General features: G+C 58.8%; 2 protein-coding genes and 1 long non-coding RNA gene across 23 annotated transcripts in view; 1 reads left to right on the top strand and 2 right to left on the bottom strand.

The window, feature by feature from the left end:
• Nucleotides 1–7,325, bottom strand: part of COL16A1 (collagen type XVI alpha 1 chain) — a 50,292-nt gene extending 42,967 nt beyond the window's left edge. For 7 of the 20 annotated variants that reach the window (XM_064589577.1, XM_064589580.1, XM_064589586.1 and 4 more), the window contains exons 1-8: nt 7,088–7,323; nt 5,409–5,509; nt 3,379–3,453; nt 3,152–3,269; nt 2,126–2,249; nt 1,547–1,813; nt 851–931; nt 558–683 (exon numbers count right to left, since the gene is read on the bottom strand). In XM_064589577.1, coding sequence (XP_064445647.1) covers nt 558–683; nt 851–931; nt 1,547–1,813; nt 2,126–2,249; nt 3,152–3,269; nt 3,379–3,453; nt 5,409–5,481 — 864 coding nt within the window. In that variant the 5' untranslated portion in view covers nt 5,482–5,509; nt 7,088–7,323. Of the gene's footprint in view, nt 1–557; nt 684–850; nt 932–1,546; nt 1,814–2,125; nt 2,250–3,151; nt 3,332–3,378; nt 3,454–5,408; nt 5,510–7,087 lie in introns of those variants that run through there. The other 13 variants (XM_064589589.1, XM_064589585.1, XM_064589582.1 and 10 more) reach the window with 7 other exon arrangements.
• Nucleotides 7,326–28,316: 20,991 nt separating this feature from the next.
• Nucleotides 28,317–64,964, bottom strand: ADGRB2 (adhesion G protein-coupled receptor B2). Of its 2 annotated transcripts, XM_064589576.1 has the most exons (29): nt 56,906–57,717; nt 45,736–45,819; nt 45,319–45,483; nt 43,959–44,123; nt 43,189–43,353; nt 42,940–43,107; nt 42,763–42,864; nt 42,489–42,595; nt 41,502–41,696; nt 41,270–41,338; nt 41,084–41,192; nt 40,417–40,747; nt 39,961–40,066; nt 39,744–39,787; nt 39,374–39,500; nt 38,798–38,901; nt 38,601–38,703; nt 37,756–37,906; nt 37,504–37,573; nt 37,043–37,109; nt 36,809–36,894; nt 36,417–36,515; nt 34,158–34,329; nt 33,777–33,872; nt 33,368–33,407; nt 32,094–32,710; nt 29,779–29,814; nt 29,351–29,446; nt 28,317–28,785 (listed from the first exon to the last, which is right to left on the bottom strand). In XM_064589576.1, exons 1-29 carry the CDS (start codon nt 57,705–57,707, stop codon nt 28,600–28,602), a joined length of 4,662 nt encoding a protein of 1,553 aa, XP_064445646.1. In that variant the 5' UTR covers nt 57,708–57,717; the 3' UTR covers nt 28,317–28,599. The 2 variants fall into 2 exon arrangements, with proteins under 2 accessions (XP_064445646.1, XP_064445645.1); XM_064589575.1 differs by lacking the exons at nt 43,959–44,123; nt 45,319–45,483 and adding an exon at nt 64,519–64,964 and having other exon boundaries at nt 29,351–29,449; nt 56,906–57,722.
• On the top strand, nt 40,689–42,985 carry LOC135364205 (uncharacterized). The gene is made up of 3 exons (XR_010411034.1): nt 40,689–40,854; nt 42,186–42,322; nt 42,792–42,985. It is a non-coding gene; the product is annotated as an uncharacterized LOC135364205 (long non-coding RNA).
• Nucleotides 64,965–68,870: the final 3,906 nt, after the last annotated feature.

Genomic DNA, 68,870 nt, shown 5'->3' with positions numbered 1-68,870 from the left:
AATGGGATCCTGTGTTCCTGCAGCCAAAGATTGGGCATGATGCCCAGCGGGCAGGGAGGCTGCCCATCCTGGGGGTGGGGCAAAGGGAGGAACTGGGCTTCCCTGTCACCCTAAAGAACCTGAGAGTGGGTAGGGCAGCTGGCCATGGTGCTGGGTGTAGGACCAGCCTATGGGTAGGTTAGTACGGGTTGGTACGGGCTGGGCCCAGGAGAGCGAGCAAGCCCGGAGGGAACCAGTGTGGCCTGGCCTCTGACCCCAGGTACCCCTGTCCCGGACTGCCTTTGAGTGCAAACCTGGCCCTGACCTGACCAAAGGAGTCTGGCGTGACATCAGTGAGGGGGTGGGTAGTGCCAGAGCGAGATGGGCATGTCTCTCAATGCCAACAGGCAGGTAGACACACCCAGTGGGTTCTCGCCTCTCTGAATCCTATAGTGGTGGTCCATAGACAGGTGGAGCTTCCAGTGCCCTCCCTACCCCAGGCACAACTGACCCTGGTGGGAGACCTCAGTCCCACTTGTACCTACCTGTGCTCATGTCTACCTGCCCTGCCCACCCACCTTGCTGTTTTGAGGCTCCTCCAGGCAGAAGCAGCGGGTGTAGACCTTGCCTTCAGTCTGTGGATTGATCTCGATGAGCTCATTGCTCTGGGTGTCCCGGCGGGCCTTGGAGGTCTCTGGGGGACACTGTCCGGAGTGGGGGAAGGCCTGGGGTCAGTACAGAAGGCAGACCCCCCCCCACCCAATCATCCTAAGATCTCAGTGCATCCCCATCCTGGCCACCCACCTCCGCACACTATGCCCCTGGGAAGTGTCCCAAACCTTCCCAGCTGGGCCGGAGCTGGGCCACTCACCCCTCCTGGTAAGATCTCACAGCATCCCTCCTCCAACACAAGCTCGGCGTCACAGTAGATATGTGCCTGCTGAAGGTCAAACTGCAGGGGGTACGATACACAAGTCAGTTTCCCACTTCATTTGATCAAACAGCTCAGTGTCCTGGCTGCCCGGGAGGCCCCGAGATGGCTCCGCCCCAGGATCTGCCCTCAGAGGGTTTCCAGTCTCACCTGGGGAGACCATCAGGAGTACAGCTGTCACCAAAAGCGAAACAGAGCTGCGCATGCAGGAAAGAGAGGAGGGAGAAAAGTTCACTTTGGCCCAGAGGAACAGGGGCAGAGGAGGTTCCATTTCAGCTGGGCCTTGAAGGACCAGTAGATACTCTGCAGATGGGTGTGCATTCCAGGTGGAGGTGACAGCATAGTCAAAGGTGAGCAGGCGGGAAAGTAGCAGGTGAGTAGACGACTAGGAAGGAATTGACCGGAGTAAGCCGTACAGAGAGATGTAAAGGAAGAAGATACCATAGACATTTCTAGGGACCAGATCATGAAGGGCCTAGAATGCCAGGTTGATATGCATATGCTGCATCTGGAGGGCAGTGGGGAACCCCAAGAGGAGTCTGAGCAAGGGAAGGACCTGGTCAGAGACAGATTCCAGGGAGCGCACTCAGAGTCTCGGAACGTGGGAGCACAGGCAGCACCCCACCCAGCACTCACCGAGACGGGTTTCCCCTGCTCAGCATCCAAGCCCAGAAAGACGTGGCCCACGGGCTGCAGGGGTCGCCGGGGCCCCAGAGGCTGAGAGGAGGCTGAGGTGCAGTCCACATGCACGGAGGCCACGCGTTCAGCCACACTCAGCCCCAGCTTGTGCCAGCGCAGGTCAAAGAGCTGGGGCACTGGGAAGATGCAGGACACAAAGTCGCCATCTTGGCCCCGGGCCCGGAGCTCCAGGCTCCGCTCTCGGCTGTTGACTTCCAGGGAAATCTGTGTGGCATTGGGGAAGGAACGAGACAGAGAATCAGAGCCCCACAAGCTCAGTGTGGCAAAGCTCTCAAGCTCATTTCACAGGAGGAGGGACTGAAGCCCAGAAAGAGACGGAAGCTGGTAGGGCCACAGAGCAGTCCACCCTGAAGGAAGGGGATAGGAGCTGCCAGGGGTGGGGTAGCCTCGAGGGTGGGCGCCGGGGATGGGGCAGAGAGGCCCCAGAATTTACAGGCTGGGACAGAGGTTGTGCTGGACTGGTACTGCTTGATGCCTCAAGGGCCACAGGGGGCGGGGGAGGGGGGTCCAGCTCACCTGTGGGTACCCATCTCCGTCGGTCACTTGAAATAGATACCACGTGCTCTGATGGGTGTGTTTCTTCAACAAGAGTGTCAGCACCAGGACAAACTCATCGGGGAGGCCCCGAGGGAATACTTGTCTGGGGGCAGAGCAGGGAGGGGACCCTGAGGCTCAGGTGAGAGACCACCTGCTGCCCACCCTGGGCCCTCAGGACTGCCGAACCCACGCAGGACTCACACAGGCCCACACCTTCAAACCGACACATACATATGCATGTCCATCCACTCTATCGACATTGATCGAGAGCCTACTATGTGCCAGGTGGGTCCGGCTGCTGGGGGCAGCAGTGGTGAAAACACAGAGAAGGTTCCCGCCCTCGTGGAGCCTTCAAGTCTAATGGGGGAGTGGTAGGACCCTAAACAAAGGTAGGACCCTAAACAAAGCATCCCCAGGATGACTATGTCACTATTTCAAGATAATTGTGGTTAAGTTCTTCTGAGGAATCCAGGATAACCAGGACTTGGGTGGGAGAAGAGGTGCTGGCAAAAGATAAAAAGCATTCAGCGTGACTGGAGCCGCAAGTAAGAGGAACATTTTGGAAGGTGAGGGTGGAGAGGGAAGCAGGGGCCAGGCCCCCCGGGACTGTGGGAGTTTGAACTTCACCCACAGGCACACGTGGGTGTGTGCATGCATGCGCGCGCACACACACACACACAGGCACACATACCCACATACACATACCCACACACACATACATGCACACACACGACTCTTGCCAGGTTCCCACCCCCATCCTGGGGTCTCCACAGTGTCTGTAGGATATAGACCTGTCCCCCGACTGCTAGCCAGAGGTAGGGGAGGGACAGAGGGTGTGTGTGCCACGCATCTCCTCTGTGTCTACCCTGCAAGCCCCACGGGCGGAAACCAGGTTGACTCCCGGCAACAGGTGGGATAAAATGACCCACGGGTGCCCCTGAGTTTAGGCCCCACGTCCAGAGTTGCTGGGGAGTATTAATGCCCAGTTCACACTGGGGCCTTTACCGCACTGGCTGGGTGAGCGGGGCTGCCCCCAGTCGAAGGATGAGAGGCCCCTTGGGGTTGCGGATCTTCTTAATGGCAGATGTTTTCATGAGGTTGAGTCGATGGATGAGGTTAAAGCCTTTGGGGGAGACACCAGATGAAGAGCTCAGCTGGGCAGGTGAGGAGGGGGTAATAGCCACTCTAGGAAGATGGGAGAGAGGGGACAGCAGAATGAGATGGGCACTCACCGGTCACATTGGTCGATAAATGGCTTCTGTGTTCCAACCTGAGTCCTTCCTCTTGTAAAGGTGGGCATTGCTCGCCTGGAAGAGAATTGGCAGTGGGCCAGTCAGTGGACTCTGGCTGAAGAGTCCAGGCTCTTGGGGAACCTGGAGAGAAGCAAGTTTTTGTACCCCATTCTGGACCTTTAACCGGGCCCAGCCTTGGGGCTGCTTTTACCTCTTGCCTTCTGACCCTGGCTGCCCTGGGAGCCAGGAGGACCCCCAGTATACAGAAGGGAAGACAGAGGCCCAGAGACTGAGGCTGGGCCCAAGGCCATGAAGTGAGTTCACAACAGAGCAGGACCAGAACTCCTGGAATCCAAATTCCCCCAAGATACCAAGTCAGGCGGCAGGTGAGCAAGAGAAAGAGCAAAAGAAACTCTGGGCAGCCCTAGAACTCAGATGGGGTAGAGAGCGGGATATATACCGGTGCTCCCTCCTGCACATACACCCTAGCAGGGGGCAGGGGGCACCTCGGGGTAAAGAAAGTCACATTATGCACGCTTGTGTTATATGCAAGCACCTGAGCATGTCTGCACACGTGTGAGTTACAGATGCCCATGCCACTGGGAATGCCACGTGCAGCTGGTACACGTGTTCTCTGCCGTGGGAGGGGTTTACTTCCTACATCTAAAGCAGAAAAGCAGACCAGACACAAGTCCGAGCCAACAGAATGACTTTTCACCTGAATAACTACCTTATGAAACAAACAGTAAGAAGAGACTGAGGACCTGAAGGGACCACAAGCTCAAGGGAACCACCAGGACCTTGGGGCTCCAGACAGGGTATATTAAGTGGGTGAAGGCTCCTAGAGAAGGATAGCTTAATTATGGTCTCCAAAACCCTGAAGGGACAGACAGGCAGCTGTGGGCTTGCCTCCTCTTAGGGTTGACTGAGCAAAATGTCAGGAAAGATGCTACAACAGGAGATAAAGGCCAGACTCACAAAGGCCTTCCCATCGCTGCAGGTGGGATAGCTGGGACAGGACAATGGATACAGCTCCTAGAAGCTGGGCATTGGACTCTCTGACTGCCTAGCTGGAAGAAGGAATCCTGGATCCCTAAGCCCAGTCACCCCACTGAAGTCTCCCTCCCCCAGGTCTGGCCAGAATGACTATCACTGTCTTCGGCATCAGCAGCAGCAGTGGGTGACTCACCCCTTGGCAATGGGCCCAGATTCCTTACAGATGTTGAAATTCTCTGCCCCAGCCCCCAGGGGACCTGGTGAGGGAGAGAGCAAGGCACACGCACATACATGCAGAAACACATATATACACACACAACCTTCAGGCAGTCACATGCACCCTGGCTGCACACCCCTCTCACATCTGCACCTTGCTTTTTCTGCCCCCCTCGGCTCGATTTGGGTTCTAGGAGTTCTATTCCTGCTCAGCTGGGCAGCTAAGCTACGAAGCCCAGAGGGCACCCATCAGGGCAGGGCAAGTTGCCCGGTCAACTTCCTCTGGCTTTGGGCGCTGGAAAGCTGCACCCTCTGTCCCATCCAGCGTCTGGGCCTTGAGGCGGGCCCTTTATCCGGGATCCAGGGCCAGCTGTGGAGGAGGAGGAGCACGTGGGCTGGAGGATGGATTCTCCACCATGGAAAGGATTGGAAGGGCTTGGGCCTCTTTCAAGATGCAGTTTCCTTCTTCAGGGACAGACCTCACCGGCCCCGGCCAGCACTGTGTGCACAGGATGGGTTCATATGCCGGGGGTGGGGGTGGGGGGAGGCTTGTTCGCTCACACACAGAGACACAGGAATAGGCGCAGAGACACTCTGTGATGCAGAAAGGCTCCGGGACAGACAGACATGCAGACAGAAGCACACAGACACTCTGGCTCACACTGTACCAACACCCCAGGCCACGCTGAGCCCACCCTCCGACTCTCCATAAATGCCCGCGTGACCCAGGCACATGGTCACACCTGTACCTCGGACCCCAGCATCTCAGGGAGCCCGTCACAGGCCGATGGCACCCCGATCCTCATGTGGCACCTCACCTGTATCTGCCCCCCGGCTGCACACGGCCCAGAGACTGAGCAGCCACAGGCCAGGAACCCAAGATGCCCACATCCTGGTCCAGAGAGGTCAGCCCCAGCACCTGAAAACCACAGAGACCGGGAAGGTGGCTTCCTGAGCTCACACGGCATGATACATGGGCAAGTAGCAGCCGGCCCCTGGGGCCCAGGCCCTAGTACTGGGGTGACAGGAGGGCTGGCCAGGCATCAATCCCTCTCAGAGGCCCGACCACAGGCCTTGGGCTAGGATTTGGGCCAGGGTGATATTCAAAATATTTAACCACCGGTATGGCATGGACACCAACCCGCCAGAGCAGAATGCTGGCTGGAGCATTCCGGGTCCAGGCAGCATTGGATGGCGCCAGTGGATAGTTGCTGGGTTAAGGAGAGATCTAGAGGGTCCTAGAAGGCCAGGTGAATTGGGATAGTCAGGGGACTTGAGACAGAGACTATTTACCAAGACACTTAGAAGTATCTCGATATTTTATCAACCTGTGTAGCACTGTATTGCTATATACTAGCCTGGTACCTGGCCAGCTGCACCCAGCTCAGCCAGGCAGTCCTGCCAGGCGCCCACAAGGTCAGGGGCTGAGTCTCGTGGCAGGCATCACAGAGTTGTGTGCGGGCCAAGGAAGTTTCCCCCATGGGTACAGTGGGTGGGAGAGCAGGTCACCGGGCTCAGGACCTCGTTGCCAACCTCTCCCTCTGATGGATGCTCGTCTTTTAGTTTTATTAAACCCTGATGGATGGGCCCAGATAAATCAATGCAGGCTCAGCAAGCGGCCAGCAGACCCATACATCATCCGGCCTCCCCTGAGACCGGCAGCTCGCACGTGCACACACAGAGTCATTCATGTGTCAGCATGACACACGCAGACACACGGGCACATATCCACACAGACACATTTGTGCCAGTGCGTGCATACACACCTACCTGCACACAGACTCGCTCACAGAGACACATGTTCACCGATCTACCCAGACATACCAGTTTGCACATACACACGTGCACATAGCCAGCCTATGACTTCCCCTCCAGTAGGCCCTCCTGTCGGGAAGTTCTTATGCAAGTCTGACCTCATTCCCCCCAGCTGTTACGGAATTCTATTTCCCTTCCTTCGGTCCTGAATAGGGAGTGAGTGCAGGAAGGACCCCTCACCTCAATATAGTTGGAGATAGAACCCTGATCCCCTTCTTCCCGGGGCAGAACTGTTCCTCCACCCCACTCACCCTCCTTCCTAGTGGTGGGCACATCCCATCACTCAAAACCCTATCCTGGCCTCCCCATCCTGCCAGCGGAAGGGCTGCCAACTGTGGGAGGCAATGTGAACGCATGTGGAGGCGGGAATATCGGTGTGCTTGTCCTCTTCCTGCTCCTCATCTCCAGCCTCCACTCCCCAGGCCCCAGCCAGAGCAGGGGCTGCAGGGATAGCAGAGAAGCTTCCAACGATGTGATCCCATCCTAATACAAAGGCGCAGATTTGGGGGCAGGGAGAGCAGAACCGGGATGGAGTTTAGAGCTCTCCTATAGAGAAGGCGACTGAGGTCCAGAGGCGGGACGCCACTTGGCCCAAGTCACACAGCAAGGTGGAGGCAGAAGAGGCGCTTCAGCGCAGAGCCCCGAGGCAGCCCACTCCACCCCCCGACACACACACACTTACCGTGGCTGGGGATCCCCCACCTCACTAATCCAGGCAGCCCAGGGCAGCCAGTCAGCCAGGGGGAGGGGGGCCTGGGTTCCTCAGGCCCGCGGGGAGGTCCTCGGTCACTTCCGACGGCCCGAAACCCCGGCTTCCCAGGTCGCTGGCTCCGGGGGCTGAACACTGCCCCGCGAGCGAGCGCGCGCCTGTCTGCCGGGGACCGCCGGCCACTCCGGGTGGGGGAAGAGGGGCGGTTCCAGGGGGCTGGGGACGTGCCAGGGCGGCTAATGGAACACAGCTGGACCCGCCCGCCGAGCGGGAGGCGGGAGGCGGGAGGCGGGAGGGAGGGCCGGGAGGGGGCTCCGGCGGTGGCAGAGGCGGCTGGCGGGACGCACGGCCCCGCTCCCGGCCTGGCCCCGCGCCCGCGCCCGCCCCGCCCGCTTCCCCGCCAGGTGAGCTCTGCAGCGAGGGGCGGGTCCCTGCGTGCCCGGAGCGGCCCTGCGAGGGGGCTCGGCCGGCCCTTTAAGGGCCCGGCCGGCCGGAGCGTGAAGGGCCTCCCCGGTGCCACCCCCTTCCCCTCTCCTGGCTGGGCCTCCAGAAGCCTGGGGAGGGCGGGCGGGGGGTTGCAGACCCTCCTCCCCAGTTTCGTGGCAGCGGTGACGTGGCTACTGCCCAGGCCTCCTCGGTCAGCTTTTTCCAGTTTCTCAGCCTCACTTTCCCAGTTAGTCTGTTCCTGGGTCTGGAGAGGGTGCGGGTGGGGGTCCTCCGGGGGGGTGGGGGGCTGCATTAACCTGTTCTGCTCTAGCCTCAGGCCCCCGAGAAGTGGAGCCCAGCAGGTTCCCTTCTTCTTCCTGACTCCATGGGGTTAGAGGGGCTCCAGTCCCTGTCCTCGGCTCTAGCTTTGTGGCTTGGAACTTACTACTTAACTCGGACTCCCTTTTTCATCTGTATGATGGGATAATGATCTCTATACCTCACAGGGTTGTTGTGAGCAGGAAAGGAGTGGAAGTCTATCAAAGGGCTTATACAGGGTCTGCCACAAAAGAGGAGCTCCATATGGGGCGCCTGGCTGGCTCCAGCGGTGGAGCATGGGACTCTTGATCTCGGAATCAAGAGTTTGAGCCCCGCCTTGGGGGTAGAGTTTACTTCAAAAAATAAACATGCAAGAATAGCTATAAAACCCCCCCGAAAAGAAGAGCTGTAAGAGACTAGGATTGTCAAGTAATAAAAATGATATTTTTTTTAAAAAGGAGCTCAAAAAAAATTCATTGTTATTATCATTTTTACCATGAACACTGGCAGGAGGTGGGGGGGGGGGCTGGGATTCAAGCATATACACCATTGATGGGACTTCTGAGCAAAAAGGAGCAGGTACGGTGTCCAGTTCTATCCAGAGGCAGGGGGTGATCAAGGTGACCCTCCCAAGGGTATCCCGCCCAAGGCAGCAAACAAATTTCTGGGCAGCAAGGCCAAGGAACTACAGAGAATTGGGTTCAGGAGGCCTATGAATGGGAGGAATGGATGTGTGGTGAAGAGGGAGCAACTGGGGCCCCCTGATGAAGGGAGACTTCCTGTAGAAATAACATGGTTGTACTGTAGCCCTGTGGCCCCATCTAACCCGGGAGAGCGGGGAGCAGGCCTGGGATTTCCCGCCTTAAGAGCCAGAGGCGCTGAGTCAGCGGAAACCCCAACCAAGGCCACAGGGGAGCCCCACTGTGGTCCCGGCCCCCCGCCGGGAGCCGTCCCAGATGTGGCTACGACAGTGGTGGGGCCTGGGAAGCGCTGAGCTCAGCAGGCGGGAAGCGGAGGGGTGGGGCTTTCTGGGCAGTCCAGCCTGAGAAGGGGGTGCACAGGCTCTGCCTTCCCAGAGGATGCTGTCCCAGAGGTGGGCACTTGGGAACCAACAGGCAACACGTATAGGTCAGGGTCTGTGCTAAGAACTTCACATAGGCTGACTCCTTTACTCCTCACGTCCACCCCAGGAGGGAGAATTCTATTCTTATCCCCATTTTACAGATGGGGAAACCTGGAGCGTAGGAACGGCGCAACTTGCCAGAGCTCACATGGCTAGGAGATGGTGGGACAGGGACCCATGTCCAGCTAGCCTGCACTCACAGCACAAGTTCTTAACTACTGTGCCATCCTGGGCAACTCCTACCCTTTCCCCCCACCCCATTCATACCCGACTCTCCCAGGCAGGAGGGGAGGGCTGGACCCAGAGCAGTCAGAGCCAGAAGGACCTGAGAATGGGGAACACAGATACCTCCCTCCAGCACCCCAAGGGTATGCCCAAGAACCGCCAAGCCTGGGGTGCTCCCTAGGCCTGGATACACTGCAGGCACAGTCTAGAAAGGTGCTTCTGCCCGTCCCTCCCTCGGACGCGTGTGTGCACACATCCAGGAGCGTGCAGACACACTGTCTCACAACACACCTGTAGACTTCACATGCACATGTAAGCACTTATATTTACACAGACACACGCACACACACAATGGTCCTGCACATAAACAGATGCACAGAGACACATACGTGAGCACATATGAACCCACAGAAATATATCCCTGATATACTCCAACACAGGTGCACAATTCTCAGAATACATGCGTACAGCCCTCCATATACCTGGATATGCACACACAGAGATATGTCTGCACAAACATGCACAGACATGCACACATGTGCCCACGGGTGTGATTACTCGTATATGCGAGCAGAGAAAGCTGCAGACCTACAGTGCATACACATGTGTGCGCGCAGACACAGGAGGCTCCCGCAGAACACCCCCCCTTCACACACTGACCGTGCACGCACATGCATGCACACATTTATATGTGCCTGCCCCAGAAAGCCCTGCACACCAGCAAGCAGGGTCTCCTGTGGGGCTGGGCTCAGTGCCCTCACCCCAGATGGCATCACCACGAGGTAATCAACGCTGCTAATCGCCACCAGCTGCCCTGGAGCCTGACTGCCGCTGCCGGGTGGGGCTACCAGGCCTCCTGGGCCCAGAGTAGTCTGCCCAGATGTCAGCCGGGCCCAAGGGCTGCCCACCCCACCATCCCAGCTGGCCATCGGGGAATCCCCATCTGGCAGGGGCAGCACGGGAAGCTGGGGGAAAATGAAGAGCCAAGACAGGGCCTTGTCCCAGGACAGGCCCAGGAGCTCCCACGAAGCCGAGCGGAGGTGGTCTGAACCCCACATGCACACGCGCATACCTGGGCCCTGGCATACGGGCACACAGGTGCGCGCGCACGCACACACGCACGCACGCATATCACACATGGCCCAAACAGACCTCCTGATTATTCCCCACAGATCTGCTTCCTCCCGTCTTCCTCATTCTGGTAAATGCCACCTTAATTCATTCAGAAGCTCAGGCCAAAAAACTAGGAGTCATCCTTGGTTCCTCCCCCGGCCCCCATCCAGTCCTGTTGACTCTACTCCACAAGACAGCCTGCATCCCCCCACTCCTCCCCACCCTCACCCAAGCCACACCCGCTTCTGCCTGGACCCAGCAGGAGCCTCCCGACACCTCCCTCCCACCCAGCAGCCAGCAAGGCCTTTCCAAATCTGTAGCTCTTATGTTCACTCACTCTCCTGCTTCAACTTTCCAGTTCTCATTTCACCTAGAATAAAAACCCAAATCCTTTCCCTGGCCTTATTCAGAGCCCGCCACGATCTGGCCTCCGCCTTCCTGTCCAGCAGCCTCATCCCATAAACTGGGGCCCCACTGGCTTCCATTCTCAGTCCTGAATTGGCCAGGTGGATTTTCCCCTTGCGGCTTTTGTACCAACCCCCTTCCTCTGCCTGGAAGGATTTGCCCCTGATCTTTGCTGGTCTGGCTCTTTAATAGGTCTCACCTCAAAGTTACCTCCTAGAGTGGCCTTCCCTGACCACCAGATTTAGAGGAATCTCAAGTCGCTCCTGATCACATGAATCTGCTTTTAGATCTCTGCACAGCAGCGGTGTGTGTGTGTGTGCTGTCTTTCTCCACTAATAAGCAGGAGGCTCCACGAGGGGCCTGTCTGCTGGTACTCAGCAGTCCACAGCTGCGCCTGGCGCCCCGGAAGCATGCCCTGGTGAAGTAGTGGATAGATGCATGCCGGCGCTGTCCCAGCACTTGGGCACAGACGCGCACCCACAGGAGCGATCACACGCCAGGACAGGTGTGAGTGAACACACGTGCAGAAATACCCACACGCGTGCAGCTTCTGGGCCACAGAGGTCTCTGGGCCTGAGACCGGAGGACCAAGGTCACTCCCCGCCTCCTTTGGATTCTCTGGGTGTCTCTGTCCCGTCTCCTTATGCCTCTGGCTGTCTCCCAATGTCTCTGTCCCTTTTTCTCTGTGTCTGTGTCACGCCCGAGAGTCCTCTAGCCTGCCGTCTTCCCTGTGATGCCGGCCCCTCTGCCGCCCCCTCTCGCCTCTGCTCTCTGCTGCGAACTCCCCTGTGTGCCTCTGTCTGGGGATTGACATCTCTAACTCTGAATCTCTGTCTCTCAGTGTCTCCGTCTTTTTCTCCCCCTTCCTGTATCTTCATGTCCCTGTCTCCTGTCTCTCTTTATCTTCGAGCTGCCCTATTCTCTGCTTCCTTTCACCCTGTCTCTGTCTCTCCCTGTCTTTGCCTGGGTCTCTGTTTCTGGCTCTGTATCTCTGACTCTTTCTCATTCTCCCTCCCTCCATCTCTTTGCCTGAAATCAGCCCTGCCACCGTGTCTCCACAGCTGTCTGCATCCCTGTGGCGGGGAGACCCATCTTTCACCTCCGGAGGCAGCTTTGTGGTCTCAGCGGGTGGGCCAGTGCTCCACTCTGCCGACCCCGATGCCCACCTCCCCTGCAGGGCCGTGGCGAGCTCACACCGACAGCCTTGGCCCCGGCAACATTTACAGATGCCCAACCAGGGGGCCTGATTTCAATAGCTCATGGCACCAGGCGCCTGCTTGGTTGGACCAGCCCGGAGCCCCAGGAGAGGTAGGCGCAGACTCTGACGGGCACTGAGGCAGATATGGTGATGGCCCAGCAGGTCGTCACTGCGGGGAGAAGGGAGAGCACACTAGGCATCTTGGGCCCCAACTTGGCTGTCCCCTGGGCAGCGTGCCTGGGAGCGTGCCTACTGGCATCTGGGGGGTAGAGCCCGGGGACGCTGCTATGCATCCTATGAGTCAATATGATATGGATGCATCCTAAGAGGCACAGGACAGTCCTTCACAATAAAAGAATTATCAGGCCCACCTGCCAGCACAGCAGTGGCAAGGTGGAGAACTTCTGCTCTACCCGGAGGGGACAATTCTGCTCCTCAGAATTCCCACACTCTCGGACCACCTGTAAAGTCTTCATCATACTCTGAGCAGGGGTGGGGGGTGTTAGAAGACAATAGTGGCCCTGCCTCTCATAGCGGCCACTAAGAGTGATTGAGCCCTTCTAAAGCACGGGCTCGTACCCAACATGGAGAAACTCATGTTAGTCTCACAAATCCACAGGAGGCCCAGGCACCAGCCAGATGCCCATTCTAAGTGTGGGGATGCAGGCGGAGAGAAGTGAGGCATCAGCTCAAGGTCACCCAGCTGGCAAGGATGGAGCTGGGTTTGAACTGGTCATTTTGGGACATACCCACAGGGCAGAGCCCTCGCTGGGAAAGAGCCCACACAGCACGGTCCTGGGCAAGTCCTTTCGCCTCTCTCAGCCTCCCGGTTTTTGATTTTTTTTTTTTTTTTCATCCATCAAATGGGATCTACTCTCTCATTTAACGCAGCCAGCAGCAATTCTAGGAGATAAGGCACTATTCTTACCTCCTCATGGGCTAGAAAGGCAAGGATTCAAGACTAAGTTTCAAGGTCATAGGGCTGGGAAGTGGTGGAGCAGAGATTTGAATTCAGCTCTGCCTGACCCAGGGCTCTTGATCTGAATCAGGTCACCTGCAGTCCCCCAAGTGCTACAAAGCAGGAGAGCAGAGGTCCTCAAGCTTGGAGGACTGGTCCCACACAGCCCCACCCCCAGGGTTTTGGATTCAGTAGAGCTTGCTTTTATTTTTTTTATTTTAATTTAATTAATTTATTTATTTGACAGAGAGAGAGACACAACGAGAGAGGGAACACAAGCAGGGGGAGTGGGAGAGGGAGAAGCAGGCTTCCCGCTGAGCAGAGAGCCGGATGTGGGGCTCCATCCCAGGACCCTGGGATCATGACCTGAGCTGAAGGCAGATACTTAAGGACTGAGCCACCCAGGCGCCCCAGTAGAGCTTGCTTTTTGAGTAAGTTCCCAGGCCATGCGGATGCTGCTGGCCCAGGGACCATATTGAGAACCCCTGCAGTAGAACCTGGTCTTAGACCACCTGTCCCTGGGTTCAAATCCTGGCTCTGTAACGGGTGGGGGGCGGGGGACGCTTAACCTCTTGCTCTGAGAAACAGAAAGATAATGGCACCATCTATCCCTTGGGGTTTGCTGGAAGGATTGAAGGGGATAATGACAAAGGGAAAGCAGCTCTCAAGGCGCTGGCACCTAGCCAATGCTCAAAGACGCTGGCTGGCATAACGATCCCCAAGCCGGGCAACTCTCCGCCCCCCAGACAGACTGGAAGCTCCCAGAGGGTGAAGGACAGACACTTCCTCCTCTCCCGTCTACGGGCCACCTCCCCAGGCCTGCACAGAGATGACATCTCAGAACAAGCACAGATGGGGCAGGGGGATATAGCCCTCATTTATCAAGGCCTCGCAAGGGGCCTCCTGGAGCAGGGTGGGGATAGACCCCCAGGCTGACCTGGCCCCCAGCCTTCCTCCAAGATCTGCCCCACCCCCCAGTGATCCCTGTGGGGGCAAGTGTTGGCCTCCCAAGGCCCCGGTGGGAGAGTTTATACCCAAGCATTCCTTTGGCTACCGACCAACGCAGCTCAGTCCTGCTGTGCTGTGGGACTCTGAGCCCCTCTAGTCCCCTTTGGGTCTTAGTTTCTTCACCCAAAAATTAAGCAAGAACTCAGAATAGTAGCTCAGGGTGGGGTCTCCAGCCCCAGGATAATTGGGTTCACACCCCACCTTACCCCTTACTAACAAGCTGTGTGACTTTTGCCAAATCACCTCACCACTAGCCGGTGGGGAACAGTCTCTCACAAGAGGTAAATCTCAACAGAAGCTTGGAAAAACGAGGGGTGCAATCAGTTATCAGCCATTGATTTCTCTGAATGTCTTTGTGCCCTGCTAGACTATAAGCCATACAAAGAGCTGCTTTTGCTACCATTTTATCCCCAGAGCTTATGACAGAGACTATACGCCTTACAAATATTTGCTGCATGAATGAAAGAAGAGCCCAGCTCCTGCAAAGGACACACTCCCGACCCTGGAGGGCAGGCCAAGGAGTCTTCTGGGGGAGATGTGGTTAGGAGCGGAGCATCCAGGGACTCCCAGATTCTTCCTTTGCATGCAAAAGCCTCAGACAGTTGGAATTCTTTGAATCCTGGAAACTCTGGGTGGAGAGAAGCTTTGCTATTATCCAGCCCCACCTCCTCCCAGTAGTGCCCGGGGGCTGGGCTGGGTAGGCCTGAGGACTGGGCTAGGAAGGGGACTTAAGGGAGTGGGCAGGGGAGGGGAAAGTTGAGGGCGAAAACGCAACTTTTTCACCAAGGCAGAAAGTCAAATCAAAGGTTGGAAGAAGGTTTGATCCTGGCTCTGCTATTTCCTGGCTTTGTTCTCTTAGGCAAATTCCTTCACATCTCTGAGCCCTTAGTTTCCATATTTATAAAATTGGGTGATAATGATAATACCAAACCACATGGAATTTTGGGAAGAATTAAATGAGATAATGCATGAAAGTAAGCCAAGCCCATATAAACACTCAAAAATGTTCATTATTAACATTATTAGTATTATTATTATTGGGGAGGGCTAGTAATTCGCCGGGGACTCTTGCCCCGTACCTCACACCCACGTTCATATCTGACAGTCCCCCAGTCCCCTTCACTATTTACATAGCTGATTTCATGTCGCTTTGAGAGGTCAATGACATTTCTGACAGATATAAGACAGGGTTGTTGGGTTTTTTTTCCTCCACGAAGAAGCCTAAATAACAAATAATATATAAAGAAATAAAATCAACTGGAGTGTTGTCAGCCTTGACCATTCAGAGAAGGCCTGACTAAGAGGGCAGGTGGTTGGAAGGTAGGGGGGAAGAGCCTAAGACTGAGGACCTGGGTTCAAGGCCAGGGTCTGCCTTGATGCACTGTTTGGCTTGGTGGGGGGATGGGTGGGGCCTTGCCCCTTAGCAACAAGATAAAGCTGAACTTTGGGGACTCTTGAGCCCCTTCCATTCCCCCAAGTGTGCAGGTCTTAAACCTGTAATGACCCCAACATGCTCCCTCCTTGGAACTGGGAAGAGAGTCAGGTGAGCCAGACCTGTGCAAAGCTGCAGCTCCTCACCTGCCCCCCCCCCCACTCAGAGCCAAGTGTTCCACACCCATCCCAGTGTCCCTGTGGCCATGCCACACCACCTTAGCTGAGCGGCTCTGAGGAGGGGAGCTCACCCATTCATCCTCTTCTGCACATCAGGAGGGGAGAAAAATAGTTGCCAGAGATGCTCACGAACTTGCTGGACTGGGATCCAACCCAGGTGCAAGAAACTCCCAATATGCCTCTGCTGCTTTCTAAAAAGGAATTTTCTGGGTGCCCGGGTGACTCAGTGGGTTAAGCGTCTGACTCTTGGTTTCAGCTCAGGTTGTGATCTCAGGGTCGTGAGATCGAACCCCACATAGGGCTCTGCATTCAGCGCGTAGAATCTGCTGGAGATGATCTCTCTCCCCCTCTCCCTCTGCTCCTTCCCTGGCTCTCGTGTTCTCTCTCTCTCTCTAAAATAAATAAATAAAATCTTTTAAAAAATAAAAAGTAATTTTCGTCACTAGGACAATCCTAAGTGTCTATCATGATTCTCATTTTACAGGTGAATGGCTGTCATCCTGAACTTGAGCACTTTACAGTAAGGAAACAGGCACTAAGAAGTGGCTTGCTGAGAGAGCTAGATTTGAATCCAGGGCTATTACAGTACAGTCTGCTCCGTGGTAGACCCCTTCCTCTCTTTGGGACTCAGTTCCCTCCTCTGTAAAATGGGGTGGTAACTCCAGAATCTGTAAGACCCAAGTTGGGATTTTTTTGCTGCTCTGAGCCCAGGTCCCCACCCAGAAGCCTAGAACAGCCCCGTGGGCCTGGGCGGGAGAGAAGGGCAGGTGTAGACCTGACTGTCCCGCCAGGGAGGTGGGGGGGAACCGCCGCCAGACACACAAAAACAACTAAATAAATCAGGGCCGGGAACTCTTAATTCTTCCCGGCTGTGGCTGCTACCACTATGCCTGCCCAGCCTGGCCTGCCATCGCCTGGTCAGTTCCCGGGGCCTGGGACAAGGCACGGCCAAGAGCGCAGAGTCCAGCCAACAGAGCCAGAGTGATGCCTGGCCATCAACTTGGCCCCAGCTCCCAGAGATGAGGGGAGGCCCCGCGGGCAGGGTGACTCAGGCATCCCAGACCCCCTCCCGGGTGAGCACGTTAGACGCCTAGGTCTATTTTTAGAGCCGGCTCCAGGCTTGAGCGCAGAGGGGCAGAAAAGGGGGGGCCTCATAGGGGCGCAGGCCCCTGACCAGCTCCTCCCGCTCCGGGCTCAAGCCCCAGGCCCTCCAGCTGTCTACCTAGAAAAGAATGGAAACACGAGGGGCGGGGCGGGGGAATTGCAGGAGGTGAGGTGTAAGCTGGAGAATGCGTCCCCTCTCCACCCGCCTCCCTGCGAGGCCTGGCAGTTCCAGGGAGCTGGGCGTGGCCTCCCCAGAGAAATGACCTCTGTTAAGTAGGGCCAGGAGCCTCGCGACGGCGGGTCTGTTTGGCTATTGAACTGGGGGCCAGGGCGGGCGGGGCTCCCGGGAGACCCAAGTGGCTGGGGAAGGAGGGGAGGAAGCTTCCAAGTTGGGGGATCCCGATCACACGCCGCCGTCGGCCACGCCTCCAGCCCGCTCTGGGCACGCCCCTAGGCCACACCCACGGCCGCTGCCTTCCCAGACTCCACACTAGGCCCCGCCTCCTATCTGGCTCCGCCCGGCCCTGGCCAACGTTGCATCCTGTCTCCAAGGTCCAGAAAGGCCGAGATGCCGGGCATATGACGGCCTGGGACTGGACCTGGGCCTGCCTCGGGAGGCCAGGACAGAAGTGAGAGGAATGGGTGCCTCCTCCTCCAGCGTGGGGTCGGGGAAAAGGAGAGCGTCGGGGGGTGGGGGTCAACCACAGAGCCATTGACAGGGAGGTCTCTAAGCAGAGGGCGTATCTGTGGGACCCCAGAGGTTTTTGAGGCCCAAGTGGCTGAGGTCCCTCGAAACACGGAAACACTGCTGTATTCGCGGACACAGAGCGGAATGCCGGGACAGCTGAAGCAGAGGTCTCTGGGCTGATACCCCCACTACTGGACCCTAGAGGTTGAGGTCACGGTCCTGGGGAGTGGGGGCAGCTGGTGGCCCCAAATACGTGAGCTCTCTTGGCGAGTTCAGGGACTCGGGGTTTGGAGAGGGCCAAGTGAAGGCCCATCCCTGGGTCGGGGGAGGGGGTGAGGGGCAGAGGATGGGAGGGGAGCCGGTCTCTTAGCACCAGCCCTCCATCTAGTGGGAAGTTTGGGAATCGCAGAGGGGATGCCGAGGTGGGGTGGGGGGAGGGGTCCGTTGCACTTGGAATCCTTCCTCTCCCTGGGTGTCCTGCTGGCACCTACCGCCACCATCCTCCCCAGCCCAATCGGCTCCATCTCAGGGATCGGGCCCAGATAGTCATTTGAAGCTCGGTCCCCCCCTTTTCCCCCTATCCATATGGATGGTGTCCTCTTCTGTCCATCGAGGTGGCCGCCGCGGGTTCAGGCAGCCGCCGTCCTTGGCCTGGATCTCTGCAGCTCCAGCCAGCTGCTGTCCATGCCTCCAATTCCCCCTTTTCCCCTCCATTCTTCTACTGCTAGCCAACTAGCATTTCTGAATCAGAAATCTGGTCATGTCACTTCCTTGATTAATCTCCTTCAAAGGTTTTTTATGATCAAGATGAACAGCCAAACCTTGGCTGGGGACTTAGGCTTTCCACCACTTAACCCCACCTCCTTCACACAGGCCAACTGTCAGTTCTTCACACACCCCTGCTGGCGCTCACCAAGAGGCCTTCCCACCCGCTGTTCCTTTCTCCTGGAACACTCTTCCTTGCTGTTCTCAAGGCTCAGTCTGGCAGAAACTCTGCTCCTTGGGAGGCCTTTCCTGATCCCCTCGGAATGAGTTTGGTGCCCCTTGTCTGAGTTCCTCCCGTCCTGGATGCATCCCTGCCCCTCTCAGAGCGTCACTGCTTGGGTCTCATCACTTATGCACTCCTGTGACAGGATAATTTATTGAGATGTTCATTGTTTTGCTCCCCTCCCAGTTCCATGCTGAATAGCCCAGCCCTTTGGTTTTCCTAGCCTCGGGGAACTGTGCGAGGCTGAACACAAAAGCTGTTTGAAGTCTGATGGCTCATCCTGACTTTGGAAAAAGCTAACCTTCTGGAGTGACTGTGCTGGGTATTCCCAAGGGATGGGGAGAAGAGGACGGAGGCAGAGCAGCTAGCTGCAGGACGGGCAGAAGGGGGGTCCTGGGAGTGCTAGGGACATGTGTCCAGCAGCCCCACCCCTGCCTGGTGGCAGGAGCTGTGGAGGACGGCGAGTGGTGCACGGGGGGAGGCTGGAGCCCAGGCACTAGGGTTCTAGCCTCGGTGCTCCGAAGTGGCAGAGGAACAGCTGAGTTGCCGAACCTCGAACCTCGAGCGACCACGTGAACTGAGACAATGGGCATCTCTGTGTGATCGCGGTAGATGGAAGACAGGTGGCACCTCCTCCGTGCTTAGGCCTAAGTGGGACAGAAGGTCTTGCACAAGACTCTGGAGGAAGTGGCAAGGGGACCCCAGGGGTGGTTGAGATTGCATTTGCTGCCAACTCGTAGGACAGGGCTTAGTGTGAGTCAGATTGGAGCTGACTTAACAAGAGTACGGAAATGGAGTATTTCTTGAGTTTGTGCGCCAAGATTTCTACCTGCCACACCTGTCTGTTGTATTTGCACCGTGGGGCTGGGGCTGTGCCTCATTCAGAATTGAATCATCAGGACCTAGCGGGGTGCCTGGCACATAGTGCTCAAAATGCATATGTTGAACTCACTTTTCCTTGGTAGCTACAGAAATCTTTCTAAAACCCAGGTCTGCCTCAGTGATTCCCCAGCAACCCTCAGAATAAAATCCAGGGCGCCTGGGTGGCTCAGTTGGTTAAGCGACTGCCTTCGGCTCAGGTCATGATCCTAGAGTCCCGGGACTGAGTCCGCTATCGGGCTCCCTGCTCAGCAGGGAGTCTGCTTCTCCCTCTCTCGCTCCCCCCTCTTGTGCTCTCTCTCTCTCACTCTCTCTCAAATAAATAAATAAAATCTTAAAAAAAAAAAAAAGAATAAAATCCAAACCCCTATCGTGGCCGTCAAGGCCCACTGTGATCAGAACCTGCCTCCCCCCGGGCCTCATCTCGGCAGCCCATCCCCCCACACCGCCCCCCCCCCCCCATCCCCACACTCTCCTCTCCTCTCCAGCCAAACCACACGATCCACAGCTTCCCAGACTTGCCAGGCTGTTTCATGCCTCTGTGCCTCCTTTGCTTACCTGGCCCCTGCCCCTTTCTCTGCCTACTGAGCTTTCAATTAGTCTTAAAAGCTCAGCATAAGTGTTTCCTTCTTTAAGAAGCCTTCCCTAATGTCCTCCCCACAAAGGCGGAGGAGACCCCTCCAGCTCTGGAGCCTGCTGCTCATGTCCAGGTCTGACTCCCTCTTCCCCTAGTCCCAGTTCCCAGATGGCAGTTTCTCTAGCGTGGTGAGTCCCCCGTGCCCTGCACCCTGCCACATACACCATAGGCTTTCCAGAAATGCTCACTCTTCACTGAACATTAGCCCTGACCCTCCATAGACTCATGATGTGACCTTGAGCCACCTCTCCCCTCTGTGGGCCTCACTTTTCCCCTCTGCACAATGGGGGTGGGAGTGGAGCTCAATGGTCTCTGAGGGTCCTTCCTTCTCTCAGCTGGGCTGGGCAGCGATGGTGCGTAGAACACCATTCACCTGTGTGCCCTGCAGGCCGGCCAAGGGCAGAGCACGCTCAGATGTGCAGCCGCACCTGCACCCCCCGGGCGCGGCCGCCCGGGAGCAAGTCCCTGCCTATATTGGTGCACGTGACACTCTCGCACAAAAGCGTGCATGGACTTCTGGACATCGATGTTCTGTCCACCCAAGCCCCATCCCCAATCAGCCACTGGCCCTGACAGTGAAAAATTCAGCAGGAGCCAGAGCTGCCAGTCCTGCAGCAAGTTAATATGCAACGAACGAGCCTCCTGCAATATGCATGCCCTGAGGCTGATGTCCTGTGGGGCTTTCTCCTTTCCAGGCTTGCACATGCAATACTCTCCCTCTACGCCCAGGTCTAGACACAGACACGACCGGCCTGTGGCATGAAGGGCCAGAGCTTTAGCTCCAAGTATCCCCCTCCTTGATGTCCTATGGAAACCTTAAACTCCACATTCATTCCTTCATCCATTCAGCAATATCTATTAAGTTCACATCATGTGCCAGGCGGTGGTATATATGTCAATGAATATCACCCTGTCCTGCACTCAGAGGTTCACAGTCTAGTGGAGGAGACAGACAATAAACAGGAAACAGGTGCTGTAGTTTTATAGGGGGGAAAGCAGTACTAAAGAAGGATTAGGCTGATGTGATGCAAAATGACTCAGAGGGTCAAGGGGTATATAAGGAAGGCCTTTCTGAGGGGATGGCTTCAATCAAAAGATGAGGCGCCAGCAAAGCAGATAACTAGGAAAGAGGGTACAGCACATGCAAAGGCCCTGGGGTAGGAGAAAGCATGAAAAGTGTTTGAGGAGCAGAAAGGAGGCCACATAGCTGGAGCTCCATCAGTGAGGAGAGTGGTACGGGACACATCAGAGCTTGGGCCACAGTAGGGAGCCGTAACTTTATTCTGAGAGCAAAGGAATGACCCTAGAAGGTCTTGGGCAGAGGAAACAAAATTCATCCCTTCTCTCTGCATCTCTCTTCCCTGGTATCCTTCTTAGAAACTGTGTCTTCCTCATCTTCACATCATCAGTTCCCAGCGCAGGGCCTGGCATGAGCTGACATCAGACAATGTTTGCTGAATAAACGAATGACCAGTTCAGGCTCTCCTGGCTCAAGGCTTGAATGAGTGGCTCAGAGTGGGTGAGCTGGGCCACTGGGGAGTCCTTGGGCAGCTCAGATGGGAGTCATCTGGGCGAGATTAACATATTTAGGTGCCCTGCCCACTGAAAAGAATCTGGTGTTCTTCATACATAATTCATAATAGAAATAATACTATTCTGTGAAGCATAATACTTATAAGCATACTGAAATGGAGACAATTTCTTTTTGGATTTTTCAGTTGCAAAATTCTGGATGATTTCATTGAAGCAGAATTTCTTTCTGTATGTGTGTGCGTGTGTGTGCGTATGTGCATATGTGTGTGTGTGCGTGTGTGTGTTGCTGTCAGCTTGCTGGTGCCCCACGCTGGACTATCTGCCCCTTAGGTCAACCATGCTAGAAGGCAGGCCTGGTCCAATGGTCCCCTCAGTGATATGGTCTTGGCTTTGCGCTCAGGACTACAAGGAGGGCTAAAGGTGCCACAGCGGCCCAGGCCTAACTGATAGCAAGTGGCCCATGGCAGTGTTCTTGGCAGCTTCTCAAGGCTTCACCAGATGTGGCAGGTGCTCAGTGCAAGAACTCGTAACACCCCCCGGGGCCACCAAGGCTTGCTGTCCCTGCCCATCCCTGACCGTCTGAAAACCGTACAAAGTGACCAAGGTACTAAGAGACTTCTCAGAGGAAGAATCTAGGGCTCAGAAAGGTTATTTAACTTGTGGTCACTCAGCAAGTGGGGATCAAGTTGCAATTAAGCATGTCTGGCCCCCAAGGCGTCTCCATTCCGCTGCTGATGGTGGGTGGGCCAGAGTAGGCCAGAGTGCCAGGGGGCACGGCCTACCTGTCCAGATCTGATCCCCAGAGATGGCAGGAACAAACTGTGGAGCTGAACCCAGCTCAGCCTTGCCGTGGGCTCTGCCCTCCCCCGGCCTCTTTTGCTGCCCAGCTGAGCTCTAAGCTCAAAGCACTCCCAAGCCCTTCTCAGGGCCTAGAGCTGGACTCTTGTCTCAAGGTCTCCATGTGGGTCCCACAGCATTATATAGACACAGTGCTAGGCACACAGAGGGGCTCCAGAAGCTTGAACAGAATAGTCCTTGGGCTCTGAGTCCCAGGATTCACTCTCACTTCTCTCCCACAGTGGCGGACTTCACAGGTTCTATGCATCATTCAATTCCAACCGTACCTGCTCTGCTTATGGACCCTGCAGGGAATTAGACTCAGTCCCCGCCTGGGAGGAAGGTTGACCGCCCTTCCCCACTTCAGTGCGCTCCCTGGAGACAGGGCTCGGGAAACTCAAACAAAGCAGATCAGAGATTCTCAGGGAGAATGGGAAGGTGGGTGGCTCAGGGCAGCACCCCTACGTACAGGCCAGTTTTCCCAAGCCAACCCCAGAGTAAGCTCTGCCTCCACTGGGCTCCAGCACACTCCAACCCCGCAACCCCCAGTGGGTGGGAAGTGACAAATGAGCCTGAGGAAGCGGAGAAGGGGAGGCAGCGATCGATAGCATTAACATGATGTCCAAATTAAATATTGACTTTCTTGGTTGACTCTAGGGATGCCTGGATTGATGGCTGGGGCTGTGCCATGCACCGCATGGGATGGGGACGTACCAGCCTGGAGCAGGCCCAGTGGGGAGGCTTGCGGGGAGCTCCCCTCCCCCATTCTTCCTGACCAGGCTGAGAGGGCTGCAGGGAGCCCAGGGCACATGCCCTATCTCCATCTTGTACCCTGGGAACTCCCCAGGGAATCCAAAGTTTCCTCCTCCCAGAGGTCTTAGAGCTGAGGTTTTGTTGAGCACCCACCTCTATCCCCCATCCCCTCTTCGGAGATTGCAGCTGGCCAGCAGCCCAACAAATGAGCAGAATCAATCTCCATGATGATATCCATTACCAGGTTTCAGGACCCTGCCTCCCAGAATGGCAGAGCTGGTTATTTTTGGTCTGTCATTATGTAGGATCTTGGGAAGGGGGTAAGAATGACCTCTTCGTTGCTTGGAAACATTCCATCATCCTTGCCAGCTAATTCACCTTCAGAGCCTACAGTGGGCCCTGAGGTTCCTCTCCCTTTTCACAGCCCCAGTTCAAGAGTTGTCTATACGGTCTTCATTTCTTCACCTCCTGCTTACTCTACGGCCCAGTCCGATATGGCCTCCTACCATACCCATGACCCTAGTCCAGCTCTTTGTGTTCCACTCCTGTGTGTCTAACCATCTACTTCCTACTTGAAATTCCCCTTTGACCATCTACAAGGTATTTCCAGGTTAACACACTCAAGGTCAAAGTCATAAGGTGTCTCCCCCAAAGCTGGTTCTCTTCTGGTGTTCCAAATCTAATGTCACAGTTGTCCATCGAGGTGCACAAGATAGAAGCCCATGAGTCATCCTAGGCTCCTTCCCATACCATCCATATCAGGGGCTGACAACCCCACTCACTACATACATATCAATTCCATGCCCCCTCCACTGAAATTTTCCTTCATGGATGGTCTCCTCACTGGTCTCTGCATCCATCCTTACTCTTCACTAATTACCCACCCCACTTCCCATTCACTCAGAGCAATCCTGTTAATATATAAATCTGATCACGTCAGTCCTCGGCTCAACACCCTTCTTGACTTCCTACTAGCCTGCATGCCAAAGCCCTTATGGGAGGTTCCTCTGCCCTGGACACTTAGGATGTATGTTGAGGGCCTGAGAGGGTAGGGGTCTTCCCGGGGTTGGTGGCCTTGGAGAAGTACAGGGAGGAATAATAGGGAGTGCTAGGGATGGCCCTAAAAAGCCCCAACTGTGGGACCCCATAAACCGCCAGGGTAGGCAAGAAGCCTCGAGGGAAATAAGTCCAGAGAGGCAGAAGTTGGCAACATCCTGCACCCAGGGTCTCCCTCAGGCCTCCTTGGTCACCTAATTTCCTTTCAATTGGTGCCTAATGGAAGTGAATTAAACCCTATTGAGTTTTAATGTGTCTGTTCAAGTGCCAGTCCTAACCTGCCTCCCTTCTCCCAGGGTCTGGGGCTGCGGGTAGAAGGAAGACAGACTGTGGGGTGGGGGGAAGGTCTCCTCGGGACACCCCCTCCCTGTCACCTGTATCCCCTGAATACCTAGATTCCAAGAACACTGACTTAGGACCTACCTCGTGCTGGCACTGTGCTGGGAATTTTCCCTGCGTCACCTTCTTGAACCCTCACCATGACCCAGTGAGGCAAGTAGTACTTGCACCTCCTTTCCACAGATGACACTGAACTGACTTGTCCAAGGTCACTGCCTTTATTCTGTCTAGAGCTGTGCTGTCCAGTATGGTAGCCACTAGCCTCACGTGGTTACTGAGCACTCAGAATGTCGCTATGCTGAATTGAGATGTGCTGTCCATGTAAAACAAACACTAGATTTCAAAGACTTAGTATGAAAAAGAACATAAAGTATCTCATTTGTAATTTACGGATCATGTGTTGAAATGATGTTTTTGATATATTGGGCTAAAAATATTATTTTTTAAAAAATCTCAGGATGCCTGGGTGACTCAGTTGGTTAAGCATCTGCCTTTGGCTCAGGTCGTGATCTCAGGGTCCTGGGATCGAGTCCCACATTGGGCTCCTTGCTCAGCGGGAAGCCTGCTTGTCCTTCTGCCTGACGTTCCCCCTGCTTGTGCCCCCTCTCTTGCTCAGACAAATAGGTAATAAAATCTTTAAAAATAAATAAATAAATAAATAAATAAATAAATAAATAAATAAATAAATAAATCTCACCTTTCTCTTTTTAAAAATGGCTACTAGAGAATTTGAAATTTACAATTACATATGTAGTTTTCATTTTTTTGTTGGACATTCTCCCAGGGTCTGGTCTTACAACGGTAGGGCTGGTCTGCTCACCCATGACCCTGCCATGGCCTGGAGGCAAGGGAAGCTGCAGCGGAGCTTGGGTTAGCCTCTGGGGCTGGCTCATCTCTTGGGGCGGGGGGTGGGGGGCAGGTCCCTTTCAGCACCCTGGAGAGCACCCTGGCTCCCCCTTGGTGCCTTGTATAGATACCATCAAGGCCTAGGAAGGAATAACTGGGACAGGGGTTGATGTCACCTGCAAAATGCTCCCCGTGAATAATACCTGTGAGGAAGGCTGGGTAAGAATTATCGATATCCCCATTCTGCAGATAAGGAAACCAATGTTGGTTTGTGCATTCCCTCTGTTCACTCAGTAAAGATCCACTGATGCCTACTCTGTGTGGGGCCCTCGACTGAGCACACAAACCTGAACCAAGTCGACATGAAGGACACCAATTCTGCGAGCAGTGTGACAGTGAAAGTGTGTGCCAGGGCTGAGGGAGCCGGGCGAGTGCCGACTGCTGAGATGGGGAGTTCAGGGATGGCTTCATAGACAGGCCACTTGGGCTGGAGCTAGAAGGGTGAAGGGGTTTGCCCGTGCGAGCAGGAGGGAGTTCCAAGCAGAAGAAATGGCTGTGCCTACGCACAGAGGTGAGAGAGACAGGTCAGGAGAGGTAGGCAAAGGTCACATCACCAAGGCCCTTGCATTCTCGGCTAATTCTAGGAAACTTAGGAGGCTTCTGGGCAGGGCAGTGGCCAGGCCAGGTGGATAAAGGCCTGGAGACAGGAGGCAGAGAGAATAAGGAGGACGACGAGGTGGGAAATTCCAGTCCAGGAAAGAAATGACAAGTTGTTTGCTATCAGCCATAATGGAAGGGCTATCAGGCCTACAGATAAGGAAACCCAAGGCTGATGGGGCCTGTCCAAGGTCACACCTCCCACCGCAAGGCACAGCCTGGGGGTGTGAGGACTACAGGGCAGAGAGGCGCAGAGCCTCAGCCCAGGAAAACTCTGCCCCTGACCACAGACGTGGTGAGTCTCCCGCCTCAGGAGCCTCCGCTGCAGCTGTGGTTGCTGCTTGAGCAGAATCAACAAGGTGAATACTAAGCTGCCTCAAATCAGATGCACAGCAAGAAACCACAAGGGGTGGAGGGAGTAAGCACATGGTAGCTCAGCCCCAGAGGTCCCAGTGGTGGCCAGCGGAGCCCAGGGGCGGGAAGAAAGGAGACAGGAATACAGAAAAGATACTGAGAAGGCTCTAGGTGACAGTTCAAAGGAAACCTGACCTGTGGTGTTGGGCGGGGAGGGGGGTACCCACTGGCACAAGGTCAGGGCCAGGGGCTTTGTTTGTGCCAAACGTGCCCATCATAGCACCTCAACCTCTGCCTGGGCCAATCACAGCCCTTCCTTGGGGAGTTTCTGATTGGAATTTAAGAGAAAGTTTCTTCCTCTCTGGGGGCAAAGCCAGTGATGGGAGCTGGAAGGAGGCCTGGGGCGGGGCGGGGAGAGGTGAGGAAGCTTGCCTAAAAGAATGAAGCTGACACAGCTGTAAGGGACAGAACATCTGGAGGCACTCTGACCCTGGGTCCCATCATCTACGGGCAGCCACACGTGCCCACCACTGTCCTCGCTGCAGCTTGCAACTCCTGAGTGAACAAAGTTCCCTTTTACCCAGGCTGGCTGGCCAGGATCAAGATTCTGTCGCTCACAGCCACAGGCCCCAGTACAGTCACTTACAAGGTGTGGCAGTTTGGGAAAGTCATGTCCCCTCTGTGAGCCCTGATTTCCTCATCTGTCAAATGGGGGAGTCACAGTACCTACCTTGAAGGCTCAAATGAGGTTGTGCCTGAGGGAGCCCTGTGCACAGTCCGTGCCTGGGCTGCCCGAGGGGGGCTGGGGAGGCCTGGAAGGCTCACAGGAATGCAGGGGGCCTGGAAAAGCCCAGGGTCTAGGGGCACAGGTCTGAGGACTCTGCTCCAGCTCCTCTGACCAGGCCCACAGCAGGCAGGATCCAGAAAAGACTGGGGGAGCCTGGACCTTGTGGCCAGCCCCTCCTCCAGGGGGCTTTTAGCTGTGTCCCCTGCCGCAGCAGCGAGTCCTTCCCCCCTTCTCCCCATCCAGGCTCCCCCAGCACCTAGGCCCTCCCTCTGATGGGTCAGCCACCCCCCGAGACTGTCTGAGTCCCTGGGGAGCGGCCCAGGGGTGCCCGTGCCACTGAATGACCAGGCCAGCAGCCACACCAGTGGCCCCTGCTCCCGATGCCGCCTGACCACAGAAGCACCACTGCGCACGCCGCAAGACATTTCCACGTGCCGATCCTACACCCCCTCTTCCCGGCTGCCATCATCCACTCGGCCGTGTGAGGAGTACACCCCAGGATGAGTTTCCCACCCTAGCCTCTGGCCCCAAGCTAGCCTGGCCCCTTCCTCTCTACACCCACCCTGAGCCCTGGACCCCGAGGCTCCACTGCCACCCAGCGCCCAGCCGCTCCCCTGCAGCCAGGAAGGTCAGGTCCCAGGGAGCTGAGCTCTAGCTTCCTGTCCTATCGGGGGAGGCTGATAAAGATGAAGGAGGGTGGCTCCACTGTCCACCAAGCCTGGGCTTGAAATCCCAGCTCCGACTCTGATAGTGGCCTTGAGCAAGTCACTTCCCGATTCTGGCCTCGTTTTCCCATCCACAGACCTAAAACCTTCCAGGTTATTCTGAGGCATCAGGGGTTGTGTGTGCGAAGCTCGTAGCACAGAGCACAGCATGAGACCAAGTGCCAAGTGATAACAGCTAAGCTTTTAGAAGTGTCTTCCATGCCAGGTCCTTGCTAACAACCCTATGAGGTAGGTACTATTATCAGCCCTATTTCACATAAACCAAGGTCACTAAGCTCTGCCTGGGCTCCAGCCCAGGCAGTCTGGCCTCTGAGTCCCAGTGAATAGCGGCAATGACCATCATAGCCAAGGGGTAAGGCCAGCTGCCAGGGGTCCCCATTCCACATTCCCAATCTGCTTATCCCACCCAGGCCCTGATGGGAGACAGGATATGCCCAAGGTCACCCAGGGAGTCAGGGGCAAAGATAGAGTCAGAGCCCAGGTGCCCCCTCCCAGTCAGGGCGGGCCTGACCCCATTATACGATTTGATGAGACCCAGTGAGGTGAACCAAGGAGACAGAGGAACAAAGTTGGGGTTCCAGGGCTGGGCCTTCCCCCCCAGGGGGAAGCAAAGAGTTCAGCAGCAAAATCCACAGAGTGAAGTTTATTCCCGACAAAGTTTCCCTCCCCCCTCCCCAGCCCGGGGACAGGGACAGATAGCTGGGGTGAAGATGGGGGGCCTCGGAGAAACAGGGAAGGGCCCTGGCCCCCCCAGGCCATGCCGTGTCTGGCTCCCCCAGCCCGGCTGAGTCCACTGCGCCTCCCTGCCCAGCCCTCGGGAGAGGGGAGGGGGCGCTGGCTCCTGAGTGGTTCCAAAGTGGAGTGTGAAAATAGAGAGATATATATATTTATATGCAGTGGGCAGTCCGGTGTGGCACTCACACCTCTGTCTGGAAGTCACCATCAGGTGGCTCTGTGGGCTCCCAGGCGGCTGCTCGGTGCAGGCCCAGCCGTTCTCGGGGCTTGGGGGGCAGCGAGCCCAACGTCATAGACTTGAAGGTGCCCCAGCTCTGGTGTCTCCGCTGTTGGGACAAGCCGGGACGCTCCCCGGGGCTGGGCTTCTCCTGCGGGAGGCAGTGGGAAGGACCCGTGGAGATAAGCCAATACCCCCTCGCCCACTGTACAGCACAAGCTAAGGAGGCCCAGAGAGGGCCAGAGAAGCCCCAAGTTACCCAGCACCCAGGCACCTGAGCAGAGTTCAAACCCAGATCCGCCCGGCTCCAGAGCTGGGTTCCTGAGCCCTGGGCTCCGAGAGGCCCCTGGGGTTGTGCCTGCTCTCAGCCCACCCTCCTCAAGATCCTGCCGGAGCCCCTGGCATTGCCCGCCTTTCCCAGGCAGCCCCAGAAATGTCACTCAGGCCATGGGTAGGCCCTTGGTGAGGTAGGCTGAGGTTGCCCAGGAAGGGGAGGAGGGCTGGGAGGGAAGAAGCCCCTCAGAGCCCACCTGACCCTGACCCAGCCCAGGCGGGGGACTTACGCTAGACACGCTCCGTTCGGTTGTCCCACCCAAGGACACATTCCACCACTTCTCCCTCTGCAACGGGGGCCATGGGCAGGGTCCGACCCAGGGGGGCCCTTGTCGGGTTGGGCCCTGAGCTGTGGACAGGGAGTGCTTGGGAGGAGCCCTCACCTTGGCTGTGGACTGGCTATGGTAGCGGTCGAAAGTGTGGAATTTCTGGTTGAGCTCGTGGTAGAGTTCCGAGTGCCGCTTCCGGGTGTGCATCACCTTCTGGGAGCCACAGGGGGTCAGAGGAGGCGGGCCGCACTGGCGGCACCATGAGCCACCCCCACCCCTGCCCCGGCTCCCCACATCTCTGCCTGCTGCTGGCCCCCTAGGTCAAGGCCTGGCTCTCCCTCGACTTCCCAGCTCTGGGCTGGGGCTCGGGTTGGGGGCATGGTGTGAAGACCCCACGGAAGCCACAGGCTCGGGGTCCTTGGGTCAGGCTCTGCAATGGCGCTTTGGCTCCCGTCAGGAGTGGACCCTCCGGGAACAGACACCACAGACAGATGCCCCCCAACACACACACACACACACACACACACACACACACCACTTACCTCAAAGTCCAGGTCTGAATATCGTAACTTCTTTCGCTGGGAGGGAGCACCAAGGAAACAGTGAAGGAGAAGAAAGTTTTTTAGCACATGTGGGGGCTTTCAAGACAGGAACTCTGGTACCGAATATCTGCCTCGCACCTCCCCGCCAGCCCGCGCCCAGGAGCCAGGAATCCTTAAGGGCAGCCCTCGGGGTTGGAGGACCAGGGCAGAGGCCTGGGGGAGGAGGAGCTGAGGCGTGACCCCACCACAGGCCCACATTCCTGCCACTCCTGCAAGGCCCGCACACGCCCGAGCCTGCAGGCAGACCCTCACAGGGAGCGCGCGCACACAGACACACCGCAGACAGGCGACCTAAGCCAAGTGTCGCAGAGACATGGATTCCCGCATGGGATCACAGAGCAGACCCTCCTTCCTCTGTGCCCCGGACTCTGCCCCTCCGCCCCATCCTGCTGCCCCATCCTCTGCCAGCCACAGGCGCCCCTCTCCTTGGAACCTTCCACTTGCCCTGCAAACACAAGGACTCGGGTTTCTAGTCCTTCCTTTGACCCTGCCTTGCTGACAAACCAGGTCTTGCCTCCCTGGCCTCTGCACCCCTCCAGGCCCTCGTTTGCCCAAGAGCGCATTCAAGGCCCCATTGACCTATGCAGCGTCCAGCGCTGTTCAAGGAGGAGGTCTTAGAGTCTTAACATGTTGGCACCAGGAGCACTCAGGAGAGCAAAGTCAACGGTGCTGGGTTACACTGGGGAAACATCAGGGAGGAGGATAAGACCACCAACTAAGATCTCCTAAGTCTCGGGCCCAGCAGACGTCATCACCACTGGCCTCCATGACACCACTCCCTCCTGGTCCTCCCACCTCCCTGCCTGCCCCTTCTCCCTGCCATCCCCGGCTTCCCCAGCACCAGGCCTCCACGCTCGGCCCTAGACCTTCTCCTGCCCTTGACCATGCACATGTGTGTGCCCTCCCTGTTCTGGCCACATCTCTCCTGGAGGCAGCAGGACATCCCTTCCTGTCCCCTGATGCCCACAGGCACCACACACAAAGCTGTGCCCAATTAAAAACCTCCGAATTCCCCGCCCCAAACCCACTCCTCCGCCTCCACTCCACTGCAGCTGCCTGCACCAGAATTCTGGACGGTATCCTTGACCCCTCAAGACACCGCCACATTTACTGCTACCTCCCACACACAGAGCCCCAGACTGGCCCAACCCCAGGCAGGTGTCCACAGAACAAAACCTGCCGTGACGCCGACCGCGCCCCTCCCTGGTGCTGCTGTCGTTTTGTCTTTGTTACGCCTTCCTGTGTCTGCCATCTGCAGCAGGAGCGGGCACCAAATGTTCAAGAAGCATTTTTGGGAGAGAAACTAAACTTGCAAACTTCTAGCTGCTAACTTAATTTCCTTTGTGCGGAGGATGGGGAGAGGTGTCGGAGGCCAAACATGAGAAGCTGACGGTGTCTGAGCTGTGACTCCTGACCCTGTCCTTATCCGCGCTTCCATCATCCCTCCCAGAGTTCTAGAATGTTCTGGAGTTCTACAGTGGCTTACTGCTTGTCACCTGCTTGTTCCCAGTGATTCCCTGAGGAGGCTGGAGAGAAGGTGGGACATCCACAGAAAACACACAGGCAATGAGACAAAGGAGCTCGTGTTTTCTCAGGAAGAGAGGGTCAATGACCAGAGGCCTAGGGGGCAGTGCCCGAGGCGGATTTCAGGGATGTTAACAGCATCAATTTCCAGTTATCTAGCACTTTCTACTTGCTCCACACAGAGACAAACGTTTTATACCACTCAATTAACCCTAGGAACAACTCCACAAAGAGGCTGCCCTCTTCCCAAACGAGGAAACTGAGGCTCAGAGAGAGAGGACACTCAGGATCTCACAGCTGATCAGTAGGGCCCCGATCCACATTCAGATGTGCCAGATTCAGCGACCCAGGCTCCCAGCCCCCGGTGTGGCTTCCCTCACAATCCAACACCAGGCCCCTCCAAGGAAGACCCATTCTAACCAGTCACCCCAAAGGAGGCCCTGAAGCACGTGGGAAGGCACAAAAAGTGCGTCCTCTGCGGGCACAGAGTCCCAGCCAATCAGAGGAGTTCAGAGAAGCCAGGATTCCCTTGTATTGGCAGGAACACACACCGAGGAAGAAAGGCACGGTGGTCACACTCCCAGCCACTTCATACAAAGGGGCCGCTGGGGGGGGGGGTCGTCACTGCTGGCTGTCCACCCCCCCCCCAGCTGCCACCTGCAACTCAGACATCACCTCGGGCATACGGGGGCAGGCCTCCCGCCCCCAGCCCATGCCCTACAGCCCCTCACCTCCAGGGAGCCCAGCTTCATGGTGGAGCCTGGCACAGTACGGGGCATCGTCCGGCTGCGTTCCCCCGGCTCAGATACTTGGCGGGCACTGGGCGTCGGTGGGGGCGGCTGGAAGGTCATTCCGTAGGGGTTCTGTAGAGACCCATAGGCAGGGCCCAGCCCCAGGCCCGAGTGGTCCACAGACAGGAAGCTGGGGTAGCCTTCAGGGTGCGCCAGCGTCTTGGCAGCCCGCCGAGGGGTGCCCTCGGGCCGGGCCCTCGGGGGCTCTTCGCCAGCCCCACCCCCGCTGCCAGGCTGCAGGCTCAGAGTCCGCCGGGGCAGCACCATGTAGTCCCCCTCAGAGCCCGGCTCAGGCCGAAGCCATGTGAGGTCCAGCTGCCGCAGGCCGCCTTCCCCACACATGTACACGGGGTTGGCCTCCTGGGGGGGCGGTGGCTCCCCCAGCCCTGGTGAGGCCGCCATGGGCACCAGGATATTCCCGGGCAGTGGTGAGAAGCTGAGGCTGCCCTCGGGACCCACGAGGCAGGACTTGGGCTCCTCGTCCTCATCCAGGGACAGGCGGGACAGTGTGCCCGTGATGGTCGATGGGTTGCAAGTGTTGACCTCCTTGAACAGAACTGAGGGCAGGAGTGGGAGAGAGGTAAGTCCTGAGGAGGAAGAGTCCCTGATGCCCTGGCCCAGGCTGGGTAGGTACCAAGCCCCTGAGCTTGGACTGAGTCCAAGGAGAGGAAACTGAGTCCCGGAGAGATGGCTAAGTGGGAGGCACTCTCTCACACACCAGATGGGCTAAGAAGAGGGGTCAGACTGGCCCAGAGGCCCATAGCAAGGCAGGGCAAGGGATGAAGCCAAGGCCCAGGTCCCACAGGTCAGCTCCTGGTGCAGGTCCTGACCTCTGACCCCCACAGCCCCAAGGCTGTCAAAATGGCCTTGCTCCTCCCTTCCCCCCACCCGTCCAGCAGCTCCTCCCCAGGAGCCAGAACTGGAAAGAGATTCTGGTAAGAAGTATGGAAATGATATAATAATGTGACAGCCACTCTATGCCAAGCACCCTGCCAGGCATTTGATGTCCCCTAATTCATTTAAGGCTCAGAGAAGTAAGCTGTTTGCCCAAAGTCACACAGGAAGTGGTGTTCACAACTTTGACTCCAAGTTAGGGCTCTCTGACTCCACAGCTAAACCCCACAACCAGACCGTTAACAGGACCTCCCATGATCGGGCTGGAGGCTCTACTCGCCCATCCCTGGGGAACATTCTCAGCTCTCAGGCAGACTCACCTGTCTGACAAGCCAGATCCACATCCTTTTCAAAGTCTGACTATAGGCAGAGAGGGACAGAGCAGATAGGCACAGAGAGGATCCATGTATCAGGGTGGGGGGAGGGGGCTCAGGCCCCTCCCCAGCCACCCAGAGGGGCTGCCCTTGGCACACTGCCCGAAGGAGCCTAGATGGGCCCCAGACAGGGTCTTGTCCAGCCTCGCCCGACAGGTAGGAAAACTGAAAGGGGAAAAGACTTGCCCGATGCCACCAAGCTGTCAGTGACTGGGCCTGAATCAAACCCGGGCTCTGTCCCCTCCCTGTCTCTCATCCCCTCCATGGATGGGAAAATGAGCCTGGGGCAGGAGGACTGGGTGGGGGGGCGCACACTCAGAACCCAACCACACCCTGCCTCGGCCTCCTCACTCACCAGGATCTGCAGCTGCCCGTTCTTACAGGAGTCAGGGGAGTCTTCACTCTCATCGGCCCGGCACACGCCCATCTGGCACTTCACCACGTCCTGGACCTGGGGGCAGCGGGTGCCTGCTGGGCCTGAGGCCACCACAGGGCCCCTGGCCACAGCCGGCTGTGCCTCCCACCCCAGGCACCCAGGTGGGTGTGGAAGGAAAGAAATGCGTCCAGTGTAGGGGAAGGTCAGAGGGGAGAAGGAGCCCTAGGAGGCCCGAAGGCCATGGCCAAGGCTGCCCCAGGCCACCAGCTTCTGCACCCAGCTGGGGGCCGGCTGGGGCCTGGCTCCTCCCCATCGGCCAGGTGAGGTGGATGGGAGGGGGCGGGAGAAGCCCAGCCCCACCTCTCGGCGCAGGAAGCAGTGCACAGCAGTGATGACAAAGCCCTGCGCCGAGTTGAAGACCGCGAAGAGGGCCTGGAAGAGGACGGAGCGCCGGTCTGTCATGGCCAGGACGGCCGACATCCAGGTGAGCGCCAGCAGGGGCAACACAACGCAGGAGCTCCAGAGCGAGGCCCTGAGGACAGCAGCAGAGGGTCCATCAGGGTGACACCCCAGGGGACTGGGGGGGGGTGATGAATCCAGGCCTGCACTAGGCCTGGGGCCCTTAAGCTGCCCAAGACTGGCAGGGCTCCACACTCCAAGACCTCAGCAATGTCCCCAAGCAGACAGAGGCCGAGGAGCCAAAGGCAGAGAGACAGAGAACAGAGACAGAGAGCGGAGAACGGCAGTGGGGCCAGAGCAGGGACCAGGAGAGGTGGGAGGGACCAACAGGGTGGGGCTGAGCCAGAGGCGGCGTCAGGGGACGAAGACGGAGAAGGTGGAAAGAGCCGATGGGAGAGAAGACGGGGAGGGAGGCAGATGCAGATGCTGTGAGTTTCAGCCCCAATCTGCGTGGAATCACAGGCCTGGGCTGCACCCCCAGAGATTCCAGGAGAGGCGGGACGGGGCTGCACAAGGAGAGATGGCAAACACGGGGAGAGAGCGTGAGACGGGCCGACACACAGATCTAACAGTCAGAGAGCATGGAGGACGTGAGCGCACACATCTTTGGGAATGGGGTCAGGCCCGGTGCAGCAGAGCCTCTTCCCCCTCAGGTCCCCAGGGAGGTGGTACCAGGCTCCTGGCGGGGGTCGGGGGGGGGCCCACTCAGAGCCCTGGGCAGAAAGAGCATAGCTGGGGCTGGCCGGAAAAGCTGGGGTCATGACCAAACCCACGCATCCCCCACCTCCTTGACTAGGGACGGCCGAGGGAAGAGGCAGATGGGCCCTGGCATCCAGGCCCCAGAGCCAGCCCGCCCTCCCCAGCCAGGGCCCACGTGGGTAGAGCAGGGCAGGCTTGCCCTACTGGGCCAGGTGCCACGCCCAGCCTACTCTGCCTTGTGAGCACCCCAGTAGGAGAGTCAGGCAGGGGTGGGAACGGCTCCGGACAAGGCAGAGAGATGGGCAGGGGGCCAAGACCTGACCTAGGAAGAGAAGTTGGGGGCTATTCAGCCTGGCAGGGGGCGGGCACCGTGGTCTCCACAGCCCCTGGGGGCGCAGCCAAGACTCAGAAAGGGCCTAATCACAGTCATAAGAGCTGCCATTGATTAACCACCAATCCTCTGCCAGGCCCTACACTGAACAATTTACATACATTAGTTCACACTGTGATCAAAACAACTCCAGTAAACAGGCATGGGGATTATTATCCCAATTTACAGATGAGGAAACTGGAGTGTGCCCAACTGGGAGAAAGAGACAGAGCTGGGATGCAGACCCAGCCTGGTCGCCTCGAAAGCCCAGGCTTTTCACTGCTAGTTCTGAGAGACTGAATCGGGGAGGCAGACGGGTGCCCGAGGGAGAGGGAGCTTCCTACCACAAACAGCTTCCCAGAGACGGTGCCGGCTGCCTCCAGAAGCAGTGAGCCTCCCTGACCCCGGAGGTGTGCAAGACAAAGCTGGACCCCCACTGGTCAGGGAGGCTCTGATGGGTTTCTGGCCCTGGGAGGGCGGTTGGGCCCAAGGCCCCTGTGGATTCATTCATTCACTCAATCTGCTCTTCCGTGCCTCTGAGTTTAGGATCCTCAGCTTCCAGGGGGTATGCTGGTGAATCGCTGAGATTCTCTGCCCCCCCAATTAATTGTGGGATTCAATGCCTCTAAAATTCTAAATCTCAGATTCTATGACAAATGATAAGACTATGATTCACTCATTCTAACATTCGTAGCTTCTGATTGTCTTATTCTAAGATTCTATCTTTCTAAGGTTCTATGAGCTCAAAAATTCTAAGGGCCTAAGATTCTAAAAGCCTCTGTAGGTTGGGGGGTGTAAAGAGGGCTCTGCAGCTGTGCCTGGATAAAACATAAGCTGGGAATGGGGGCAGGGGTGGGAGCAAGGGGTGGGCACAGGAACCCAGCATTTTCCAAGAGGCACAGACATTCACTCCCCGTTGCCCTTTGCCACATCAATGCCAAGCCCTTGAGAGTGTGTGGAAGTTGGCAGGGCAGGGCAAGCTTTCCAGGGCACTGGGCTCATATCCCTCCTCCCCCCAACCATGGGCACTGCCCCCCATTCTTTTGCCCCCGCCCGCCCCCACCCCCTCCCCCCCGGGGGGCACAACTAACATGGCGTTCCTGGCCGAGGCTGAGCTGAGCAGGGGGCTGGGGACCGCTCCACACGCTGAGCAGGGGAGGAGCAGGCTGGCCCAGGGGCACCGCTCCGACCTCGGGGGCGGCACAGACATGGGAGAAGGAGGGGGAGACACATGGGAAGCGGGAGGAGACGGGGCAGCATGAGCCCCAAGTGGGGTGGGAGGGGGAGGGCAGACGAGAGAGAAAGAGGTGGGTTAGGGTGGGCGAGGGGCTGCAGCGGAGCACTCCAGGTGCCCACCTTGCCTGCACCCTTGATGCACCAAGGTCAGGGAGCCCTGGTCGCATCGGCAAGCCCTGAGTCTCCAAGAGGCCCGGCCCTCCCTCCCTGCACTATTTCCCACAAGGCCAAGTCACAGCCCCCTTACCCGGCCCTCTGCTTCTTGGACTTGTCCGAGATGCCATCACGTGCCATGAGCTTGTTGAAGACGATGATCCCGATGAGCATATTCACCTGGGGGCCCAGTGCGGGGGGGGGGGGGGAGAGACAGGATCACCAGGTGCCCTCCTGGCAGGGAAACCCCCAAGTGGGAGCTGGAGTGCAGGGAGAAGGTGGAGCCCCTACGGCCACACCCTTCCCAGGATGCTAAAGGGGCACATACCAGGACAATGACAGCTGCAGGGCCCACAAAGGCATAGAGCAGGCCGCCCTCCAGGGAGAGCCAGCAGCTGGGGTGGAGGGAAAAGAGGGGGCATCAGACACACCACCGCTCAGTGCCCCCTGGGCTGTCGATGGGGCAGAGCCTCCAGCTGGGTGACAGTGAGCCTGGGGCTCCTGCTGAGCCTCAGTTTCCCCTCTAACAAAGACCCAGCCCTGAGCCCACCATGGGTGTCGAACAAGGCTGATCCCTGAGCTAAATGGCTCTTAAAGATTATCCCCAATCCCAGCACATCCCTTTACAGTCAGGGAAACAGGGAAACAGAGACTCAGAGACAGGGAAGATTTTGCCCAAAGCATGGCAGGCACGGGCCAGGACTGCAGCCTGAGTAGACCCCATGCCCAGTGGGATGCCCAAACAGGTCCACTAATCCCCCTGCTGCCCGCCACGGGAGGCCCACGTACTAGCTGGATGTACCGTATCCTTTGGTGCGGGTAAAGCCGACAGACACAGCCACCACCAGGGCCGGCAGACCTGCAGGAGCAGCGGGGGGGCCACAGTGAGATGGCTGTGGGTTCCCAGAGTCCTCTCATCCTCCCAGCCCCAGCACAGCTGACTCTGGGTCCAGAGAGCGGGGGCCGGGGCCAAAGCTGACCCTGTCCTGCGGCTCCTGCCCCCAAGGCCCAGCGACAGAGTCCAGCACGGGCCCTGCTCACCCCAGCCCAGGCAGAGGAAGCGCTTGCGAACGAGGCGGGTACGCATCCGTCCGATGACAGCCAGGTAGGACTGCCAGGCCTCCGTGAGCACCCAGCAAAAGGAGGAGAGGAAGAAGAAGTGCAAGAAGGCGGCAGTCATGGTGCATACACCCTGCAGGGAGACGGCAGGGAGGGAGTGGCCCCGAGCAGCCACCAGGGTGGGAGGCGCCAGGCTTCCCACACCCACCGCTGGGCGCTGCCACGGCCGCCCCCCCCCCCGAGCACCGCCCCCCCCACAGAGCCCTGTCAGGCACCCCCGCCTTTCTGTACCCACACACAGCACGACACGGGCCCGGTGACACGCACAAAGCACCCGACATCCGGGAGGCGGGCGGGCAGGCCACCCACACACAGACGGGGCTGGCAGGGAGGGGCACAGATGGGAGTGGCTGCCGAGTCACGGCCAGGCGGGCCCCACCCCTGGCACTTCATAGTGCTGGCACCGTAGAGCCGGCCGAGGGGGCAGAGGGCACGGCCGGCCGAGGGCATCCGCGGGCAGGCGGCACGAGAGGCCCCGCTCCGGCTCCCGCAGACACAAGGAGGCCCGGGCTCCACAAACGCCCGACGCATGCGCACGCGAGCTCAGCTCACATACGTGTTCCCAGAGGCACACACACACTCACCACTCGGGGACACGCACACCCCTCCTTCCCCCTCGTGCCCTCCCCCAACCCGGGGCTCGGGTGTATACAAACAGCCGCCACGTGGGCACGGACGTGCAGACACGCGCGCCGGCCCCGGCAAACGCTCTCCGCCCTCAGCCCTTTCACGCCTCTCTCACCCTGGTGCCCGTGACCTGCACCTGCCTTGCTCAGCACCCGTGACTGGCCCACGAGGATCAGGACGTTGGACGCCAGGATGGACAGGCAGAAGTTCAACAAGATGATGGAGCGCTCGGACTTTATGAACCTGAGAGGGCACGGCGGGTAGAGGAGCTAGCCGCCCTGCCCAAGCGGGGCTGGCTGGCCACCCCCTGCCTCACCCTGCCCAGCGCCCCACCTACCTCCAGAACGCGGCATAGATGGCGAGGAGAGTGAGCAGCGCCATGCAGGACACGGCACAGCCGATCACGAGGGGGACCGAGGGGGAGCCTGCCAGCTCCAGGGTCTAGGGAGGATGAGCAGGTGGTCCACCGGGTCACAGGCCCGGCAGCTGCAGGGGTGCCCTCCCTCTCCCCACTCCCTGTCTGGCACCGACTGGCACCTACACCTTTCCCCACACTCACACACAGGGGGAAACTCATCACATCCACGTGTGCATGGGGCAGACACAGTCACACATGTGCACGTGCGTTTATGCTCGGTCACCCGCACTTTACTACACACAACCAGACACGCACGTGTGTGTACACGCATGCAATCACCCCCCCGCCACACGTCTCCAGGCACACGTCATCCCTGTGAGCACCCTCCCGGGGGCACGGACTTGTGTGTGCAGCCCCCTGAGTGCACCCGCTCAGACGCACGTGCGGGATCACCAGGTCCCCGCCGACACCACCACGGATGGCTCCTGGCAACCCCGGAGGGAGCACACACGCCGCCCCCCGCCCGCCCAGCCCAGGCACCTCCCTCCCGCTCACCAGGTCCTTGGGCGGCTGGGCCAGCACGGCAAAGGTGGACAGGTGCTGGCACTGACAGCGAGTGTGCGTCGCCTGTGTCTCCAGCGTCTGGCAGCTCTCGGTGTCCCAGTCCCCTGAGCTGGCATCTCTGGAGTCAGGGGAGAAGTGGAGTGATACCGAGCCCAACTCCGTGGCCCCCCACCCCCTGGTGCCAGAGGAAATCCAGGGTGAGGCCACACCCAAGAGGCCCGGTGGCTGGGAGCCCCCAGATGTGCCCTGGACCCCTCAGGCCGAGGACAGCCCCAAGGAACCCCCTCGCCTTCCAGGTGAGATAGCCCCCTGACAGAGTGCTAGCACTGCACCCCCCACACACAGCCCCAGCCCAACTCACGCTCTGGAGTAGTCCCAGCTGGCGCAGTGGGGATCGGTGGTGCCCTGGGGAGCAGAAGCGACGAGCACAGCGTGGGGCAGGGAGCTCGCCACCCCGGACCACCACCCCTCCTGCCGCGGCAGGTTCTGCACAGGCCGGAGGCGCAGCCAGCTATTGGACAGGCCTTTGGCTGCCCACAATGGGGTACCCCAGGGTTACTGTCTGGGTCCCCACTCACGTTGATGATGTAGGAGAGCTCCACTGTGATAAGGGGCTCAGCTGGTGGCTGGGTGGGGGGCCGCACAGTCACTGTCATCACCCTGGATGTGACGGCCAGCGGGGGTCTGGGGGACAGGTGCTGAGGTCAGCTCCTGCCAGTGGTGCCCAGAGCCCAGGAACCCCAAAGGCGCTCTGGATCAGGGGCAGGGGGCTACCAGGGAGCCACAGCCCGGGAAAAGCCCAGAGGTCAGTGGGGCCCGGGACTTCAGGTGAGGTCTAGAGCTCAGTCCAACAGCCCCGGTCCCCGGGAAGCCTCTGGGAGCTGCACAGACATCTTTGAGAAGCCCCTGTGTCCCTAGCCAGGCAACAGGGCCCGAGGTCCAAGAGGCTGCAGAGGGAGCTCCCCGCGGCCAGCACAGGCTCAGTCCTCTTCCTCTCACCCAGGCGGCCCCATCCACCCTTCCCGGGGACTCACCTGGGGGGCGGCAGGATGAGGCCCAGCGTGCGGTAGAGCACAGCACCGATCACAAAGTAGGAGGATGACTCCTCGGGGTCTGCCGGCAGGAGGCGCTGGTGGGAGTGGCCGGGGCCAGGGGGCACGGTTCCTGGGCCCCTCCCCCTGCCAGGGCTGCCCACTGGGCCGGAGGCAGCTGGCTTCCCCGGGGAGGAGAGGCTGAGCACCTCCTTGGGTAGGAAGAGGCGGTCCTCCGAGTGCCGCACCCAGTCCTTCATGCCCCTGCGGCCGCGCATGGGGAACGTGATGTCACTGGACACGGCCGAGACCGGTTCGCGCTGAATGCTGATCACTGCGACCCGCACCAGAGACAGAGGGACAGAGGCGGCCGGGAGAGTCACAGGGGAAGAAACAGAAATGGGAGAGACAGACACCAGGAAGGCAGACGCAGACACCGAGGTTGGTACAAACACACGGGTGGGAGACACGCACACAGAGAAACAACCCCGGGGGATGGGGTGGGGAGGGGAAGAGACAGGGACAGAGATACAAAGAAGGGGTTAAATGAGGGAAAGAGAGGACCCAGAGAGACAGAAAAATAGGAAGAGCCCTCATAAACCATCCCTCCCCCACAGCGGCCTGGGTTCTACCCTATCCAGCCCCCGCTCCCTAGCCTGCCTCCTGGTACCCAGGTTGTCTGTGACAATCAGAGAGCTCTGGAAGGCCTTGAGGGCATCGCCCACCAGGTGAATGAAGTCCTCCACGACACGCAGCAGGTGCACAGAGCCAGGGGATACCTGGAGACAGAGAGTATATAAGGGTCCGAGGCAGGGGTGGGTCCTGGGGGAGAAGGCCTGGAAGCCCAGCCCCTCACCTGCTGAGCATCATCCCACTTTTCCTTGTTCTCTGCATCCACCATGAAGCTTACCACCTGGAAGAAGCGCTGGGGGCAAGAGCCGTGGGTGTCAGGAGGTCCCAGCCCCAGGGATGGTGGCTTCCCCCTCCATAGAATCACACACGTCACCCCCATAGACTCTGCCACGGGGGCCCAACCTCCCACTGCAGTCCAGGGTGCCCTCCTTCCTTCTGGTGGGGCAGGGCGGTACCTGCACGTCGTCAGCGGAGGGCACATAGGTGGCCCTCTTGAAGGTGTCAGTGACATTCCTTAGAATGTCCACGGAGAAGAGCAGGTCCCCGCTATAGTAAGTGCGCCGGGCCAGCAGCTCCTGTAGGCTGCGCACCACTTGGGACATGCCCTCCCCTGCCAGCATGCGCTGCCCTTTGGCCAGGTGCTCCCGAAGCTGCAGGCGACAGGTGGGCTGCTGTCACCACGGGGTCAGGAGCTGGGACCGGCCTCGGGCCCATCCCACTCCAGTCCACCCACTGCTTGCATCCAAGAGGGGGAAAAGGTCAGCGAGAGCTGCTCAAAGGGGCTCATAGGAGACAGGGTCCAAGAAAAAGACCTAAAGATACTTGAAAAAGACCAAAATAGAAACAGCTAGAGAAGGGAGGCGCTCAGATGTGTACATAAAAGATGACAAGCATGGCACAGGGACAAGGCACCTCTCCAACCCTGAGTGGTCATGCATGCTCCGAAGTGTAACGCGCCCTCACTATCACTCCCTCTTTCAAACACGAGCTCTGAGTGCAAACACACAAGTACCAAATAACAGTCAGACACGCACGACACACAGGCCACATTCACTGCCAACCCTCTTAGCTCCCCCAGCAGGCCCTGGGCTGAGCACTGCGGACACAAAAATAAATCCAACTTCGCCCCTGCCTTTAAGGAGCTCCCAGTCTAACAGGACACAGACATTTCGATGAGCATTCATGACACCTCATGACTGGGAGGCTCGGGGGACCAGAGGAGCGACAGAAGGAGGCGCCAGGAACAAGGGAGGACACCTGGGAGTCAGGCCCTGAGGTATGAGTAGGAGTGTGCTGGGCAAGGAGAGACACAGGCAGGCAGAGGTGGGCACAGCATATGTATGCCAAGGCACATGGGCAAGAGCAGGAAGCAAGCTCCCTCCACCCCCTGCCCGAGCCTGGGACAGACCCTGTGCCACCCCAGCCCAGCGGGGCACACTCACTGACAGGTACAGGTAGCGGTACTCGTGGGAGATGCAGCGGGCGAAGCTGGGCAGACCCCAGTATGCCACGCCCTGGGCACTGAGGAGACAGCGGCGGCTGGCAGACCCTGCAGGGGGGACAAGACGGGACACAGGGTTGGGTGTGGGGGCTGGACTCCTACTCACTTCACTCCACGCCTGAGCACGGAGGCTCAAACAGGCGGGGGGTGGGGGCAGAAGGGAGTGAGCAGGAAAGGCGGAGGTGGGGGCTTCGGGGAGTCACCCCACCGCTCACCTGAGGCATTGGGGGGGCACTTGTTGTAGATGATCTCGCCAGCAGCCGCCTTCTTCCACGTCATCAGCATCACATACTCGTCCCTGCACATCTCGTGGAAGGCTGTGGGGACAGTGGAGGGGCTCAGCTAGGCCCACAGGCTTGTCCCTCCACCCCCTAGCGTCCTGTGGCCGATACCTGGACACCTCTTCTCGCTGCAAGGCTTCACCTCCTCTCCGGTGCCCTCGCAGGGGTAGCCCTGCGCGCCCGTGGCCTGGCACATGCGGAAGCGGCGCTGCCAGCCCGTGTCGCACGTCTTGGAGCACAGGCTCCACGCGTTCCACGGCCCCCACTTGCCATCTGCGGCTGCACAAGGAGGGTGTGAGTGGCCCCCGCTGCTCCCTGGGGGCCAGGCTGCCACCTGCCCCCCCGGCACGGAGTACTCACCCGGGCACTCGAGGTTGCTGCACTCGCGGGTGTCCGTGAGGGCCCCTGTACACGTGGCCCAGGCTGGGCCCGCCACGCTGCACTTCCGGCTGCGCTGCTGGGTCCCGTTGGCACAGGATGTGGAGCACGGGCCCCAGGGACCCCATTCTAGCCACTGGCCTTCCACTGCATGGGGAGACACAAGCAGGGGTGGCCGTTGAGCAAGGGCTGTGGGGACCAGTGGGGGCAGGAAGTTGGCAGAGCCTGTTAGGCATTCAGACTTGAACGGGGCCAGACCCACGGGAGAGGGGTGGATGAAGGGGGGCTGCAGTGAGCAGGTGGTGCCTGGGCCTGGTCCTGCCTGCCTGTCACCAGCTCCAGGAACGCAGGATACCTCTCCACTCAGCACCGAGGCGGCACTTGCTCTCTCTTGGTAAGGGAAATGGGCCCCAGGGACACCTCTGGATCTCTGCCCACTCTTAAGTCCAGATTTGTGTCCCCTCACAGCCAGGCTGGCCATGAGCACCAAAGGGCAATGAACAGCGAGGGTATCTCGGGGCTTAGGGGAAGGGGCAGCCTTCTTTTGTTGGGGTTACAGTGTGCCAACTCCAAGTCTGGGCCTGGCCACATCACCTCCCACGCTGGCAGGTACGCTTTGCCATTCTCCCCATGCTTGGTTCAAGTTCATGGGCCCCCAAGGGCAGGGCACTGGACCTGACTGCCTCCCCTGGGTCTCCCGACCCCCACCCGGCTGGGCAGCGCCCGCCTGGAAGCCCACGGGCGCTACTGACCCGGGCAGGCGGCCATACTGCAGAGCTTAGTCTGCAGCTCGGGACCCTCGCAGGCCTTGCCGCCGTGCTGGGGGGGCACGCAGGTCCGCATCCGGCTCCGGGACCCCCGCCCGCAGCTGCGGGAGCACAGGCTCCAGGACCCCCACTCCTCCCACACGCCGTGCACTGCAAGGAAGCACGTGGCCGGTGGCTGGGCGGCACCTTGGCCCCGCCCACTGCCCATCCGCCCACCAATCAGGAGCTCCGGCAGCTCTGCGACAGCTCCTCATTGGCTCTGCACTGGGCCCCAGGACTCCGCCCTTTGGGGGGAAAATGGAAGACACAGGCTTCCGGTCCCAACTCACACAGGATACCTCCTGTGGACACCAGGACAGGGAGACTAGGACCGACCCAGGAGGGGAGCCGGGGCTCCTCCTCTCCTGGGGGCACAGGAAAGCCCAGGAAAGGGCTCAAGATCTGCCCCAGCCTATCTATCCCATCCCAGCCCTCCCGATCCCCAGACACAAAGCAAGAATCCAACATGACAGGCCTGAGGCAAGAGTAGTGCCCGTCCCAACCCCAAGCGCATGGACACACAAAGAGACATGAACCTCTACACAGACACTGACACAGAGAGCTCACACTCCGGAACACAGCTTTGCCCCAGCCTTCTGCAAGCTCTTGCCACACCCCCAGGTGCCAAGACCCCTTCCCAGGTAGCCCTACTCTAAGTCCACGGCCAGGAGCTGGTCATGGTCTAGGCACCGCTGCACTCCCTCAGGGAACAAGGAATAGGACTGGCTGAAGCGGCCCCCCACCTCCCCGTGGCGGACCACCTGTCCCAGGCAGGCACATGCACATTCTCAGTACTCCATGCTGGACTGAGGAGGCTCCCTGGGGACTGGGATGGGGCATCAGAGCAGGGAGGGGATGGTCAGGCAAGGTTTCATTTAAAAAAAAGAAGAAGAGGAGGAAGAAGTGGCATTTGTCTTAGATCTTGAAGGGCAGGCTGAATTGTAATAGCCAAGGTGGGGATAGGATGAGAATAAGCCAATGCTGGGGGATGGGAGAGTGCAAGAGGCGCTGGTATGGCCAGAGTGTAGGGAACACAGAGGGCAATGGGGGTAAAAAGATGAGCCTTGATTACCGGGACACAGGCATCAAGGGAGTGCTGGGCCCAGAACCAAGCCCACTGGTGCGGGCCCTGGTCTGATTCATCTGTGTCCCCAGCGCCCTGTGTGGGGCTGGGCATGGTGTGGGGGACAGTCAAGTTTGCTGAATAAAAAAAAGGAGGCAACCCACCATCTTTGGAAGATGAACCTGCCCAAGTCCCAGGCAGGACCTACCCCTGCAGGCAGAGCAGGCGGGAGGATGGGCATACCTGGGCAGGTGGCTGAATTGTTGCAGGGCCGGGTCTCCCGCAGGGGCCCGCTGCACAGGGTCCCATAGGGGGAGGACACGCAGGAGCGGGTCCGCACCTGCAGACCCTGCCCACACGTCAGAGAACACACGCTCCACGGGGACCACTCCTCAGCCGCCGGGTCGCCTACGAGAGAGGGACAGCGTCGGCGGCAGGGGGCACCTCCCAAGCACTCAGCTTCCTAGGGATCCTCCTACCCTGACCCCAAGTGACAGGCTCTGAAGGAGGCCGCCCATCCCTGCCCACAGGCCTCACGTGGCAGGGATGTGACTGAGCTCTAGGACACAGACACAGACGGGCACACGCCAAGCACACATGCCACCAGACGCCACACCGTCGGGCCCCCGCCGCAGAGGAAGGGAGGCGGGCCCGAGTTACCTGTCTGCGCCATGTATAGCCCAGGCTCATCTGCAGACCTTGGCCACTGGGTTTTCACCTTCGGTTCCTCTTCCGGCTCCTCACCTGGAACACGGAGGTGGTGGCGGGGGCTCAGCAAAGGCCAGCTCTGTCCTGCCACAGTGGCGCAGAGAGGGCGGCCTTGCTCTCCCTCAGCCCGAGGGTCTGGAACCAACTGCAGGCGATGCTGAGTGAGCATCAAGTCCTTGCCCCTCCCCCACCACCATCATTTCACAGATAAGGAAACTGAGGCTCAGAAGGCCACACAGGACTCGCCCACAGCCTTACAACCGTCTTCTCCTCCTCTTGCCTCAGCTGGACTGAGGAAGACTGGAGAGGAGTGGCCGCTCACATCGACGGGCTCCGGGAGGCTTCTGGGCCATGGGCTACCCATACCTAGCTCCTCCAATCCTCCTCTGGGAGGCAGGGACCACCGTCTCTGTTTAAAGATGAGGACACTGAGGACCAGAGAGGGGAAGTGACTTGTCCAAGAGCACACAGCCTGGTAAGCCTGAGGCCCAGGCTCTTTCCCCTCACGGGACTGACTCCTCAGGCTGACAAACAGACCACCCCCCACGCCTGCCTCTGGGACGTGATTCATGCCAAGCCAGGGGCTGAGTGTCAGGCCCGGGTTCTGCTCCCCATGCATCACTGGACTGTGACCTAGAGGCCCAGGTCAGAATGCTACTCCTCTGAGACCCCAGGGCCTCGGGCAGGTGCCTACAACCTCGCAGACCCTCCTCCCCACTGCTCCTGTGGCTGGGAGAGCAGCAGGTGTTCCCAGAGGCCGCTGCTGCCTCAGCCTCAGCCTCAGCAGGCTCTCAGCTGACCACCCTGATTTATGTGTCTGGTCTAGGCCTTGGAAGCACCACCAGTGCTGGAGGAGGGGCTGGGAGCTCCCCTTCTCCAAAGCTGGCCCCTCCTGCTCAGACATGAGCTCATCCAGGCCCTCTCCCACGGGCTAGGGAGCACGGATGGGGGCTGACATGAGCACAGAGGGGCAAGACCCAGCCCATGTAGGGGCTGCTGGGCAGGTGGGAACAGCACTGGGGACAGGACTCAGCCCATGCTGTCCCCGGACTAGAAGGTACTGATGGCCCCCAGCCCCAGGACCTCTTCTATATCTGAAAGCCAGGTCAGCACCAAGCAGGCACGGTGTTTGAAGGAACCCAAGAGGGCTATGGTCTTTCTGCCCCCTGCGGCCCAGTCCGGGCTCTGCGTCCGAGAGAAAGCTCTATCCAACCAGGCGCCAAGAGGGCCACCTTGAGCAAACCTGCTGGGCAGGGGGCCCTGAAGTGCCACTCAGCCCAGCTTCTGGTCTCATGAACTCCAGGGCCCCTCCCTCCATTTCAGCCACTAGTCGCAGAACTCAATCTACATCCTCCCCAAAACTTCTCCACCAGCTCAGGACAACTGGAGTCGTGCCCCATGTCCCAACTGGGTCACGGACAGTGATCAGCTGTGTGACCTTGGGCAAGTGTTTGCCTCTCTGTTTTCCCCTCTGTAGAACAGTACTCGGAATACCCCCTCCCTTGAGGGCTGACTTGAGGACTCCCTGAGAGGGGGGCCATGAAGCCCTTGGCACCCTGCTTGGCATGTGGTGAATGCTCCAGAAGGCAGGACCCATCTGGCTTATTTTTACCACCTCCCCCTCCCCTCACAACCTGCACCTCTTCTGCACCCTCACTTGCCACCCTTCAGCCCCCTCCCCGGGGCCTCCTCCCTTCAAATGGCATCTGCAACCCCTCCCGGCCTCACTTTGGGCCCTGCCTCCAGCAGGACCACAGAAAAGGTGCTCATGCCAAGCTTGCCCATTCCTGAATCCCTTCACCCAGCCCTTCCACCACACCCGCTCAGCCAGTCCCCAGCCCTGGAGCCTTGTGACAAGCCGCCTTCTCCACGCCCACCCCCAGGCTGCTGAAGAAATCCACAGCTGTGCCAACTGGCACCAGGACAGATTCAGGGCTGCATATCCGCTGGGCGCCTGGGGCTTCTCAGCAGCACTCCCTGGCTCCCCGCCTTCCCCATTCCCCACCTTCTCTGTGCCAGACCTTGACCTCTCTCCTTGAGCTCATCTCTGCTCCCTCGCTCTCTGCAAGGAGCTCCTTTACAGAGAAAGCAAACGCTGTGACATAGGAGGCCCCGCAACCCTCGCCCCTGACTTCTTGCCCCAGACATCCAACTCCCAAATTCCCTGCAGTCCCTCTTACAAAGGCCAGCCCCCCACCCACCCACCTGCCCACCCTGGCCCTGCTTCTCCCCCTCCGACCTTCTAGGAGGGCTCCACCCATTACCCTCTGGCTCAGCATTTGGTCAGCATGGTCTTCCCATGGCCACCCAAGAATGGACCTCCATTCTGGGGGGAGCCCTCCTTCCTCCCCCGGCTACTGTCCCCCCGGCTCCTCCTTCCCATCAATAAGTGTTCCACAGCTGGCATCTAGTTTCTCACCTGCCACTCACATCCTGGCTCAAATGTCACCTCGCCTGGTAATCCACTGCAGTCTGGCTTCTGACCACATCTTTCTGCTGAAACTGTTCTTGACAAAGTCATCAGCGCCCTCCTTATTGCTAAATCCTATGGCCGCTTGCAGCTTCGTCCCACTTGACCCCTCAGCAGCACGGGGTCCTGTTGACTCTTCCTGCCTTGAAGCGCTCCTCTCCCCGACTCTCCTGGTTTCCTCCTACCTGTCTGGCTCCTCCATTCCAGTCTCCTTGACTGCTCTGTCTTCCCACATCGGGCAGCTATGCTTTGTCAGGTTTCCACTGCACCGCCCCCCTGTCCCCCCTACCCCCAGGTTTAATTCAGCCCCTCTGAATGGCTGCTCCCGAAGCATTACCCACAGCACCCCCATGCTGGGCTTCGCTCCTGTGTAGCCTCCTGCCTTCTGAACAGGTCTCCTGATGAGGGGCCCTCAAAGTCAGCCCGTCCAAAATGGGACCACCATTTCTTCTCAAATCTCTACCTGCTTGTTTCCCACCTTTTCCACCTCAAGAACTTCTACCTGATTTTCAAAATCCAGCTCACGTGGCTTCTCATTTATGAAGTCTTCCTCATCTTCCACCCCTCAGGCAGAGTCAGCTGTCCCCTCCTCTGTGCGCCCTGTCGCCACAGAGGATTCCACCTTCTGACCGTCTGAACCTCCCTGGGCTCGTGGGCCCTTTGCAAGAAGGCCGTGGAAGCCATCTCCCTGAGCACACTGAACACTGGCCCTGGATCCGGTCCAGAGGCATACCAATAAACGCCAACTAACACGCCGCTCCTAGCTTCCCCCCCCCATGGGGGTCACCGGAAATGGTCCCTTGGAAATCTTGAGGATCAGCTCCGCCCAGCAGTCCTCCACCTAGACCAGGCCCCATCCTGACACCCATGTCCTAGTAAACATTCTGCAGACGCTGCCCAACCTATCACAAATCCAGCTGAGAATCCTTTCATCTAGCTCCTGCCTGCGTCTAGACCCTCACTGTGTCTGTGGCAACCCCCAGCCGTCAGCCTGGCATCCAGGAGGGCCAGCAAACCCGGACGTGATGAGAGCCGTCTGACCTGCTCGCCGCGGACCCCCGCCTCTTCCCGTGGTCTCCACGGCCTCTACAAACTGTGCACCAACCCTTTGCTGGCCATCCCCAAGACGGAACCAGAGGTGATGTCAGTGGTTTCTAGAATCCATCCGATTTGAAAATCAGAACGTGTCCCAGGCCCAGCTCTTGAGTCCCTCTCCAGGCCTCCTGGGCTGGACCAGAGATGGGGGGTGGGGACAAGCCCAAGGCCACGGGGCCAACACTGACCGCCCCCCCTTCCATTCCCACCCCACTTCCCTCAGAAGGTAAGCCAGCAATTCATGTCCCCCACAGATGAAAGGCAGTTCTGCCTGAAGGAGAGGAACATAGGTAAGACCAGAGTAGTTACCCACTGAAACCACGTTTATTCAGCATATAGCATGTGCAGGCCCCATCTGGCTCAGGGCCCACCACTGGGGGAGTCTAAGAGGCAGCTGAGCCAACAGGACAAGACGAGGTTCTGGAGGGGGTGTGGGCACCCCCAGAACTTCCAAGTGTCTTGTCCAGGGAGCAGCACGAGCTTGGAGGACCCAGGGCTCGGATGCTCACAGTCCTGCAATCTATCGCCTTTTTCACCTGGGAGCCCGCCCTGGGCGGGACAGACCTACTGCCTGGAACCCGCTTCCCTGCTCAAGCCCTGCCGACCTCCTAACTGTTCTGTTTTGTTTTGAATAAGGTAACATTTACTACACAAGCCCTACTTGCCAGTCACCGTGCACCCTACCTCGCCTCATCTCATCCTCATGAGGATGGGCTCTCCCATGTTACTAATGAGGACAGCGGCTCCGAGGTCGCATGCCCGAGAGAGGCTGAGTGACATTCGAACCCAGGCCTGCCTGACTCCTCCGGAGGCCACGCTCTTCCTACTGAACTGCGCGGCTCTAACAAATGCAGTCCAACTTGGACCTCCTCAGAGACGCCTTTCTTAATTCCATGGGACCTTGAGTCATTTCCGCCCACCTGCTCGCCATCCCCCCCCAAGCCCCTCACACCTGCTGTTATCCTGTTCTAACACCACCTTCTAATCGTTTCTTTGCATATCCACTCCCCACTCCCCACCGGAGAGCCTGATTCTCTTCTGTAGCCTCCGAAGTGATCCTCTGAGAGCCCAGCTCAAACCACACACACTCCCCCTCCCCTGCTGAGGAACCTTTGGCGGCTCCCCATAGCTACCAGTGTAAACCTCAGAGCCCGGCATGCGCTGGCCCCTGCTGACCTGTGCAGTCCTGTTTTCCTCTCCCCACCAGGCAGCCAAGCACACTGCAAGGTCATGTAGGCCAGTGAGAAGGACGTAGCTTTAAGAGCCAGACAGATGCAGATTTGATTCCCAATTCCACCAGTCTTGCTGTGTGCCCTTGGGCAAGTGGCCTCACCTCTCTGAGCTTAAACATCTCCAACTGAAAATAGAAATGATACACCCTACCACAGGTTCAGAATTAAATGAAACAAGAGATATGGACTGTCCAAATACAATAAGCTCTCCATGGAAAGGGAATGCCACCTCCTTCTTGTTATCTACATGCTTTCCTCTCTGCAATTGGTGTCTCCTCCCCTTGGAATGCCCCTCCTCCACCTCAATCTGCCAAAATCTTCTACATGTTAAATGTTGCCTCCTCCAGGAAGCCTTCCTAGGCTGACCACACAGGAGTTTGGCTACGCTGGTCCCTTCTGTGGCTGAGACCCTAGGCTGCTGCTCTCTGCAGCTGTGAGTATTCTGGGCTCGTCCCTCTTGTGGCCACTATGGGAGGGTCTCAATCTCCCTCGCTCCTCTTGCACAGAGGGCTTAGCTCCAAACAGCTAGACAGAAGACAGGCATTCAGCAAACACAGGCCAGATATCCCTGAGCGTACCCCTACCCCAGTCATACAGGAGCCACTCTTGTTCCACGCCCCACCCCCCCGGGACTGGCAGATAGGGTGGGCTCAGGCTCTCTGCCATTTGAGCAGACTACAGACACCTGCTACACCATGCTCTGCAGACCCTGCCCCCAAACCCCACACAGTGCAGCCCCCTCAGTCTCCTTTGTCATGAATGTGTTAAAAATAATCACAATAATCATCACTTCCACGGGGAGAGCAGTGCGATTTACAAAGCAGTCCTCCCTCCCAGGGCTCTCTACATCCTCCCTGAGGCGGGCCCCGGGGCCCTGAGTAGGCACCAACAGATCCCCTTGAAACAGGGCTCTGTCATGTCTCTCCATGGCTTCCCACCCCCAGCAGTGCCTCAGAACCCCACGGGGAGAGGGTACCGGGAGATGGCTTTGAAAACCCCAAGCTCTACCTCTGCAGTCCAATGCAACTGGGTATCCCCATGAGAGCAGATGCCCAGCCAAAATGCCAGTTCCCCGCTGAAGACTTCCTCCCCCAAGCTGCTGGCCTATCTACCCAGCCTCCCAACAGAGTGAGCTGGGGCCCTGCCACCTCCCCCACGTAGCCAGGAGCTCCTGGAGAGCAGGGACCTCACCTGACTCATCCGACCTCATCTGGCCTCCCCCACGACACCCAACTTCTTCCTGCCTTAAGGCCCTCGGCCAATGGTAGCAGGGTCCCAGAGCCTTGACCCCATCTCCCACCACTGGGGCTACTGCCCAGTAACACCAGTCCACTAGACCTCCCTGTACTGACACGCTCACAATTCCATGTCCTTGCATGGGCTGCTCCCTCCTGCAGGGTTGCCCAAAGCATGCGGTAGGAAATGACTTGGGGTGGCTCACAAACGTGCCATTAAACAACCCTGGATCATGGACTGAGGTAGTTCCCCCTTCCAGGTCTCTTTTTTAATTAGGGTGACTTCCTGCCAATCTATCTGCCTGCAGTGGTCTAGTTTGTGCCTGCCCTGATGCAAGTAATAGGACCCCTTCCCCTGCTTTAAAACCTCACAAATGTCCCAGTTTAGATGATAAATTATACGGCTGCTTTACTTTTAATCCTTCCAAATGCACGCAAGATAAAGTCTCTGGGGGCGCCTGGGTGGTTCAGTCATTAAGCGTCTGCCTTTGGCTCAGGTCATGATCCCAGGGTCCTGGGATCGAGCCCCACATCGGGCTCCCTGCTCAGCCAGGAGCCTGCTTCTTCCTCTCCCACTCCCCCACTTGTGTTCCCTCTCTAGCTGTCTCTCTCTCTGTCAAATAAATAAAATCTTAAAAAAAAAAAAAAGATAAAGTCTCTGTGCAGTCCGAGCCTTCAACATGTCCCCAGCACATGCTCATTTCTCTTTCTAACAAATCGAGAGGAGAGACGAGCAGCTAGCGAGAATTTACTACTGTCACTTTGTTTTCACTATGGTTGTCTCTTCTCTTATCCTCTACTTCAAATAAGTGATACTCCTTTCCCATTTATGATGTGAAATTTCTTCCTAATATATTAAATTTTAAAAGCAATTCAATTAAAAAATATTTCACGGGCCAGTGAACTCCTATTCACTCCTCAAAACTCAACTCAGAATCACCTCCTTTAGACGGCCTTCCCACCCCTTTGTGGTTGAATCCCTCACTCTTCCTGCTCCCTTGACATCTAGCCCATGTACCTCATACCTACTGCACTAAATTAGGACAACATGCAGTGATTTATTAGGGATTAACCATGTGCCAGGGACTGTGCTAAGCACTGACCCACAGTCTCTTGCTTAATTACTCTGTGAATAGCTCTACTAGCCCCATTTTACAGGTGATAAAATGGAGGTGAAGAAACTTGCCCACAGTCACACAGCTAGTCAGTAGTGGGGTTGGGAACTGAACCCAGGGCTGGGCGACTTCGGCCTGTGGCCTTGACCTTGAAAGCCATACACTAGTGGTCACGCTCCCCCATCAGAGGGCAGGAGGTGTGTCTGGTTCACCTCGGATCTCATTCACTCAGAGCCGACCCAAGGCCTGGCACAAACTCCACCCTGATAGAGACATGAAGATGTGCGTGATGGATGGGCTGCAACTGGGCCCCTGCTGCGATGTCTCAGGAATCTGGGCCCCCCTCCCCATCCTGTGACGGAGCACACAGAGCTCCAGCAGCACAGATTGGGGCTGGAAGGTCCTTCTAGGAAATGTATAGCCTTGCTAGGTCTCCCTGCCCTCCTGCTCCCGCCCTGAGAGAGGCCCGGCCTCCCCAGTGTCTGAGCCCCAAACAAGCAGGTAAGGCTGCACTTCCTGCCACCAGATGAGGCTGGCCAGAAGAGGACAGCAGGGCCTGAGCACTGGGAGGAGAAGGACCAATCGAGGACTGGGTTGGGCAGGTAGAAGTAGCTTCCCAGAGGAAACAGGGCTTGAACAGCGCTGGGAAGAATGGGGAAGATCTGGATAACCAAGGGCAAAGGGCATTCCAGGTGAGGGAAACATCCCAAGCAAAGGCAGGGAGTCCAGAAAGCAGGGGCTCGGAGAGCCAGTCAGGAGCCCCAGTCAAGGGCAGGACAGATTTGGAGTGAAGGCTGAATAGCAGGGGGCAGCGGGGTCTGGGGTGGGGCTGGAAGGCCAGGCTCAAGAGTCTGGGCCATGATGGGGAGTCTGGTGGTTGGATCAGGGAAGTGATGCACAGATGACGGGAGGTCCTGAGGCCCCCAGGGGCAGCCCCCTTGTCCAAGTCACCCAGCAGCCGTGGCAGAGTGGGGATTTGAACTCTTGCCTCAGGAATGGAGCCTGGATGATGGGGAGGTGGGTGAGCAGCAACTGGCCAAGGATGGGACAGTGGCTCTGGGGAGGGCAGGGCGTGTGGGAGAGGAGGGGGAGGGCTGCCAGAGCAAAAGACCCCTTCTCCCAGGTATCACTCGGCACAGCCAACACCCCTGGCCAGGGCCTCATCAGGTCTCAGGGTCTGTGGGCAGGAACTGCAGGGTGACAGCTCTACCTCTTCCCCCCGATTCCCGCCCCGGCCTCAGCCGGCATCCACCAAGCTCCTTCCTGCCTGCCTTCCTTTTCTTCCTCTCTCCCCACTTAACAGATTGCGGCAGCAAGATGGCACAAATTTATGGCTCAACTCACCAAAAATAACAAGAGATCTATCAAAGGCAGTTTGCGTGAAATTAACAGGCGCCCGTGCCCTCTTGTCAAACTGCACTCCGGCGTGGCCCACCAGCTCCCGGCCTCATGGCTCTCCCAGTAGCAACCCAGCCCCACTCCACCTGGCCAGGCCACTGACTCTACTCCGGGTATCCCAGGGAAGGGGAGCACAACTCCCCTGCTGCAGTACCTAGCAGAGGGGCTGGGACAAGGGTTCTCCTCTTCCTGCTCACCACCAATCTTGTCCTCCATCTGGCAGTTCCATGTGTGAGCCGGTTCTCCCGTGGCTGGTACCTGTGTCCAGCCGGCCCGGTGGGCCAGGGGCGGCGCTGCCACCAGGCATAAAGTGCCCTGAGCCCTGATGATGCCCTGGCTCTCAGACGTCCCCTGACACATGGAACGAACTGAGCCCTATGTCCATTGTCTCTTGCCCCTAAGAGATTGGGCAGAAGGGAGGAGATGGCAGAGAGGAAAAGTCTCTTGCCTGCCAGGGGAGAGGAAGGAAGTCTGGGCAGCAGGGTGCTGTGCAAGCCCACTTAGGAAGACAATGTCACCTCACCCCCTCCAACTCCCCATAAGGGCCCTCCCTGCAGGCAACCCCCACGAACAGCCTGAAAACAGGCCAAGCAGGACAAGGGGCGTGAGCTGAGGTCAGGCATGGAACAGCTGGGAGCCTAGGGCTCCCTGCTCAGAGATGATACCAGGCCTCATGCCCAGGGACAGGCAGCATCCAATCTCCACCCATCCCCAGTCTCAGAGGCCCCTGCAGAGGCTGTGATGATGATGGGGACCATGGTGGCCTTCCCATCACTAGCCCTCCCTGACCCCCAAAGACACCCCAACTATCAACCAACTCCTCCTTCCGGCTTCCACCAAGCCCAGCTGGCTGCTCCTGGCTCTGTGCTCCACATGGCAGCCTGCCCAGATGTGCCCGCCCATGAGGGTAAAGCATTGCTCCATCCACTGCGGACCACTGGGCCAAGGGACCACAGGGAAAGCCAGACAAAAGAGGCTGCCCTCTGCTGAGCATGATGGGGGAGGCCCCCACAGAGTGATAGGCAGTGACCACCAGGCAGGAAGAACCATAAACCTCCTGATATACGCCTGGCGCTCTCCGCCGATGTTCGACAAAGAAGCAAAATTCAATTTCTTCCTGCAGGCACTAAATCCCAGGCCGGCCTCCAAGGCCCATAACCTGCCCACGGCCTGCTGTCACTCGGACGGCTTCATCGACCAATGTTAAAGGCCAAGCTGGCCAGGGGGAGAGGCCAGAGCAAGGCCACTGGGCACTCGCCATGGACAGGCATGGTGCCAGATGTCTCCTGGGGGAGACTGAAAGCCCCCTCCACACTGCATTGGGAGAGGCTGCTGTCATGATAACTAGCCCCTCTAATTAATTCAGAGATATCTCCCCGTTTTACAGATGAAGAAACTGATGCCAAAAAATGGGATCCGCTGAAGGGAACAGTCAAAGGCAGTGCCCAACTCCAGGGCTCTGGCCTCCAAAGCAGGGGCGGGGACAGGTCATACTCCAACACGCCTAGTGGCCCTCACACAAGACCCCTTGCCTCCCTGTAAATACTCTCAGGCAGACCTAGATGCCTCTTCTGACTTCCAGCCCTGCATGACATCCTCATGATGGTAGGCCAGGACCTGTTACCCCAAATGGGGAAACCGAGGCCCGGAGAGGGAAGGGAACTCCCTTTTAATACCAGAGCTGGGGACCGGAACCCAGATCTGCCTCCCCCCCACCCACTTCCTGCCAGGCCCCCTGGCCAGTCTCGGGCCCGGCACTGTGCGGCAGGCACATGAGATCCAGATGAGGGGCTAGGGGCCTTGAAGCTGCAGGAAGGAGGGCCGGCAAAAGGTGGCTGTGGTGAGGGAACTGGGGTGGGAGCAAGAGCATGTAGGACTCAGGGCTCGCAGAGCTTTTGCCCAGTCAGCAGGAAGCTCTAGCTGCTGGCAGCCTCGGTCCCAGAAGACATGGGCCCAGAGGGGGAGAGAGGGGATGCTGGGAGCTGAGCCAGCCCAGCCCTCCAAGGCAGCCTTGAAGCCCAGGCCTCTTCACCTGGGCACCGCCCTCTGCCCTGACCCTGGGGCCACTGCCAAAAATCACTGACCTGTGAGGACAGGAACACATCCCTGCTCCCTGCCTACTCTCCAGCCTCCAGGCAAACTTGTCAACTTGCAGTGCCAGGACCTGCCACGGTCACTCCCAGCTTGGGGCCTTTGTTCGCACTGCTCCCTCTGCCCGGAATGCCTTCCCCGCTTCTTTGGCTTCGCTGGCTTCCACTTGTCCTTCAGATCTCTGCTCCTGTATCACTTCCTTCAGGAAGCCTTCCTGATTGCCCAGTGTGGGGAGTCCTCTCCCTGGGTTCACCACACCGCATTGGCCGATCTCTGCCCCCCCCCATTCACCCACCTAGACTGCAAACTCTTCGAGAGTGAGGTTTAACCCCAAATCCATTTCAGGGAACCCCAACATCGGGACAAAGACAGACACAGAGGGGACACGGGTGAAGGACCATACGAATGGCCTGGGGATCTGCCAAGACGGGCCCCAGAGGGCCCCCTGGGCACACCCAACCCCACCAGGGCCCTGCTCAGACTCACCATATCTCATCTCGGTCGTGAACAGGTCATTGCTGCTCCCTGAATGCAAATCGGCCTCAGCGGGTGGGGCCGGGCCCCCGGGCACCAGGGCATTGGACAGAGTGTGGGCAGCCGGAGGGCCTGGAGGCGTGGTGGTGGTGGCGGGACCAGCCCCTGACTCCCCGGGGCAGCTGCAGCCCGGCTGGGCGAAGCCACAGGCCCGGCCGGCGGCACGGCCGCACTCCTCACTCCAGCGGCAGAGCACGCCGCAGGTGAACTGGCTGGAGTTGTTGTTGTTGATGAGCAAGACCTCAACGAAGCGGAAGGCCAGGGCGGCAGGCGCCAGCAGGCGCGGGGCCTCCGAGGGCTCTGCCGACAGGCACAGCTGCACGAAGTTCTTGTCGAAGTGCAGGAAGGTAAAGGGGCCCGAGCCGCTGCACAGTTCCAGCCCCGCTGCGGCCTCCTCCTCCTCCTCTGGCCACCCCGCCTCTGCCTCCGCCCCGGCCACCGCCTCCTCTGGGCTAGGCCGCAGGCAGGTAAAGTTGACCAGGTAGTGGTCCAGGGGCAGCAGACGGGGGGCAAAGTGGGTGCACACCTGCTCCTGGCGGTTGAAGCGCAGGTAGAGGGAGTACTTGGTGGGGTCAGGGTTCTCCAGGGTCCAGGAGCAGCCCGAGGCGATGGTGGGAAAGAGGTCCTGCAGTGAGAAGGCCCCGTAGAGCACGCCCGAGGCCAGGGCGGAGCAGGCGCTGGGGGCGGGGTCGAAGGCGGCGGCCAGGCGCAGGGACAGAATCACAGATAGTAAGAGGGGACAGGCTGGGGTCATCCTATGTCCCTTGTCCTGTGGAGAGAGACGGCGGTCAGCGGTCCCAGGCACTACCAGCATGAGCTCTCAGTCTCCCGCGGCCTCCTCGCTGCCGGGGGTGGGCCTCTCAGGGAAGACTTTGAAGTCACCCACCTCCATCTGTGTGATCTTAGACAGGGGACTCGACTGCTTAGAGCCTCAGTCCCCTTACATGTAAAATGTAGGCACGTGGGAGAGTGCCTGACTCTGGAAGCCCTTAAGAAACATCCGTTGTTGTCTCTGTCACCCTGTGATTCCTCGGTCAGTCCCACCAGCCAAAGGCACCCGGCCTGACACTTGGATCTAGCCCCATCCCCACCACCCAACTGGAATTCTCCAGAACCCTTGCTCTCAGTCGCAGTGTATCGTGATCAGCTGTGAGGCGTGTCACGCGTAATCCAGCGGTAATTGTCAAAGGAGCAATGTTTGACAACGATTTGCTTTTTTATAAATCAGAGCAATTCAAGGTTATTCCCGGAACAATGTCATTCTCACTCGCCTGCTTTTACTGAGTGGGCGAGAAAGGGGAGGAGTTACGACCGGTGTGCCAGGGGCTGCGCACAACCTGAGCCATGCCCCTGGGGGGCATCGCAAGTGTGAATGTCATGAGTACCGCTGTGGTGGATTTCCTGGTGGAAACAACAGGGCGAGGCACCTGCAAAATGGGTGCAGTATTCCCCTTAACCCCTCTTCCCTTCCTGCCATGGGGTTATCGTCCAAGGCCTGGCTCAGGGCCGCTACCCCAGTAAGGCCACCAAGCTATCGCCCAGCTCGCAGCTCCCGCAGCCCCTGCCTGCAAGTCCATAGCCCCAGTCAGCACCTCTATCCCCTGTTGTCTCCCCCGAGCTAGCTCATTCATCTCAGGAGTCTTCAAGCTCCTAGGAGTGGAGACCGGGGTTCACTGATTTCTCCCTCCCTGCCAAGTGCTGCACTGAGCCGAACCCCCAGCATGTGCTCCAGGTGTGGGCAGGCAACCAGGGCTCAGGCCATACCGTGACAGACGCGCAGGGCGGTCAGGCCCGAGTGGACAAAACCTAGCGGGCAGGGCACCTGCAGGTACCCTCCCACCCACCGGGCCAGGCCAGAGCCACTACCCACAGCCTGCACAGCCTCCACCCTAGCTGTCCAGAAAACAGAGCCTGGCACCTGGGCTGGCTCCGTCCTGCTTCCAGCCCTGCGCCCGAGGTGATCCCCATTGCCTCCCTCCTCCGTGCCGGCAGCATAGCTCACAGCACTGGATGGGCCCCTAGAGCCTGGTTGCTCCACATTAGAGGAGAAAAGATGAGGTTCCAAAAGGGGAGGCGACCTGCTCAAGATCACACAAGAGTGATCCAGCTGGGACTGGAAGCCGGGACCCGAAGCCCCAGCCCGGGGTTCCCTCTCATCCACCAATAGCCTCTTGCTCCGCGTCCCCTGCCTTGCCCAGGCTTCAGGCCTGATGGACAAGCCATTAGCCCTGGGAACTGAGTCACAAACAGGATAATTCACAGATGTGGCCAGATGTTCCCAAGACCCAGAGGCTCCCCAGGCACAGATTTCCCCTTGGCTCTTTAGGAGCCTCAACAGTGACTGGAGGGGGGGGGGAGGGCAGGAATTAGAACCCCAGAATTCCAATCCCTGCGCAGCATCCGTGGAACTTCTCACTGCCCCAGATCCCGCAATTGCCCCTCCCCAGCCATGGGATAAAGGGGGCATAGGGGGACAAGCTCAAGGCAGGCTCATTTCCTGGAGAGCACCCCAGCCTCCTCCAAAGACCCACGTGGAGTTACTGGGCAGATGTCAGAACAGGCTGTGTCTCCACTTCTCCCGCCAGAACTGAAAAAGGGACACAAGAGCCCTGGCCTTCCCTGCCCCACATCATGCGTGTCCCAAACTCTCCAGCCCGCCCAGCCTGCTGCAGCACCAGCGAAGCCGGGAGCTGATAATGAGTGACATCCAATCCCCCCGCTGCCCCCAATTATTTTTAAGCAGGCTGCAAAATTCAGGCCATAGCTGCAGCTCAGCAGAGGGGAGGTGGGGGCTCATTATAACTGGCCTCACCTCCCCCACTTAGAGCAGGGTGCGGAATCTACACACACACACACACACACACACAGAAGCTGGAACACTGCCGTGCCGTGCAGACATGCACACAAAAGCACGTATGCACAGACACATGAAAAGACAGGTGTTCCCAGGCATTCTACATGTGAACAGACACATACGCACACAGATCAGTGAAGCCACAGATGCGTGAATTCATACGCACACCAGGGTACAGGCACTCACATGTACAAGGTGTAAAGAGCCGGCCACTTGTACACTTGTACAGAGAGGCAAATGTACTCTCTCGTGTGAACACACACACAGGTAGCTGGCTGTTTGAGGCTTAGCACATGCCAGCTAAGTGTCAGGCAGGATCTGACTTGCTGCTCCTTCCTTTGTTTGTTCTTGAAGCTGGGGACTCAGACCTCCCCCCGCAATCCCACCTCCTGGTCCTCAGCTGCTCCCTCCACAGCCCCGACCCATCAAGAAGTGTTAGGTCCAGACCCTCAGAGACACAGCCTGGCTTCTGCACAACCCAGCCACCTCGAAACCCTGCCCAAGCCCCCTCCTCCAATCAGTCTCCTTCAGACACCCCCTTCACACCAATTCTGGAATTTCACGCTGCATCTGTATGACCCTCGTGGTTCCTGTGGTGACATAAGACCTCTGGGGCCCTTTATTTTAATATCCTTCTCCATCCATAAAATAAGGCAAACAGCACAATTCCAAGCTAAGTCAGAGAGAGCCTCTCCTGGGAGGGGACCTGGAAGGATCCTTACCTCACAGGCTGCGCAGGTGGCTATTAGCCATGATCCCCCCTCCCTGAGCCTCAGTTTCCCCCTCTGGGGAATGGAGACCACCTTCTCATTCAACCTCCCAGTGAGTTCCCGGCACAGAGCCTGGCCCAGGCAGAGCACTCACACGGTCCCTTCGCCTTCTCCCCTCCGCCTGGGAACCTCACAGACTCTCCCTGCTTCCCTGCTGAGGTCCATCGCTATCTCTGGGAAGGGCGCTTTGGGCTGAACCACGGAAATGGCTTTGCCACCTCCAAGCCCAGTAAGATCACAAACGTGCCCAAGAGCTGGAGAGGACAGGTATGGAGCTCAGCTCTGAGGAAGAACTTCCTGGGTCAGGAGGTTAATGGCGAGGATAATCAAAAGGCCTCCTCCCTCAGGACTTCAGCGGGCTGAGATGTGTGAGCTGCCGGGGAGGGGGTGGGGTGGGGTGGACACGGGACCTCCCCCGCATGCCTGCCGCCCGCCCGCCCGCAGACCTGAGAATCCCACCCTCTGCCCAAGCACACTGAGACCCCACAGGCCCGCCCGGCCTCGGGCTTCCCCTTCGGCCCCAGTGAGGGAATCGGAGGCTTTCGCAGCAGCTGGCAGGGACAAGAGCGGGGACGGGGGGCACCTCAGGGCAAGGGCTGGGTCTCCGGGATCCCCGGAATCGAGCCCCTTGCGCCCTGTGGGCTGGGAGCAGCGGCGCTGGGTGGCGGAGCGCCGGGAGCCCCGGCCGCGGGCGGGGGAGGGGCGGCGGGGGGGGAAGGGGCGCGGCGGTGCGCACCGCGGTCGCGTTTATCCACCTGGCAGCTCCAATTCGCCGGCCCGTCACTCACCCTCCGCCTCCCGGGCGCTCACTGCGGGGCCGAGCCCAGGCCGCCACGCGGGCGGGGACCCCCCACTCGGAGCCTTCGGGTCCCGTGCCCATGCACTGGCCGGGTGGCAGGGTCCTCAAGGACCCCTCTCCGGGAGCTCTGGTACCCAGGAGGGCGCACACCTCCGTCCAGCTTCTGGAGCTGGTGGGCAGGACCGAGGGGAGGGGGCTCCCCCGAGTGCGGCCCCGCCTTCTCCACCCGGCCCAGAAGGCCGCTCCTCCTCTAGCTCAGGGGTCTTTCGGTCCCGGGAGGGGCCCTCCCGCCCACCGCGGGGGAGGGAGACGGGGGGCGGGCCCGCGAGGGGAGGGGGCGGTGACTCAGCCGCCCTCCGCCCGCCTCCCCGGAACTTTGCAGCAGCTGGAGCCGCCGTTGCTACAGGAACCGAAAGCTTTTGTTCCCCAATGTCAGGGCTGCCCGGGCAGGCTGGAGGCTGGGAGGCTGCCACTCCCCGGTGGGACCCAGGCCCAGCCACACTGCCCAGAGGACTTCCTGCAGCAGAACGCCACGGATTCGAGCCGCCTCTCTCCCCCTTACCCGCCCTTCACCAAGCCACTCCCGGCAAAGCCAGGTTTCTTCAAACTCTTGGGGCCCTCAGGCCGGGTCGCCCCCTAACTCTGACCTGGAGCACTAACTGTCCTGGAAAGTTCCTGATGGCGGTCTGACCCCCTGGGGAGAGGTAAGAGGTTCCTCTGAGCACCATGTGCTCCTCTGGTGCTGATTTCCCACGTGGGCCCCCCTAACAGGCAAGCCTACCTTTGGGGACCTTGACTTGGGTTTCTTCCCTGCATTTATCTTACCTCCCCTACTTGAACCAGGACCTCAGAGACCTTGGCCTGGCTGTCACTGATGCCCCTCTGGCCAGAGCTGATCCCAGAGCAGTCCAGCAGATCCAGAGCACCCAGATGGTGAAGGATGGGTGAGGGAGGGGAGAGGCTGACAGTCACAGGCTCCGTGGACCCACTCTGGGAGCTGGGTGGTTTCTGGCTTTATTATCCTGGGGGTTAGAGTGAAGTCACTAGAACCTGTTCTGCACTTCTCCTCTGGGAATAGGAGTAGTGTGGAGAGGGGCCTGACCTTGGCCTTGAAGACAGCCCAATAAACCAATCATTGTTGAGCATTACTAGGTGCCAGACACTCTGTACAATCTAATTTCATTCTCCCAGCAACTATATAAAGCACTTATCACTGACCCATATTATAGAGGGCCAAATGAAGCTCAGAAAGGTTATGTAGCCTGCCTAGGTCACACAGCTTTTGAACCCAGGTCACCTGGCCAAAAGCTGAGTTACTAACTACTTACTCAGCTCCATTACCTGGGCGTTGGGAGGGAGAGAAGAGTGCAGAGACCATCTGAGACCTCATTTTGAGTTACAGAAATGCCTACCACGTACACAACCACCCCAGGCTAGACCTCTCCCTTTCTGAAGAGTGATGGGGGAGAGGGGGAGCCGAAGAGGGGAGCAGAGAAGGGAAGACGAGGGGGAAATCTGTCAGTCTCAGTCCAGGGAAGACCCTCCCTTAAGCCTCCCACCACCACCATCAGGACATACCCCATCCAGAGTCCACATTGACCCCTATGGCAGCAAGGGGGACACTCCCCAGGTGCCTGCGCTGTCCCAGGGCCAGGTGGACTCCCCCGCCTATGCCATGCCCAAACCAGACTGAGCCCACCTTTGCCCCCACCCACCACCTAGTGGGGACTGCCATGGGGTAGACAGAGGCTCCCTGGGGACACCTGCCCAAGCCCAAACAAGCCCATCCAGACCATCTCAAATCCAGGGGCCAATCCTGCTGGTCTGTCCCTGATAGCTCAAAGGGCTCCTGAATCCCTGCTGGGATGAGCCCTCCACCCCACCCCACCCCACCCCGCCCCGCCCCCAGAGCATAGGGTCTGACAACCAGAACTGTTCCCGCACGGCTAGCAGGAGGGGGCATCCGGCCTCGCCCGCCAACCTCCTCTTCCCCAGGGACTTCCCAGCGCCAGTCCCGCAGCCACCGCTGCTGCTCCGGCTGCGGAAACCTGGGGTTACCCGCGGGAGGAAAAGGGGCGGCGGGTCCGGGGCTGCGGGCAGGGGGCGCCAGAGGACGCCCAGGGGCCCGGCCGGCAGCTGGCGAGGCGGGCAGGCGGGCAGTATCTCTGGCCCGGGAGCCCCTCCCCCCGCGGGCACCAGACCCTTCTTCGCCCGCTCTGCACCGTCCGCGGCGCAGAGGACTTCCCTCGGACCGAGCTGACTGCGGGAGTGGCCGCCAACTTCACAACCTACAACCCCTCCCCCGGCCCCCGCCCCGTCATGCCAGCCCCCGGGGCTGCGGGAGGGTGCGTTTGGTCCCCGGCTCTATGCCCCAGGGGTGGGAAGAGAAGGATGGGGGATGGACAGACTCCGACCAAAGATGGACACGGGAGCCAGGGATGCAGGGCCAGTCGAGATCCCGGCCGGAGAGGAGGGGGCTCGGAGCAGACATGGGGGACACGGCCCCAAGTCCAGGCTGAGGGGGAGGAGACTTGCAGCAGAGATTGGCGAGGGATAGAGAGACTCCAGGCAGATATGGGGGAGGAGGCATCGGGACAGAAATAAGAAGGGAAGCATGGTCGGGGTACTGGCGCGGGGAAAGGCAGTAACTATGGGCAGACATGGATGGGCATAGGAAGGACTCTGGGCAGAGATGAAGTGGAGGGAAGGAGCAGGGTCCGGCATCCAGACGAGGAGGGGCGATTAAGGGGAAATACACAGTCGAGCTGCAGGTTGGAGAAAGGGGCTCTAATCAAGGTGGGGGGCGCACTGCCAGGATCCAGGCTAAGACAGGAAGAGACTCGAGACAGCAATGAGGGTAAGGTCTGGGTCAGGATTGTGGGGGAGGGCTTAGCAGAAATGGGGTAAGGGGAAGGGGGTGGAAAAGGAACTCACCAGAGATGAAAGGGGCCTCGGCCCCAGGCTTGGAAGTTCCCAAAGAGATGGGAGTGGGTAGATGCAGAAAGAACTCAGTTCGGGAGGGGGAGGATTCAACAGAGATGGGCTAGGGGAGCGCCCCGAGTCCGGGCCGGTGCGGAAACTCGGGACCGCGCCGGGAGGGCTCGGTGCGGGGCCGTGTCGAGGTCTGGGACCGAGCACTCACCTGGGCGCCGTCAGCAGCAGGAGCGGGGGCCGGCGCTGGCGGAGGCAGCCACGGGGCGCAAGTTTGCCATCCCTAAGGCGGGGGCCTGGCCGGACGCGGGGCAGCTCGCGGCAGCGGCGCGGAGGGGCCGAGGCTCCCGCTCCGCCGAGCGGCGGGTGCAGAAAAGGCGCCGCGGAGCAGCACGGGGCGGGCGGGCGCCGGGCCGGGCGCGGGCTCCTGCCACCGCCTCCTCGCCGCGCCGCCCCCCCCCGCTCCCCCGCCCCGAGCAGCGCCCGCGCCGCGCGCCGCCTCCTATTCGCGGGCGGCGGCCGCAGCCCCGGGCTCCAAAAGACGGCGCCGCATCCTCGGTCTCCGAGCGCCGCCGCCGCCACTGCCGTCGCCAAACCCGGTTCCTCCCGCCGCTCCCGCCGCTCCGGCCGCTGCCCGCAGCGCGCGCCGGGCCGACTGACGGCCGAGGCGGGACGCGGCGCCTGCGCGGGCTGGGCCCGGGAGGGGGCGCGCGCCAGGCCGGGCGCGAGGAGCCGCGGGAGAAGGGGCGGGGGGCGGGGGCGACGCGCGCCGCCTCCTGTTAAAGGGGGAGCAGCGCCCGCCGAGCCAAGCGCACCCTCCTCCTCCCCGCCCTGGGCCCCAGGCGCCGGCGCGGGAGAAGCCCCGGGTAAGCCCCCGCCCCGCCCGCGGCCTCCTGGACCGCAGGTTGCGGCGATCCGCGACGCCCCTCCAGCGATACCCCAGGCCGGAGGCAGCTCGCGCAGCCAGGGTCTCCGGGGCCCGGGGTGGGGGGTGGGGGGGCCTGAAACATTTGCCCCACCCTCCCCCGTGTGCATTGCAAATTGCATATCCCTGTGCATTCAGGTGCCACTCCTGTGCGCTGAACTTTGCATATGCTTATGCACACAGGTGCCCTATGTGTGCACTGCAATGTCGCCTGGCTGTGTGCATGCAATTGCTACACACATACACAGTGTGTTAACATGTGCTCAGGTCTGGAATGTATGTTGGCTCTTCCTATGGGTAGAGATGCTATATGTGTTCAAGCTTACAAGCGCCGCATACGTGCTGAATGCTCTGGGTCACTTGTATGTAGGAGCCACATATGTACACTGCAGTGTGGTATGCTTGGTGCATACTCTAGTGTAAACTGCAATGTTGCATGTCCCTAGGCACGGGGATGCTACACGTGTGCAGTGTGTTACATGTTTTCCTGAGTGCCTGTCTATTCCCACAAGTGCCTTTTCCTGTGCCAGGGGCGCCCCCATGTTGCATCTGTTTGCGTAGAAGCAGACGGAATGTACGGACCTGCCCCCTCCCCAGCCTGGCACTGTGCAGTTGGGTGGGGCCAGAGCCCACATGGTGAAGGTGGTTCCCAGGGAGATGCCTATGGCTCAGGGCCCTGGTCCGGTGGTTTTGTGGCCTGGGACATATTGCCACCAGGAAGGTGGGCCGACCAGGGACGCACCACTTCGGCCAAAGACAAGTAGGTTAATCAGATGGCTCTGGTCAGAGGAGGAGCCAGCAGGGGGCAGCTTTGCAGTGAGGGTTGGGATGATTTCAGGAACCCTACTTTTTGAAGGTTCCCTGGCCAGGAGAGGGCTAAGCCTGGGAAGCAAGGAAGCTCCAGTCCACCCAATCCCAACCCCACCTCTCCACTGAAGCCCCTTGAGTTGTGTCACCTTGGAGACCAGGGCAGGACGAGAAGACTCCATGTCCCCCTGGGGGCAGTACCAGGAAGAGGCAGAGAGAAAGCCCCCTGTTCACTCCCTCTGTCTCTCTCTCCCCCCCTCCAGCAGTCTCCGTGACATTTGTTGTGAGTAATTGTGAGAGATTATCGACTTTAATGGAAGGAGGTAATAAGGGGCGATGAAGGAATCTCACCTGTCACCTTAAGGGAATTTATGAGGCTGTATGAGACAGGGAGGAGGGCTGGCACCTATCCTTTCCCAGCGGGAGCCCAAGGAGGCCTGTGCCTTAAGCCTGGCACTGGCAGGCAGGGCTCCTGGGTTCTTGCTGGGCACTCTCAAACATACCCAGGTCTCTGGGTTTGGAGGCTCAGCCGCTACTGTGAAAGCCAAGGCAGGCCTTGCCATCTACAGTGGGAGATCCCAGGCCTCCTTACTTGGGCATTGCGAAGGGCAGTGGGGGGTGCTGGAGTTCGGCCTTAATGAGGTGGGCAAAGGTGGGGAGAGTGGTCAGGATATGAGGTACGCACAAGGATGTAAGGACAGGTCCTCAGAAGCTTCCAGGACCCTGTACTCCAGAGCTCCAGCCCCTTCCACTCCCACAGGGAGCCTGCCTCCCTCTTTATGAATATTCATTGAATTAGCATACTAGAGACCCAGAGCCCAGAGAAACCCAGGCAGGTCTCTTGCAGATGTAATGCAGCTGGATCCCTGAGGCCCTCCCTCTCCCCCCAGGATCCAGCTGGGTGCAGGGGTAACGGGAGGGGCTGGCTCTGGAGAGACAGCAGCCTTTTGTCTGTTTCTGTGTTCCTTGGTAGCCCTCTGACTTCTCAACCCCATTCTTTCAGCCACAAAAATGTATGCCCTGGGAAAGACAGGTGGTCAGACAGAGTGAGGGACTGACAGAGATGGTACCCCCATACCTGGGGGCTCACGGGGCAGGGTGGCGAGGTCAGCAAGGCAGCAAGGGCTGCGGGAGCTGGGGAGAGAGAACAGACCTCCCAGGGCTTGTGCAGCAGCAGGCTAGATTAGGGCCAACCTCTGGAAGGCTCTCCTGAAGGTGCCTCCCCGCATCAGGGCTTCCCCACCTCCTTTCCCAGGAGCCCCTGCCCTTCCAGACTCACTCTGGTGATAATGCCGCCCGGGAGGACTTGGAGTAATTACAGATCGTTTCCATATTCAAATCCAGCTGGTTGAAGAGAAATTACTTCTCTGACAGCCCAGGCGGGGGTGGGAAGAACAAGTCTAAGCCCCAGGAAGGGCCTCTAGGGAGCCTAGGACAGAGACTGGGCAAGGGAAGGGGCCCCAGTCAGAGCCTGAGCACGGAGGGTTTAGGCAGAAGAAAGGGATACCTCCCGCCCACCCCTCCGCTGAAACACAAAGACTGGGCAAAGGACAGTGACTCCCAGCCCTTTAGCCCCATTTGGGGCTCCCTCTAGAACCTCTGACGGGAGGTGGGGGACCCATCCCCCAAGGGCAACTAGAAGTCAGGCTCTCTACCATGCTCTCACGTTGCCTCCCGAGGTGATCTTGAGAAAATCCCTCCAGCTTTCAGAGCCTCTGTTTCCTTACCTGTGAAATGGTATAAATGATCTCACCCGGCCTCCAGTGACATAAGGGATATGGAGCAGCAAGATCTGTGCTCCTGAAAGATGCCTGTTTAAATCATTGTTTTAGTACCAGTTAATTCGTATTTTGGTTAACAATGACAACCACCGGTGGTCCATTCCGGAGGCAGCACAGCCCTCAACAGGGCAGCTCAGGAGGGGATAGTGGGTCCGAGGGGCACAACCCTGGCCTCACTGGCCTGGCCTCAGCCCTGCCTCCCGCTGGGCCAGCCACTGCCATGCTTCATTGCCCTTTAAACAGATGAGAAAATGTTCTTCTTCTCTTCCCAATGATTTATTTGGCCCAGAGCCTGGTCAGGTTTCCTTCCAGCCCCTGGGACCCAGAAGTGTCCTTCCCTCAGGCCCTACCCTCCACTGACACTCAGCCAGGCATCCATGGCAGCCCAGAGCTCTGAGTACCAAGGTCCCCTTTTAATCCCCCAACCCCACCCCAGATACCCATCAGAAGCTCATAACATGTTTCCAAAGACACCCAAATCCATGTGATAGTCTTCTATCAGGGTCTGTCCCGGAGCTCATGTGACAAATACCTCACTGTTGTAGATGTCATGGATCCTGGAGGGGTATCCTGGAAAAGGTGGACTGGCCCTCTCTGCCTGTGGGGAGTCCTACATGTCTAACTTCCATCCTTCCTGCTGCAGATGCCAAATGGGTTAGGAGCCTGGAGCAGCCCAGGCTGGGTGTTTGTCATTTTCTTGGTGCTGTAGATCAAGGAGAGGAGGGAGGATTAGTTGCTTTCTAGCCAGATCCTCCCAGAAGTTTAACATCTGGTTTTCAGCCCCCTGGGCAGTGCCTGTATTCTCTGGCCCCCAGGGCAGGGGGCAGAGAAGATCTTTAGGGTCCTGGGTGATCCTCACACACTCCTTACACCAGAGGGTGCATGCAAGAGCCTGCCACCTAGAAGGTGCCTTTGCTCACCCATTCAACAAATATTTATTGTTTACTGTGTTCTAGGCACTGGGATCCAGGCCATCAGCAAGTTCCGTTGCTTCTACCTCCCAGAATATCCCAAATCTCTTCACTCTTCATGTCCCCACTGCCAACATGG

This window comes from Mirounga angustirostris, unplaced genomic scaffold (assembly GCF_029215605.1).
Source record: "Mirounga angustirostris isolate CCGP_5_RB_7025 unplaced genomic scaffold, mMirAng1.0.hap1 SCAF_4, whole genome shotgun sequence".
NCBI classification, from domain to species: domain Eukaryota; kingdom Metazoa; phylum Chordata; class Mammalia; order Carnivora; family Phocidae; genus Mirounga; species Mirounga angustirostris.
This window is presented reverse-complemented; position numbering and strand designations above follow the sequence as displayed.

What these genes read in the sequence shown, in the direction of transcription:
- ADGRB2 (XM_064589576.1), bottom strand. Translation starts at nt 57,707, where the DNA reads ATGACCCCAGCCTGTCCCCTCTTACTATCTGTGATTCTGTCCCTGCGC. An exon ending in CAGTATGGCCGCCTGCCCGG is followed by an intron (nt 43,354 to 43,958) that starts GTCAGTAGCGCC and finishes CTCCCCATGCAG; the next exon opens with TGGAAGGCCAGTGGCTAGAA. An exon ending in GGATACGGTACATCCAGCTA is followed by an intron (nt 37,110 to 37,503) that starts GTACGTGGGCCT and finishes CCTCCACCCCAG; the next exon opens with CTGCTGGCTCTCCCTGGAGG.